At 34.7% G+C, this 72,089-nt stretch overlaps 1 pseudogene; it reads left to right on the top strand.

Annotated features, from left to right (window-relative positions):
- The first annotated feature begins 35,709 nt into the window (after nt 1-35,709).
- On the top strand, nt 35,710-59,450 carry LOC124521041 (ADP/ATP translocase 2-like; annotated as a pseudogene).
- Nucleotides 59,451-72,089: the final 12,639 nt, after the last annotated feature.

Raw genomic sequence — 72,089 nt, 5'->3', positions numbered from 1 at the left:
GCTGAAAAGTATAGTTAAAGCTGCCATGTTGCTTTGCCACTTGATCATTCACATGGAAAGTATCAGCTTTCCTAGCCGACTGTGGTTAAATACAATGTGATTCTTTACTTTGTTATGAATTATTCAAATTATTTTTAATTAAAGACTGAACAGAACAAAAGGCATATTTTCTAAGTGCATACATGAATTAGGCAAGAGAGAAGTAATATTAAATTACAATTTTAATATTCAAGGCCATTTTAATAGCTTAAAAATTTTGAGCCATCAAAATGAAATTTAACACATTTAAAATTCTATAACCCCGATTTTACTCAGTTCTTCATACAGTATAGTTAATAATTGGCTTTTTTACAGTTCTATCTATGTGTCATTTAGTTAAAGATGAATGGAAATGTCCTGTTCTCAAAAGTTGCTAACTTTTTGTATCTTACATTGTAAGACACAGAATTTTTCTAAAATAATTTATTTCACCTCTGGAATATTAGGTTTGAGTCTAGGGTAGAAAAAGTATAGGAATTAGCACTAACCATATAGCATTCAATGATGAATGAGAAATACCATCACTAACATTATGTTTCTGATTGTTCTTATAAGATGATAAAATTAAATATTTATAGTAATTCAGTTATTTTGAAAATGTATTTTTCTATGTGACTTCAAAGAGTGAAATAAAACCTTTTTTTGTGAGATAAAGCACATGAATAAACTGACAGACGAGGATGTTTTGGTACACATGCCACATGACTTTGTAACAAAGTGCAACTTTAATAGATAGCTCATTGTGATAATGGCATTCGATTTACAGATACCAATATTACGAGACTGAGTGACAGTATGTCCCGTGATGATGGAGAAGGGATTGTACATTGTGCTAATGTGATTTTATGATCATGTGGAAGTTTACCATGCAATTTCAATATTTATATTTATTACAAATATGTTAAACGACAATTACAGAGAGCATGGGAGGATTAGGGGACTGGATAATAATCATCTTTGGAAGTTATGAAACATAATAATTAACACCTGTGAATAAGCTATACAGTTTGTAAAATAGAACATTATCAGTTGCTATAGGTTGAATGTATGAAATGAGTATGTTGAAATTTAAGCCCCAGTGTGATGGTATTCGGGGGTGGGTTATGTGGCAGTTGATTAGATCATAAAGAGGGAAACTTCTTGAATGGGAAGAGTGCCCATTTTATAAAAGAGACTCTGAGGCGCCTGGATGGCTCAGTTGGTTAAGTGTCAGACTCTTGATTTCAGCTCAGTTCATGATCTCCACCTCCCTGAGTCGATCGCCTTGTCAGGCTCTGTGCTTATGGGGGCGGAGCCTGCTTGGGATTCTTTCTCTCTGACCTGCATTCATGCTCTCACACACTCCTTCTCTCTCTCTCCACCCCCCTCTCTCAAAATAAATAAATAATCTTTAAAAGAGACAGAGACAGAGAAAGAGAGACAGAAAGAGAGACTCTGGACAGCTCCCTGACCCCCTTCTGTCATGAACAGTTATGGTGTGAAAACAGCAATACAGATGAAGCACACACTCCTTTCCTACTAGAAATAAACTTGATCTTAATTTTTATACACTCTTTATTGTTCTTTCATTTGCACTTTGTACCACGTTAGACCAGTCGTGAATGGCTTTTGCCCTTGGCACTACATTTTCACAACTATAAAAACAATACATTCTTGAAGAATGAATATCTTTTTCTCTCAGGACCTTGTCTGCAGTTGGCACAGTTTGAACCATGAATCTAGACATCCACTCTTGTGACAAGCTCTGAGCAAGTCCCAGGAAGATCATTTCCACATCTTTTGCTTAAATCCTTGAGGAAAAAGAAATTACCTGCTTTGAATGTCACGTGCTTATCGCTCAACTAGAATGCAGACTTTACTTCCCAGGGTAGGAACTTGAAAGATGGAAACACTTAGGTGAGGGAAACACGGTTTAATAAATTGTCATCCAGCATGAATATCATAGGTTCTTCTACAAGGAAGTATCATTTTCCACAATGCTGAACATTCTTTTTTTCTTTGAGTTTCCTGGTTCAGTATGTGGAGGGATTACTGTTGTGTTCACAACAGATGCACATTTCGCAATAGTAAACAATAAATGTCCATCTTTTTTTACAGATACAGAAAAACACACTGGCAAAGAGAGAGTAATGTAGAAGCACCATGAATAACATTTGATACTGATTACTCAATAGTACTGAAGGGATCTCAATATTGTTTTACGAGAGCATTTTGATGTAAATCAGCATCTCCCTTCAGTATTTTCTCTAGCTCAGTATCTCTCTTTGAGTTTCTGGAAATCAGACCAACTATATATTGCACTTCTAATTCTCTTCTCCATTTCTCATAGTCCCTGTTTCTTATTTCCATTTTCTCGTGTCTCTAAGCTGAATTCGGCATAATTTCTTTAGTTATGTTTTTCAGTTTAGTAATTCTCCAGTTTTTCCTAATATGCTATGAAACATGTCTATTAAGTTATTAATATCAATAATCATATTTATTTTTCATTTCTAAAAGCACTTGTTGGTACTTTTAAAATCTACCTTCTTCCTTTTGTTGATGTTTCATTCCCTGCTTATTTTATTCCTTTTTTTAAAAATAATATATGCGAATTTCTTATATCTGTATATGACAAATCCAAGAATTAAGTTTATTGGGACCTCTTATTACTAGTTTTTGTTTCTTTTCTGGGTTTTACTCATAATGCACTCTTTCCTCATTTGTTGCTAAATCCTTTAAAGATAAATTTTTCTGGGGCGCCTGGGTGGCTCAGTCGGTTAGGCGCCTGACTTCGGCTCAGGTCATGATCTCATCGTCCGTGAGTTCGAGCCCCGCAGCGGGCTCTGTGCTAACAGCTCAGAGCCTGGAGCCTGCTTTGGATTCTGTGTCTCCCTCTCTCTCTGACCCTCCCCCATTCATGCTCTGTCTCTCTCTGTCTCAAAAATAAATAAACATTAAAAAAATTTTTTAAAGATAAATTTTTCTTTGAATTTTACCTGTGGAACACTGAAGATATAATTGGGCAGTGCTTTTTTTTTTTTTCGTTTTATTTTCATGGAGATATCATCAACATATAATACTGTGTAAGTTTAAGGTGAACAGCAGAATGACTTTATTTACATGAGTTGTGAAATCATTACCTAAGTAAGATTAGTTAACATTCATTATCTCTTACAGACACAAGAAGAAAAAGGAAAAAATAATTCCCTTGTATGAGAACTTTTAGTATCTACTATCTTAGCACCTTTTCAAAAAATTTATTTATTTTGAGAGAGAGAAACAGGGGAGGGGCAGAGAGAGGGAGAGAGAGAGGGAGAGAGAGAATCCCAAGAGGCTACATGCTGTTAGCACAGAGCCTGACATGGAGCCTTATCCTGAGAACCATGAGTTCAAGACCTAAGCCTAAATCGAGTTGGACACTTAACCAACTAAACCACCCTAGTGCCCATCTTGGCAACTTTTAAATAAACCATACCGTAGTATAAACTGTAGGTATCATGTTGTACATTATATTCCTAATACTTATTTATCTAATGAGTGAAAGTTTGTACCCTTTGACCACCTTCATCCAATTCCCCCACCCCCAACAAATAACCTCCCTGCTGTGACCATACATCTGATCTCTTTTTTTCTATGAGTTTGGGTTTCTTTGTTTTTGACATTCCACATATAAGTGAGATCATACAGTCTTAGGCTTTCTCTGTGTGTCTTCTTTTATTTAACATAATGTCTTCAAGGTCCATCCTGTTGTCACAAATAGTAGGTAACACTTTTCATTAAAGAACCTCTGAGCTTGTTTCTATCAAGCCTGAGGTAGAGTTATCAATCTAGTACCACATTAAATTAATTCTTAGTTTGCAATTCACACTCTTACAAAGTTCTATAAATTTAAACTCTGCATCTATGTGATAGCAGGTTCACCCTTGTTTGCAATTTATCAGAAGAGACTCTTTTTTCCTTCCTGCATCTTCAGTGTGTTAAGGAACTTTCTACAAGGTGACAGAATGTCGTGAGATTTGACATCTTGCAAAGGATAAAAATTAAAAATACTGATTATAAATAAACACTTAATGATTCTCTATAAACATAATCTGCAGTTACAGCCTAACTCCTTAAACTTTAAACTACTCTGATACCAGGTAGATAGCATACTGGGGACAGAAAGTTACATTCTAACAGTGGTCGCTGCTATTAATAATGAATTATTTACCCTATATGAAAAACACATTAATAGTAGTACATTAACCGTTTTGAGGATTTTCAGTTTTTTTATTTTAATACAAGAAAATTTATGGCTCACCAAAAACATTCAAAAAGGTTTTAAACAAATTAAAATTTGGGAAAGAATTTATTTTTCTATTACCATATATCATAGCCAAATATTAGTGTTTCCTATTTTTAATTATCCGTAATGACCTGTTAAATTATAAATTTCTTACTTGCTGGGTTTACACCCATAATTTTTCTCTATTCACTGCTGCTGAGGATTAAGACACCTAGAAAATCAATCCACCACTTGCAATTTATTGAAGGTAGTGACAGAAGCAAATATATATAATTGTACACCTATTATATGGGTTAACATTGCAAGTAATGGAGTTAGAAGTATGAGAGATACAGGATGCCTGGGTGGCTCAGTCAGTTGAGCATCCAACTTCGATTTGGGTCATGATCTCAAGGTAGGTGAGTTCGAGCCCCACATCAGGCTATCTGCTGTCAGTACAGAGCCTGCTTCAGATCCTCTGTCCTCTGTTCTCCTCTCTCTCTGCTCCTCCCCACCCCGTCTCTCGCGTGTGTGCAAACACAAATAAACATCTTAAAAAAGAAGAAATATGAGAGATAATTATCTGAACTTTCCTTTTGGTTTTAGTGTTCCATAGAAATTATTGTTTCTGATTTTTCTTTTTACATATGGAGAGAAGATATTATGGATTGCATATAGCTAGTGATTAGTGATACCTATATGCAGAACGTACTGTATTTACTGCTGTTGATTTGTGAACTCCTAGAATCTGTCATTACAAATAACTTATATTCATTTATTATTCAGTTGCCTGAATTATATTTCTAACCTTTGATTTTTTTTTTCTATTGTACCTTGTCATCAGTATATTCATTGAGGTTGTCTATGGCCCTAGGTAGTTCTGGACACATTTTTACATAACTTTCAATAAAGCAGACATTTCTTTAAATATAAAGTTAATCATATTGATAAAAAGAGGCACTATCACTTTTTGATTACAGGGAATGAACTTTGGAATTTAAGACATGTGATTCTAACTCAGGCATTATCACTAATAAGTTTGTGATTTTATTCCTCCAAAACTCCTAGCACTGGTTTCTTTCTTTATTGAAAGGTAATACTAATGTTACTTCGTGGAGAAGTTATAAAGATTCTATGACTATTCTTGGAAAATACTCAGCACGGTGCTTAGCCAAGAAGGAGCTGCTCTGTATGTAACTATTCTCACATTATAGGTATTCTGCATTTTGAAGTGACTGTTTTGCTGTGTATTCAAGGGAATGATGCTCTCCAAATACCAAAGGACCCCTTTATAACTAATATTATGATATAAAATAAGAGATCAGCATTGCATTAAGGTAAAAAGAGTTTCAGTACTTGTCCCTTTGTCATTGGATACACTGGTGTACATAACTACACATTGGATTTCAGGGGTTACAGTGGGATGAAGGCCATCACATAAGTAGGTGTGAGGGATCAAAGACAAGTGACTGCAGAGCTGAATCCTGCTGTCACCATGAATTCAGAAGACCTTTCAGAACAAAAGGTAACTAGCAACTTTTTTTTTTTTTCAGTGCACTCCAAGTTGTCTGGTCTCTTTCAGATTGGCAATATCCACTCCACATCTGGACGGTTCACATATAACCAGTGATGCGCTCTCCCTCCTGGAGAGCTGCCATTCTCTCTGAGCCTTTTTCCCTGTTTCCTGACTCAGTGCTTATTTGTCTTTTAGAAGGCATCCTTGAATTGGTTTTTGCAACACAAAAGTGAAACCCTGTGGGAGTCCCGCTGAGCCTGGCTTCGTGTAAAGCAGGAAGTAGGCAGGGTACTTTTTGTATCCTCAAGTAAATAGCAAGTTCTTAAACAGAGCTACCAAACCATGTTGGTACTTTGTTACTGCAGGGAGATAAAGACAGGCACCTATCTATGTATGCATTGTATGGCTAGTACCCCTGCCTGAATATGCCTTTTGCTTTACAGAATTGAAGACGAATTGAAGTGGACCATGCCTAATCTGGCTTCCCCTTCTGTTAGGCAGTGAGAGTTAGAAGCCTATGGTTAATTATGTATAGTATGTGGTAAGATAAATCTGTTGATAAATGGCAAACATGTTTTCTTTAGTAAAAATGGTACTGTTTCTTTGCTGATTTACATTTGTAATTGAAGAAAGGTACTTTAGATCTTTTTGGATCATAAATCATTAAAGAGCTCTTAAACCACACTGAATTTTAACTTTGACTTTGAGAGATCCCTAGAGAATCCCAAGGACTTTACAGGAGGCTGATTAGGCAGTTTTGTCATCTTAGGCATCATAGTTACATGTTGTAGGAGGTCTTTTGTGCATTATAAGATGTTTACCAGCATCTCGGACCTCTACTTCCTAGATTCCAGAATTTATGCTGACCTCCTGTATGAGCTGTGCCAACCAAAAACATCTCTAGACATCGTCAGATCATCTCTAGTAGAGAATCATTATACTAAGATCTTACCCATCTTTCTAACTCTTATTCTATCATGAATGTACAGGGATTTTCCAGAGGCTACCTGATTTGTGATCATAAGAGATTATTTTGTGTATCTGACAATGTTTCTATTTTGCCTTCTTTTAAAAAAAAGTAGCAAAAATACATATATCACAACACTTATCATTTTAATAATCTTAAGTGCACAATTCAGTGGCATAAATCACTCTTGCAATATGTACAACCATCACCACTATCTATTTCAATTATTTTCACCTCAAATAGAATAGCTATAAAAGTTAAGTGATAACTCCACATTCCTCCCTCTTTTGGCCCCTGGTGACCTATAATCTACCTTGTGCCTCTGTGTTAGATATTCCATATGAGTGAAACCAGACAATGTGCCCTCTGAGTGTGCTTTATCTCAGCCTAAAATTTTCAAGGCTTATCAGAACTTCATTCTTTGTAATGGCTGAAAAATATGCCATGTTTTGTATGAACTGCATTTTGTTTATTCATTCATCTGTTAAAGGGCACTTAAGTTTCTAACTAAAAAAAATTAATGTTTATTTTTGAGAGAAAGAGAGAGAGAGTGTGTGTGAGCAGGGGTGAGACAGAGTGGGGGGGCAGTGGATACAAAGTGGGCTCTGCACGGACAGCAGTGAGTCCAATGCAGGGCTTGAACTCATGAACCACAAGACCATGACCTTGACCTGAGCTGAAGTTAGATGCTCAATGGACTGAGCCACCCAGGTGCTTCTTAAGTTTCTACCTTTTGACCATCATGGATAATGCGGTAACGAACATTGGTATACAAGTATCTTTTTGAGTCTCTGTTTTCAGGTCTTTTGAGTATATACCTAGGGGTAGTATTGCTGGGTCCTGCGGTAGGTATCTGTTCAATTTTTTGAGCCATAACCAAATTGTTTTTCATTGTAACTACAACATTTTGCTATCCTATACACAAGCAGTCTAGTTCTTCCACATCCTCTCAAATACTTGTTTTCTGTATTTTGGACCAGCAACATCCTAGTAGATGTGAAGTGGTATATCGTTATGGTTTGGATTTATGTTTACTTAATAACTAATGATGTTGAACATATTTTCATGTGTTTATTGGCCAATTTATTGGTAAATTTCTATTCATATACTTTTCCCAACTTTTAATTAGGTTGTCTTTTTGATGTTGAGTTTTAAGAGTTTTAAAAATGCATACATATTCTGGTTTTTCTTCCCTTCCCAGATATATGATTTGCAGATTTTTTTTCCCCTGCTGTAGGTTGTCTTTTTACTTTCTGGAAATGTCTTATGATGTACTATTTTAAGATGATGATGTGCAATTTATCTGTCTTTTCTGTTTTCTCTTGTAGTTTTGGAGTCATATTTAAAAACCCATTACAGGGGTGCCTGGGTAGGTCAGTTGGTTGAGCACCTGACTTTTGATTTTGGCTCAGGTCATGATCCCAGGGTCATGGGATTGAACCTCATGTTGGGCTCCATGCTGTGCTTGGAGCCTGCTTGGAATTCTTGCTCTCTTTCCCTCTGCTCCTCTCCCCCACTTGCTCCCTTTCTTTCTTTGTCTCAAGTAAAACAAATAAAAAATAAATTATAAATTTATATAATAAATGTATAAATTATACATTACAAATTTAAGTTCATGAGGATTTACCCTTATGTTTTCTCTTATGAGTTTTAACACTTACATTTAGGTGTTTGACTCTCTATGAGTTAGTTTTTGTTTATAGAGTGAGATAGGATGTGAAAAATCAGTGTATCAGCACCATTTGTTGGAGACATTTTTCCCTACTAAATGGCCTTCACACTCCTGTGAAAAATCGACTGGCTATAGATGTACTTTGTTGTTGGACTTTCAATTCCATCTCAAGGATCTATGTATCTGTTTCTGTGCCAATAGGACACTTTTGTTATTACTGTAGCATTGTAGTAACTTTGGAAATTGAAATGAGGGTCTTATAAATATGTTCTTTTGCAAAGTTATTTTGGCTATTCCGGGAACTATTTTAACGTTTCTGAGTAAGTAAGTGTGTGTGTGTGTGTGTGTGTGTGTGTGTGCATGCGTGTGTGTCTTTAATCACGGAAGGGTATTGGCTTTTGTTAAATAATTGTTCTACATCAATTGAGATTATATATTTTCTTCATTTTTTTCCTACATTTTTCTCTCCCTCTCCATTAATGCATACTATTTTATTGATTGATTTTCTAATGCTAAATCAAATTTTCATTCCTGTGATAAATACCTTTTGGTTATATGCTGTTGGATTCAACTTGCTGGTATTTTGTTAAGGATTTTTGCATCAATATTTAGGGGTGCCTGGGTGGCTCAGTGGATTAAGTGTCCAATTTCAGCTCAGGTCATGATCTTAAGGTTCATGAGTTTGAGCCTCGCGTCGGGTTCTGTGCTGACAGCTCGAAGCCTGGAGCCTGCTTCAGATTCTGTGTCTCCCTCTCTCTCTGCCCCTCTGCCACTCATCCTCTGTCTCTCAAAATAAATAAACATTAAAAAATTAAAAATATATATTTATAAGGGATGCTGATCCGGAATTTTTTACTTGTGATTCTTTATCTGGCTTTGGTATCAGGGTAATGCTGAACTCATCTTGAAATGAGTTAGGAAGTATTTTTGCATAAATCTGAGAAAGATTGGTGTTAATTTATATAAATGTTTAGTAGACCTCACCAATGACCCCATCTGGATTTTTCATTTGGGTAAAAGTTTTTCATTACTGATTTACTCTTACTACTCCTATAGGTATATTGAGATTTTTCTTTATTCTTAGATTAGGTAACTTATATGTTACTAGAAATTGTCCATTTTATCTAGATCATTTAATAAGTTGGAGTACAGTTGTTTGTATATTTTCCTATTGTCCTTTTTCTTTTTGTAATGTCAGTAGCAATATCCCCACCTTAACTTTGATTTTAGCTATTGTGTCTTGTCTCTTGTTTCCTTGTCATTCCAGCTAAATGTTTTTCAATTTTGTTGATCACTTAAAAAAACAACATTTGTTTTGTGATTCTCCCCAGTGCTTTTCTATTCTCTATTTTATTTATTGACACTAGTATTTCCTCCCTTCTACTAACTTTGGGCTTAATTTGCTGTTATGTCCCTAGTTACTTGGGGTATAAAATTAGCTTGTTGATTGAATCTTTACTCTTTTTCAATGTGGGTATTTGCAAGTGTAAATTTCCATCAGCCAATTGCCTTTGTGCATCTCATAACTTTTGATGTGTTGTGTTACATTTTTATTTCTCCATAAGGATTTTCTAATTTTCCATCTTGAGTTCTTTTTTGATCTTTTAGTGGTTCAAGAGTTCCTATTTCCACACATTTGTGAATTTTCCAGTTTCCTGTTGTTAACGACTTGTAGCTTCATTGCATTTTTTTTTTGTCTTGGGAAATGATACTTTCTGTAATTTCAAACTTTTCATATTTACTGAAACTTGTCTTAGGGCCTGATGTGATCTAGCTTGGAAAATGTTCTATGTGTCTTCCAAATTGTGGGTTTTTTGTCTTTTGTTATGCCTGGATTTTTTTTTCTTAATTGCTAGACTTGATGTAACAGGTAAAAAGATGTATTGTAAATAATCTGTTAGTAATGTGGTGAAGTGTGGGGCAAAGAGAATGTTCTATAGTTCTGTGATCAAGTCTCAGTCCTATGCCTTGAACTATAAACTTAGCAAATGTTTCTCAGATTTTTTCTCTCTCCTTTTGTGAGACATGGTGGCTAGCTAGAGACTACTGTTCAGTTAGGCCCTGATTAACTAGTGTCTTCTGAGGGAAGACCATTTCAAAAAGAACAGAGTGTTATAATATATACCCAGAGGGTTTCTGTCCCCTTCCCCTGCTGAAAGCAAACAGGATTTTCTCCCACTATTTACTATGGGAAACTAGTGAGGCTTCTGGAGGTGAGTCTCACAATATTATGGAGACTCCCCTGTGATTTGAGCCCCCTGGAGATTTTAACTTTCAGAGTTGTCCAACACTAAGCGTCTAGCAATTCATCAATTACAGTTCCAGTTTTCCTACCCCAGTTTGTTTCCTGAGGCGGTTTATGCCTGAGTCCCTGCACCAGTAAACTGAGAGTCCCTGCAATCACCTGTCTTGTCAATATTAGGGTAGTTGTTTGTTCTGTGTTTTCACCTCTCTTATGCATCTAAGAACAGTTGTTGATTTTACCTTCCGTTAAGACAGAATAGCCCTTTCTAAGCTCATTACCTATGTAACTGTCTCTGCTTTTTTTTTGATAATTGTTTTGAGGATGAAAACTGGGAGCTATTTATGCCACCATTTTGCTCTGGCCTTCAGTTTTAAAGTTACTTTTAGAAGATATAGAATTCTATGTTGCTATGCTTTGCACCCCCCATTCATCCAGTATTTAAAGATGTTTTTCTTATGTATTCTACTTTCTTCATTTTTTTGATGATGATATTATGCTTACTTTTATCATGATTCTTTTGTATGTAATAAATATTCCCTACCATCACCCCCATTTGCTCTTAACTTTTTTGCATTATGTATGGTTTTCATCAGGATGAATGCTCAGTCTGCATATGATTTTCTTTGTACTTCATTGAGCAGGGTATTTGTGGACATCCTCGATCAAATGTAATCACACTTGTTTTGGTTTTTATTTTGGTGTTGATTTTGTCCAACATTTCTCTCTCTTACTGTCTTTCTCTCTACCCCCCATATCTATCTCTCTGTCTCTCTCTGTCTCTGTCTGTCTCTCTCTCTCTCTCTCTCTCTCTATATATATATATATATATGTATATATTTATATTCTGTTTTGTCTTGTATTTTCTAGTCTTCAGGAAATCCAATTATACTCCAATTATTCCTCAGTTAGACCACATGATAGTGTCTCGCAAATCACTGAGATTTGTTTACTTTTCTCAGTATTGCTGTCTCTCAGTGCTTCCGTTTGGATAATTATATTTTAAGTATGCTTATTCTTTTTCATTTGTGTTTGGCCAATTGTATCTAATGTTCTTTTTTGAAAAACTTCAGATATTGAGTTATTTAATTCTAGGATTTTCATATAGCTGTTTTTCAGAGTTTACTATACCTTCTAAAATTCTTCATTCCTTTAAACACTATTGCCAACTTTTTTCACTAGATTCATTAAATATGCATTATGGTAATTTAAAGAACTCGTGTATGCATTACAATATCTGTACAATTTTTCCTTCTGTTCACATTGACATTTCTTCTTTATACTATGAATCATATTCTTCATATATGCCTTTTAAAATTTTGGACTACATTCTCAAAAGCTCTCTTCTCAGTAGTCTTCCTCAGTGATTATTATCAGGCATTTAAAAGTATGTCTCTTAATCTAACAATATTTGCTGCATGCCACTAGGATACTTTATTCATTCATTGCCAAGACCATGGCACCTGAAACCATACTAGATGAAAAGACGATACCAGTAAGTCTTTGTTCAGTAAGTGAATTTATTTATTCATGACTACAATTTACACATTTAAAAAATAGCTTGAAATTATTTCCAGTGAATACTTACCTCAGTGAAAGTTCATTTGTGGTTTTCAAATAAAGTCAAAGCTCAAAACATTCCATATTAAAGCTCCTCCATGCTTAGTGAGATAAGTTTAATTTAAAAAAAAAATTTAGGAAGAAATATTTGCATGAATAGTTGACAGCAACTTCTGAATGTTTTCTAAGCCAAATAACTGAATGGGAGTACTCAGGGAGCATTTTAACTATTAAAATTACTCAAGGGAGTGAATGAATGACAATAGATCATGAAAGATTCTCAGGGGGAGCCATGATGAAGTAAGTCACATGTCTTAGGCCTTTCCTCTAAGGAAAGAAAGAGGCGGAAGAGTGTGACTATAAACTATCTAAGTGTTTGATAAACATTATTAATAATTATGAGTGAAGTTCACATATTAGGACAGCGTGTCAAAAACATTTAAAATTAAGCTTATATTCTGAAGCTACCATGAAGGAAAGTACAAGTAGGAGTAACAGGAAATGGAAATGTCTCAGTGAAGAAATTTCACCTTGTGACAGTCAAGAAATTAGTGTGGTGGTTTTCTTAGTTGGAAAAAAAAATATTTAACAATGAATAAAAAGTAGGAGTAGATATGTTTTTAGATGATAATGAGAAAATTCATTTTAAACAAACAGAAAACAATGATTCATTTGCACATTATCTAAAATTATAGAGCCTTTCTAAAGTAGAGTTCGTTCTTTTTCTTTTTTTATTGAGTGTTATTTACATCTAATTTATTACTAACCTACTTTGCCTAAATGTGTAGTTCTGTACATTCACTACACATTTTGGGTTTTGAATATCTTCTCACTAGGCTCAGTCATCAGCTTTTGACTTTAGTCATCAGATGATATTACGCAGCTTCATTCCTACCAAGTAATTTCTCAGTCGCTATAGTGCAACTGTATCTCTATAGAGATATATCAGTAGATATAGGATAACATTTCCTCTCTTTTCACATGTTCTTATATTCCAGAGCAAACTTTACCATCATATACATAATTTTTAACAAAATATTTACTAGTGCATTGGAAGTTTGAGTACATTTAATTAATATATGAAAGGATTTTTAAACTCCCATGAAATATCCAGCTAAAAATGATGTACATACCTTTGATTTAGTTCTTAACTTTGAAGCCAATTTTCCTAGAGGCATTTGTTATGCATTTTGGTATGCATTATTAATAATACATATTATTTAATATCCTCTAGAAAGATACCTGCCTGTAAGCAATATATGAGAGAATCCTTTATTTCCAAAATATGGACACAGCAGAGCTCTATTTATATATATGTCTCATCAATATGCCATTTTTATATATCCAGCATTTATCAGTGTACGACACAAAATAGTCATTCAACTAAAAAAATGGTAAAATTATAAAATGATAAGAAAATAAATAAGGGGCGCCTGGGTGGCTCAGTCACTTAAGCGTCCGACTTTGGCTCAGGTCATGATCTCGCAGTCCGTGAGTTTGAGCCCCGCATCGGGCTCTGTGCTGACAGCTCAGAGCCTGGAGCCTGCTTGGGATTCTGTGTCTCCCTCTCTCTCTGACCCTCCCCCGTTCATGCTCTGTCTCTCTCTGTCTCAAAAACAAAATAAAACATTAAAAAATATATATTAAAAAAAGAAAATAAATAGAAATAACTTAACTTGTGGATGCTGTTTGGGCTGGGAAAAGTATATATTGTATATGAAATAATCACACCAAAATGTTAGAATGAAAAAAAATCTATGAATGTCTCTATTTTGTGTTTCTTTTTCTCCCCCCCCAATAAATTTAATATAATCAATTCACTATAATTCGATATTATTTATACTGGGGGTGGAGACTTACACTACTCTATATTTGTGTGTTATTGGTCCATCATAAGGTCAATACATAAACTGAAAGTAAACAGCAATAATTGTTCGAGCTTCAAACTAAAACCAGTTGAATTGAACACTAGCCAAAGAATAAATTAGTAAATTTGGGTATATTCATGTCATCAAATTCTATGCCACAGCAAAAATAAATGAGGTAAAGCAATACAATGAATATGTGTGAATTTCAGGAACACAATGGTGAATGAAAATGCAAGCAGATGAAAATATCAACCAGGTGATTTCATTCATATAAAGTTTGAAAACATAGAAAACTGAAGAATACTTTGATTAAGGGTATAAACTTGTTAAAATTATAAAGACAAGCAAAGAAAAGCTAAATAAAAATTTCAAGATAGTGGTTGCTTTTGAGGTAAGAAAAGAATCTGTAATTATAAGGTCTCTTTGGTTTATAAATATCTTTTTTAATCTATTAAGTTCTTTTATAGGTGATTTCTAATTGAAAAAAAAACACATATTTTAAACAAAAAGCAGTTACTGAGTAGTTGGTAATCTAGATCACCGCTTCCAAAGGGTTATTCAGAAAATACATGACTCACTGGGGTGCCTGGGTGGCTCAGTCAGTTGAGCAACTGAGTTTTGATTCTGGCTTGGGTGATGATCCTGGGGTTGTGGGATAGAACCCTGTCCATCTCCTTGCTAAGTGTGGGGCCTGCTTGAGATTCTCTCTCTCTCTCTCTCTCTCTCAATCTCTCTCTCTTTCTCTCTCTCTCGCTCTGGCTCTCACTGTCTCCCTTTCTCTGCCCCTTTGCCCGGCTTGCCCATTCTTTCTCACTCTTTCTCTTAAGAAGAAGAAGAAGAAGAAGAAGAAGAAGAAGAAGAAGAAGAAGAAAGAAAATACATGTCCTGACCATCTTGTTAAAATTGGTTTGGCTTCATAGGTTCTGTGTGGGATCTAGTATTCTGAATTTCTAATAAATTCCCAAGTAAAGCCCATGCTTTCAGTCTGCAGTTTACACATTGAGTAACAACAATCTAGATCTAGAGGGGGGCGCTTGGGTGGCTCAGTTGTTTAAGCATCCAACTCTTGATTTCAGCTCAGGTCATAATCTCACGGTTGTGAGATTGAGCCCCACTCTGCACTGAGTGTGGAGCCTGCTTAATTTGATTCTTTCCCTCCCTCTCCCTCTGAGCCTCTCGCACTTGCATGTTCTCTCTCTCGCTCTCAAAATAAATTTTTTTAAAAATATAAAAAGTGTCAAAGACAGGGGAGGGAGAGATTAAGAAATTAGTAAATAGGGGCACTTGGGTGACTCAGTTGGCTAAGCATCCAATTTCAGCTTAGGTCATGATCTCATAGCCCATGAGTTCAAGCCCCACATTGGGTTCTGTGCTGACAGCTCAGAGCCTGGAGCCTGCTTCAGATCCTGTGCCCCCCTCTCTCTCTGCCCCTCCCCTGCTCACCCTCTGTCTCTCTCTCTCAAAAATAAGTAAACATTAAAAAAATTAATTAGTAAATACAAGAAATCAAACAAAAATACAAATAATGGTTATAAATATATAGCTTCAATTAAATATTAGTTCATTATTTGTATCAAATTTGGTGACCAACAATTATGGGGTTTTGAATTAGAACAAAATAATTTCATATTGTGATCCCAAATTTTTAGCGGTGGGATTTTTATAACATTACTTTAAATTATGGTTGCCTCAACCATATGATGGGGAAAATAACACCCACCTTTTAGAAGAGTTTTGAAGACTAGGCGTGATCATTTTATATAAGTGTTTAACATAATTCCTGTCACATAGTATTAGACTTTGAAAAATTACATTAATTATAGTCAGCATTTGTAATACTATGGTTACATGTACTTTTAAAATTATTTTATACTTTATAAAATAATAATACTTTTCTTCACCTATTTTATATTTTCTTTATAAGAAAATAAGAGACAGTTCAATTATGTTGAATAAATTTACTTTTCAATCCTATATGCTGGAATTTTCCAGAGAGTTTTAGGAATTGATCCTTAATTTCTATTTTGTCTCACAATAAAATCCCCAATCAAACACTCAACAAAATAGGAAACTATATTTATAATAACTATATAAATGAATTTCCTGAAGCCATCCCAAAGCTTCCAAGTGGTTTCTTTAGAATACCACCCATCCTCAATTGCAACATTCTGGTATATGAAGGTTTCAGTTACCATGGTTTAGTTAAGTAACCCTGGCTCCTCAGTAACATGCTTCATATCCCATTTGCCATGACATATTGTCAGTAATTACACAAGGCACAAAGTTTGCTGTTTCAGTCTAAGAGTGAATCACTAACTACATTAATAATAGATATGCATCATGATCAGTAACAAATCACTTCTTTCAAAGTCTGTCAAAGATTGTTCCATGTGTAGCTGTTATTCAGTTCACGCACAGACAAAAATAATAATGTGCAGTTTTCCTGATTTCTTGCCTTCTTAGTAAATCCATCCTAATCATGTTACAAAATGCATAATTCAGGTGGTAATTGACAAAGCTGAAAGTACAGCAAAGAAGTGAGAAGTGGGAACACTGGAAGAGAAATCAGAATTGAAACAGAAATGGGGTCATAAAGACATTACCTGCTGCTGGAAATGTTGACATCACTGCTTTTCTAGACTCTAGAGAAACATAGTGAAAGTGAACTGACTGACATAAATGAGAAAAATGATTTAACAAACAAAAAAAAAAGAGATGAATTTGTTCTAGAGAAAGTGACACCAGCAAAACATTTCACAGTAAAGTAACTGTCAGAGATATTTCACAACATTTAAAGTGTGGAGGATTAAGTGAGGGATCCAAATTTGGAAAGGATTAAGACAATCTGCTAAATCATTGAAAAGATGGACACCCCATGTTAACAGTTACATTATAAACAAAAGGCCAGCATTGTTCGAACTATTCCTGATAAGTATTTTTTAAAGAAATAAAAACATCTTAATGTTTTAAATAACAGTGCATCAAATAAATATTAGTTCTGTTTTTCATTTCCCTTTACATTTATAGCAGATATTAAAAGATATTTTGATATTTTGACAATTCTTCTGGGTTATGGAAGTCATAATTTTTCACTTTGATTAATATCTCTTTTCATAATTTTATCTGTCACATTTTTAGAGTCCCACCCTACTGTGCAAAGCAACTACCTGTAGATTAACTCTGAAGATTATCCTTAGCCCCAAACTTCCTGTTTCCACTTCTGTAAGTTTTATTATATATAGATATTTTAATTGACTATGACATCACATACTTATATATATATATATATATATATATATAGACATATTTTAATACTTCAAATAACGCAATGGGTACATTTCTAAATTTCTGGTTTTGTTTATTTTTGTTCCTGCTCATTTATTTTGTTCTAGCCTTTAATTCTTTTTTTTTTTAATTTTTTTAACGTTTATTTATTTTTGAGACAGAGAGAGACAGAGCATGAACAGGGGAGGGGCAGAGAGAGAGGGAGACACAGAATCGGAAGCAGGCTCCAGGCTCTGAGCCATCAGCCCAGAGCCCGACGCGGGGCTCGAACTCACGACCACAAGATCGTGACCTGAGCTGAAGTCGGACGCTTAACCGAATGAGCCACCCAGGCGCCCCTAGCCTTTAATTCTAAGAGGCAAATTCTAAGAGAATTGATACAGGCTTCTAGTATAATTTGTGTGGCATAAATAATGTCCACAAATGTTTAATTAGCTTCTGTAGAATCACATACTTATTAAAAAATGTTAGAAATTTGCTTACAAAAACCTTAGAACATGCAACTAATAAGTAAAAAAGAAGTTGATGTAATCTGAAAAAAAAATAAAATCCAAATAAAAAAAAACAAAGCTGCAAAAAATGAACATATGTTTAAAGCATATTGCACTTATCTAATTGTGAGAATTTGTTAATCTAAGATGTTTTACAGCGGATGCTGCATTTTGTAAGAAACCTTCCCTACAAATTCTTGTATGGACATTTCAGACAATAATAAAACATAACTTGAGATCTGAGGTAATGAAACATACATGGTCGTAAAAATAAGAATTGCTCTTGGAGTTCCTGGGTGGCTCAGTTGGTCAAGCACCAGACTCTTGATTTCAGCTCAGGTCATGATCTTACAGTTCATGGGATTGAGCCCCAAGTTGGGATCTGTGCTGAAAGTGTAGAGCCTGCTTGGGATTCTCTCTCCCTCTCCTCTCTCTGCTCTTTCTCTCCCTCTCTCTCTCTCAAAATAAATGAAGAAACTTAGCCGTAATGAGATATAATTCACATGCCATACAATCCATCCATTTAAAATACATCATCTTTAATTGCTTTTTCATTATTGTCATTACAATTTTAGACCATGTTCATTGCTCCATAAAGAAAACACGTATCCATTAAGTTACTCCTCATTTACTGCCACCTCCCCAAGGCATAAGTAATCACTATTCTACTCTCTATATCTATGAATTTTCTTATCCTGGATACTTACTGTAAAATGAATTCTATAATATGTGGTGTTTTGTGGTTGGCTTCTTTCACTTAATGTTTCAAAAGTTTACTAATGTTGTAAATGTATCAGCACTTCATTGCTTTTTATAGCTAAATAATATTCAATTGTATCAAATATACCACATGTTGTTGATCAATTCATCAGTTAATAGATATATAAGTGTATTCTACTTTGGAGCTATATGAATAATGTTATAAATATTAATGTTGGAGTTATTATGTGGATTTAAGTCTTCATTACTCTTGGGTATATATTTAGGATAGAATTTCTGGGACATATCGTAACTATATTTTTAAACTTTGCAGGGAATGCCACACTACTTTCCAAGGGAGTAACTCTGTTTTATGTGCAGCAGTATATTAGGGTTCCAAATTCTCCATAACCTCACAAACATGTGTAAATAGTTGGGTTTTTTTGGCTTTCTTTCTTTCTTTCTTTCTTTCTTTCTTTCTTTCTTTCTTTCTGTTTTTTTTTTTTTTTGATCTTTATTTTTGAGGGAGAGAGACAGAGTGTGAGCGGGGGAGGGGGAAGAGAGAGACACACACACAGAATCAGGCTCCAGGCTCTGAGCTGTCAGCAGAGATCCCAATGCGGGGCTCGAAATCACGTACTGTGAGATCACGAGCTGAGCCCAAGTAGGATGGATGCTTAACCATCTGAGCCACCCAGGTGCCCTGGTTTTGTTCTGTTTTTATTATAGCCATCCCAGGGAGTGTGAGGTGGGAGTTCATTGCGTTCATGATATACACTCCCATATTGACCAACAATGTTGGCCATCTTCAAATATGTTTATTGTTCACTTGTATATTGTTTTTGAAGAAATATTTATTCAGATGATTTGCTCAATTTTGGGGGGGCCCTTTGCCTTTTTATTATTGAATTTTAAGTGTTGTTCTATATCTTAAATATAATCCCCTTATCAGATATATGAGTTGTAAATATTTTATCCCATTCTGTGAGTTGACTTCTAACTTTTTTTGATAGTATGTTTTGAATTGCAATGACTTTTCTTTTGTAACTTGTGCTTTTGGTATTATATTTATGAAATCATTGCGTAACACAAGGCCAGAAAAATGTACCTATGTTTTCTTCTAATAGTTTTATGGCTTAAGCTCATTTAAAACATTTTTTAAATGTTTTATTTATTTTTTGAAACAGAGAGAGAGACAGAGACAGAGCGTGAACAAGGGAGGGGCAGCGAGAGAGGGAGACACAGAATCCGAAGCAGGCTCCAGGCTCCGAGCTGTCAGCACAGAGCCCCATGGGGGCTTGAACTCACAAACTGCGAGATCATGACCTGAGCCAAAGTCGGACACTTAACCGACTGAGCCTCCCAGGTGCCCCAGGACTATGACTCATTTTTATTTAGATTTTGAATATGGTATGGGAAAGACATCCAGTTTCCTGGATTTAATTAATGATTTAATGTGGATATCCAGTTGTCCTGGCATCATCTGTTGGAAAAGCTATTAACCCCCCTCCCTCCCTTGTGTAATTGTCTTGCCACCATTGTCAAAAGTCAGTTAACCATATACAGAAATTTACATCTGGATAATCAATTTTATTCTACTAATCCATATGACTCTACTTGAACTGACATCACACTTCTTTTATTGTAGCGTGGAGTGAATTTTGAAGCTGGGAAGTTAAAAGTATCCTAACTTTGTTCTTTTTTACAAAATTGCTTTGGCTAATTTGTGGCCCAATAATTTCTATATTAATTTAAGGATTAGCTTTTCATGTTTGCAAAGAATCCAAGAGATATCTTTATATGGATTGGTTTAACTTTAAAGATCAATTTGGGAAATATTGTCTTCTTTTTTTTTTTTTTAATTTTTTTTTCAACGTTTATTTATTTTTGGGACAGAGAGAGACAGAGCATGAACGGGGGAGGGGTAGAGAGAGAGGGAGACACAGAATCGGAAACAGGCTCCAGGCTCTGAGCCATCAGCCCAGAGCCTGACGCGGGGTTCGAACTCCCGGACCGCGAGATCGTGACCTGGCTGAAGTCGGACGCTTAACCGACTGTGCCACCCAGGCGCCCCAATATTGTCTTCTTAATGTCATAAGTCTTCTGATCCATGAACATGGGGTGTCTCTCCATTTCTTTAGATCTTTACTTTCTTTCAACAACATTTTATAAATTTCAGAATATAAGTTTTGCATTTCTTTCATTAAATATGTTCCTAAGTGGTTTATTCTTTTTGATGCCATAGAAAATGGAATTGTTCTTTTAATTTAACTTTTAGATTTTCATTTCTAGTGTGAAAATAAAATTCCACGTTTTCTATTTATCTTGTGATCTGTCATCTTACAGAACTAGTTCATTAGTACTAATAACTGTAAGTGGTCTCATTCAAATTTTCTATATATAAATCATGTCATATGCAAATAGAGATAGTTTTACCTCTTCCTTTCCAATCTGGTTGCCTTTAATTTTTTTTTTCTTGTCTAATTTCTCTGGCTAGAAGCTCCAGTAAAATGTTGAATGAAAGTAACTGGAATATGCATTCTTCTCTTGTTTCTGCTTATAATAGGAAAGAATTCAATCTTTACCATTAAATATGTTAGCTGTAGACTTTTCATAGATGCCCTTTATCAGTTGGGGAAATTTCCTTCTATTCCCAGCTTGCTGAGTGTCTTTACCATGAAAGGGTGTTAGATGTGTTTTATGTTTTTTCTGTGCCTTATTTGATGACTGGACAGCTTTATCTTTTATCTATTGATGTGGTGTATTATATCAACTGATACTCAGATTTTAAACCAACCTGACACTCCTGGAATAAATCCTTTTTAGCCTTGATGTGTAACAACACTTTTAAACTGCTGGATTTGCCTTACTAGTGTGTTGCAGAGCATTTTGCATCTATATTAATAACAACTATTGTTCTTTAGTGTTATTTTTTTGTGATGTCTTTGTGTAGTGTTGGTATCAGAATAATACAGGATGAGTAAGAAAATGTTTCTTTTTTTCAACGTTTTATTTTTATTTTTGGGACAGAGAGAGACAGAGCATGAACGGGGGAGGGGCAGAGAGAGAGGGAGACACAGAATCGGAAACAGGCTCCAGGCTCTGAGCCATCAGCCCAGAGCCCGACGCGGGGCTCGAACTCACGGACCGTGAGATCGTGACCTGGCTGAAGTCGGACGCCCAACCGACTGCGCCACCCAGGCTCCCTGTAGGAAATTTTTCATTAATTATTCCATCTCTTTGATTGTTCTGAGTCTACTCAGACATTCTATTTCTTCTTGAGTAATTTTTGGTATCTCGTTTCTTTCTAGGAACGTGTCCATGTTGTCTAAGTTACTTAATTTGGGAATAGAGTCATTAATAGTATTCCCTTAAAGTATTTTTTCTCCCTTAAGATTGGTAACAAGGCACCCTTTTTTATTCCTGATTTTGGCAATTTCAATATTTTATCTTTTCTTCTTGGGAACCCTAGCGTTAATGCTATGCATTTGATGGAGCAGTCACTTTGTCCAGATTTTAGAGACTGATACTGATGGAGATAGACTTGACCTGCAGCTGAGCATGAGGGTGCCCGTGGGTTGGGGTGTGGCAGTTTCAGCTTCTGGAAGGACCAGCTGTGTAGTCCATGAGCATTTTTGGCAGCTGAGAGGTCAGTGTTGGCGAAGAGAGTAGAGATCCTCAGGGGCAAAGGCTGCGGTGTCTGGTGAGTGCCCTTGGGGTCTTGGTGTCACGGGCCACCAGAGACCACTTGACCTCTTTTTCTCTCACGGAGGATAGCATGGCCAAAGGGATCCCTGTGACCACCACATCCAGCTTGTAGGCACCCCACAGTGACGGCGGAACAGAAATCTGATGGGTGATTATCGCTAGAGCAGCCATGGAGCCAAAGCCTGGAATGTGGGCCCCTGTGCAGTAAGAACAACTCTGGGTCTGTGGCACTGGCCGTCATCAGGGATGACTTTTGGGCTTCAGGCATTGACTGACACTGGCACGTCATAAAGCCCGGACCTGGAGCACAGGTACACGTGGATCAACAGTGGGTCTGGTGTCCAAGGCAGTGGCTCCTCCACAGACAGGGCTCCATCATCTGAGACTCAGGTGGCGCTAGGGTCTGGGGCGTGTGCAGAGTGGCCTCAGAGCTGGGATCTGAAGTCCAGGTGCATACAAGTCAGTCATGGCTTCCGGCTGCGGGTGTTTGGAGTGCCAGAGGGAGCTCTCAGCCAGTGTCCAGAGTGGCTCAACAGCAGCTCCTTCTGGGACAGTGCAGGTATGGCAGCATCTCCCTCTCCAAAGGCTGTGCAGTGGGCATGGCTGTTGGTTCCCACAGTGGCAAAAGCTGCCAGTTTTCTTTGCAGAGCAGGCTCCTGCGGTCTGTGCCAGGAAACACTATGGCGTCCTCCGCTGTGACAGTTGTGGTGAGACTGCAGCTCTCCTGTGGACTGTGGACATCCTCAGCAGCAAAGGCTTCCAGAGTCTTCCATACAGTTATGCCCCTGGGAACCATGATGACACCCACTGTGTGGTTGCTGCTAACCCTAACCCTTCTGTCCTCCTAGCTGTCTCTAGACTTCCCTGCTAACCTGAGCTTTCCCGTGACTCTTACTGTGTCATTATTCTGCACCCCAAGCTCCCCCTTTTTTTATCTCCACTGTTGCTGTAGGTTCTTAATTGGACTCAAGCCCTCCCAGGGCTAGTTTTGTTCATGGATAGCTCTCTAATTTTGACCTGGGGGTCCAGAGTTGGGGGAGGAGGCTTGCATCAATTACTGTACCTACCATCTTACTAATGTCACTCCTCTGCACCTTTTCTAAATGGCCCCCTTTGATGCCTTTTTTTAATCTGACATTCTGATGGACTCTCAGGCAGTTTTTGCTTCTTGCTTTTTCCCCCATCTGTGGGTTATGCTTTCCTGTTTCGTTACATGCCTTATAACTTTTCTTCCTTAAAAGTACATATTTTAGATAATACAGACCAACATATTTGGATGATTTCCCCCCGGTCTTGTTGTCGTTTGCTTGCTTATTTGTTGAATAACTGGGCAGAACTCTTGCAGTGAAGTCGACTTCTGTAGTATTAAAGCTCTGACACTGTTCCTTGGACATCACCTCCTTGGGCATGAGCCCAGTCACACTGAAAGGACATTGATTTTTGCTTGGCTCTTCTTGGCCTGCTGCACTTTTTCTTATCTTTCTGTTAAGCTCTTTGCCTCCGTTGGTATCACACTCAGCTGAATTGCTTCATTAATTGCTGCATGATTGCTCTATTGTTTTTGACAATTCCCTGAGGTACAGAATGTTCTATCCCATTTAGGTAAATTTGGGCCCGTTTGCAGTAATTTTTGAGGTCGGCCTTTGAGGTTTTTTCCTCACCCCACGTGGGCTTCTCTTAGCTGTCTGTTTTCCTGGCTGTCTCTGGTAAATTAGCAGGCTTATGGTTTAGTTTGTTGTTCTCATGGTATTACCAGCCTCACCTTAATCGTTTACCACCAGAATCTCTATTGGTTTTTGTTGTTGTTGTTGTTGTTTTCATTGTAACTGTTTATTGATCACTCATATTATGCCAGAAGCTTTATGTTTACCCCTCTGTATAATACCGTAGTAATCTCTATTGTTTTGAAGAGTGCCCATAGTCTTGAAATTTCCCACATTCTATTTGAAATAAAGTCAGTTATTCTGGGGAGAATTCGCAGCTCTCTGTAGTTATGGCCCCCTGCAACCGGCCAGAACCTCTGAGACACTTCACTGGAGAAAAATGGAGGCAGTTATTGCAGGTGATTATTTGAAACTACCAAATTGGTAGGATTTGATGATAGATTATTTGTGTTTCCTCAGTAAATGGTGTCCCGTTCGTCATGGAACATGCGTTTGGTGGGAGGATAGAAACAGGCGATAAAAAAGTATATAAATATATATTTAATATACAATATTTTATGCGCAGATATGTGAAGGAAAATAAAATGTGGTTAATTTTCACTTTGTGATTGGTGTGGAGCAGGGATAGTTGTGGTTTAGGCAGCATAAAGGAAAGATTTTCTCAGAAGATGCCATTTGAGCAAAGATATACATAAACCATGTGACGATGTGAGGGGATGTGTTCTCAGCAAAAGGAGATGCAGATGTAAAAATCTTGAACAGGAAAATTGATGGAAGAGTTTAGAATGTTCTGAGAACAGCAAAACAGTCATTATCATTTGAAAAGAGTATGTGAGGAGAGGTTGTTTAGACTAGACAGCTAAAGGGGATGCTAAGAAGTCTGGATGTTCTGGAAAATGTCATGAAGAAGCCACTGGCAGGTTAAGAGCAAAGGGATGATGCTATCTGGTTTACAGATATGGCATAGACGTATTTAGATTGTTGAATATCTCTTTGAATTTTAAGAGGAATGCAATTCTGATGAAGTGCAGGCTAAGTAACAAAGAAAACAACCCCTGCTTAAAGGACATTGTAAGAAAAAGAGAATTCCCAGCAGGCAAACTCTTGGAAAAATTTGTTACTAGGCTTAGGGAATACCGTATCCAGTTTTTCCAAGCTTTGCTACTAGAAGATTTTCTTATTTCCTACTTTTTCCTATGTTCCCCCTCCCCTTATTTTTGAGCATTTTGAATTTCTGCCACTTATGATAATTGTTTCAGTCTTTACTTGATGCAATATCTCTTTCTATTATTGACAATATACAAAAAAGAGTGACTGACCCTTTTCCCCAGCATCTTTCTCACTTCCCTCCATTCCCCTCACAGGCCTCATTCCCCTATAATAAATGTCTCTCCAGTTTTTTTTTTTTTACATTGAAAGACATATGACAATGTCTTGAATATACATAGCAATAAATTTAAACTACCACCTGCTTTGAAATGGAATATTCTCCCTTTACTTTTTAACACCACATACAGTGTATTCCAGAAGTTTTATGAACAATGAGTCCCAGAAAATGTCAGAGATCACAGTATAAAAAGAGAAAGAAACAGAGTCAAACTAAAACACGCAACTGTAGGGTCTGACATTTTAAAGAGAAAATCTACTTCTAATATGGAAATTCAACCTCAGTATTATCCTGTGGCTGAGTTTTGATGCTCAGTTAAATAGACTTTTGTTCAGGTCAACCGATATTAAAATAATGAAACCAATTAATGCATACTATGTGTGAATCAGTATATTTATTTATTTTTTTAATAAGTTGACTCATTTAAAGACATAAAAGACAAGATATAAAATCCACAGAGTAGAACTGGAATTTCAAAGGCATAGTCTTCTATTAATTGTGACAGCTTGCCTTTCCTTACTGTCTACCACATCCTAAAATCAACATATTAAGGTCAGGAAATGAAATTTTAAAAGGCGAGCCACATTAGTCAAAAATGTATATTGAGCCAAATATTCCCGAAAGAGCAGAGGTTTGGCAAATTTTGAAAATCTATTAACTCACTCAAGCTGTGGGCAACAAATTACTGCTGCATAGAAATGTATTGGTATAAATGTGCTAGCATATGCTTCAGAAATGTCTAATTACCTTCAGGAATGGATTAAGTTTTTGGTATCTCAGATCAACTGTTTTTTGCAATGTGAAATTAATAATTTCCAGAAATATGAAAAAATAAGCATAATTACTTCTATCTTGTAGATGTTTAGAGGAGGTGAAGGATTTTTCAGAAAAACAATGCTAATAAAAGTGCTTATAACCACTATAGCGTCGTACTTCGAACATAATAGTTTAAGTTTAGCCAATTACAGGGTTGAATGAAATGAAGAAGCAGATCATTGCTTATAGGTTGTTTGGGATATGAATTTTTTTCCCCTAAAAATACATAAAAAGGCCATTATATAGAATATATTTGTTGAAATTTGAGGGAGTTTGTGGATTTACCCAAACACATAAAAGGGCCCCAATTTTCTGGATAAGATTCAAGAAAAGCTAACAGAGATCTGAAAACTGAATTGCAGAGCCTATCGGATTGTTCTTTGGCCTTAATTCACCAAGTTACATACCAAGATGATGTAGCAAATAAAATTCCCTAATTGTTTATTGAATTGAGCAGCTAAATTTGTTTGCTCAGTGGTGCCCACTATTAGAAGACCGAACGTGTGTTGACTCATCTAATGTTCTCAAAGCCTACGAACTAGGTTGTTTTCCTAACCCAAATTTTGCAGAGGAGGAAACTGAAGCTCCAATAGGTGAAGTAATCTGACTGTATTACTCAGCTAGGAAAGGAAATGCTGAGTTTGAAAACAGCTAGTCTGCTGCCAGAGTCCTTGCTTTGAATCATTGTCTTGGTAGGAATGATATTGGACATACTTTTCACCTCTTAGGAAGACAGTCGCTCTCAATTTTATTTTGTTAGTATCCCTTCATAAAATTACTTTATTACATGAAAAGGTTGAGGGGTGCCTGGGTGGCTCAGTTGTTTAAGAGTCCAACTTCGACTCAGGTCATGATCTCACTGTTTGTGAGTTTGAGCCCTGCATTGGACTCTGTGCTGACAGCTCAGAGCCTGGACCCTGCTTTGGATTCTGTGTCTCCCTCTATCTCTGTCCTTCCTCTGCTCATCTCTCTCTCTCTCTCTATCTCCCTCAAAAATAAATGAACATTAAAAATGAGGTAAGAAAAGGTTGATAGCAAAATGTTAACTATATAAAATTTAAATAGTGGATTATGGGTACTCTTTGCAGACATAAGGTCCTTATAATTGCTTCAAATTATTGAACAAATCTCTGTTTTTCCTTTTTTTATGATTACTTTATTGAGCCAATACTTTTTTTTTATAAAAATGGATTTTTCATGCTTTAATAAGAATTATTTAGGTCCCAGATGAAGACGTCTGAAGTTGTGAGGACTTTAGGGAATGTGTTATCTTTCCAGCCACCAGTAAAGGGTTGGGTAGAGGAACAAGGAAGCCCTTATCTCATTTTTTGAGAAGGTGGCCTGAATGCTTTCGGCTTTCCTAGAGATTATTGGTCTATACCTCCCTGCCATGTTGGTATTCTGGAATTACACATTGCATCATTAGATAGAAGCTATAATCTATGTATCTAGCATCCAGATTCTCTCTCTTCCACAGGATTGATGTGACTGGGAAGCATTTAGGTTATTATGTAATCTTATAGCCAGAATCCAATGGTACAAGTGTGATGAATGAAACATATGTTTTGATCTTTCAATAATAGCTTTTGTAAACTACCCTACCTCATGGTAGGTGTAAATGTTAACAGTGGCCATATCAATTTGCAACTATTTTTGCCCATAGTTGTTTGCATAGGGTTGAGGTATTTTGGGATATTTGTTTTAGACTGTCCATTAGTATTTTTTTTTAATCTAACTACACCTCCCATTAACTTTTTTTCAATTTGTATTGTGATCAAATATATTTAAAATGTATCATCTTAACCATTTTTAAGTGTATAGCTCAGAGGTATTAATGTATAATATTGTGCTTCAATTACCAACAACCATCTCCATAACCCTTTTCATCTTGTAAAACTGAAACTATATATTCATTAAACAATAACGTCTTATTCCCCCTTCTCACCATTTCCTGGCAACTACCATCCTATTTTGATCACCCTAAGTACCTCCTATAAGTAGAATCATACAGTATATATGTCTTTTCATGACTGGCTTATTTCACATAGCATAATGTCCTGAAGTATCATCCATGTGGTAATGCGTGTCACAATTTCCTTCCCATTTTAGGCTGCGTAAAATTCCATTGTGTGTGTGTGTGTGTGTGTGTGTGTGTGTATAGTCATTCATCGATTTTGTTTTGTTCATTCATCTATCAATGGACACTTAAGTAACTTCCACATTTTAGTTATAGTGGTTACCCTGCTATGAATACGTTATATAAATATCTCTTTGAGATTCTGTTTTCAGTTCTTTTGATTATATACTCAGAAGTGGAATTGCAGACTTATTCAGTAATTTATTAATTTTATTAGGCAGTGTAATAGTGTTTTTATAATGGTGGTACCATTTTACAATCCCACCACCAGTGCACAAATTTCAAATTGCAATTTCTCTACATTCTTGCCAACACTTGTTATTTTCTTTCTTTCTTTCTTTTTTATCGTAACCACTATGTTGGACATGAGGCAGCATGCCACTTCGAGTTTTAATTAGCATTTCTCAAAGGATTAGTGAGCTTGAGCATCTTTCATGTGTTTTTTTGGTCATTTGTATATTTTCTTTGGAGAAATGTTTATTCGAGTCCTTTGCTCAATTTTGAATCAGGTTGTTTGGAGGGTTTTGTTGTTGTTGTTATTGTTGTTTTGTTTTTGAGTTTTGAGAGTTCTCTACGTATTCTGGATATTAATCCTTTACATGGTTTGAAATACTTCCCCCCATTCAGTGGGTGGCCATTTCACTCTGTTGATTTTGTCTTTATGATGCATAATTTGTTTTTAATTTTCATGAAGTTCAGGTTATCTATACTTTTTCTTTTTCATGCCTAAACCTTTGTATCATATCCCAAAATTGTTGCTACGTTCAGTGTTGTAAAGATTTTGTCCTACGTTTTCTTCTAAGAGTTTTATAGTTGTATAAATCTTACATTTAGGTTTATAATTCACTCTGAGTTAATTTTTTTTGTATGTGGTATTAGGTAGGGGTCCAAATTCATTCTTTTTTATGTAGGTACCCAGTTTTTCCAGCACTATTTGTTGAAAAAACTATCCTTTCTCCATTGAATGGCCTTGGCATCCTTGTCAAAATCATTTGAGGTTGTATGAGAGGATTTATGTTTGGGCTTCTCTATCGTATTCCATTGGTGTCAATGCCTGCCTTTATGCCAGTACCACACTGTTTTGGTTATTATAGTTTTGTGGTAAGTTTTTAATTCAGAAAGTGTGAATCCTCCAGCTTTTTTCTCCTTTTTTCAAGATTTGTTGGTTACTCAGGTTACTGTGCAATCCCATATGACTTTTAGAATGGGCTCTCTACTTATGTAAAAAATGTCATTGGGATTTTGATAGTGATTGCATTGAATTTGTAGACTACTTTGAGTAGCATTGATATATGAACAATATTAAGTCTTCCAATCCATAAACATGAGATGTGTTTCTATTTATTTATGTCTTATTTAATTTCTTTCAGTAATGCTTTGTAGTTCTCATCAAACAAGTCTTTCATTTCTTTGGTTACTTCCTTTTTTAAAAGCATTTTATTATTTTTGATGGCATTGCAAATGGAATTGTTTTTATAATTTCCTTTTCAGATTGCTCGTTGTTAGTATATAGAAATAAAACACTTGTGGTTTTGTTTTTGTTTTTGTTTTTTTAATATGTCTGAGAGACAGAGACAGAGTGAGAGCAGGGGAGGGGCAGAGAGAGAGAGGGAGACACAGAATTCGAAGCAGGCTCCAGGCTCTGAGCTGTCAGCACAGAGCCTGACACAGGGCTCAAACCCTTAAAGTGTGAGGTCATGACCTGAGCCAAAGTTGGATGTTTAACCAACCAAGCCACCCAGACGCCCCAAAAGCACAACAGTTTTTTGAGTGTTGACTTTGTATCCTGATGTTTTGTTGAATTCATTTATTAGTTCTACAGTTTTGTTTTTGTTTTTGTAGAATCTTCAGGGTTTTCTATGGGTTTTGATTTCATAAGATCAAATCAGTGATGAACAGAGATAATTTTACTTCTTTCCAATTTAAATGACTCCTGTTTTTCTTGCCTTATTCCTCTGAGTAGAACTTCAAATACTGTGTTGAATTGAAGTGGTGAAAGCCAGCATACTTGCTTTGTTACTGATTACGGAAGAAAAGCTTTCAGTCTTTTGCCACTGAATATGATATTCATTCTGAGTTTTATTATGTTGAGATAGTTTTTTTTTCAATGCTTACTTTTTTGAGTGTTTTCATATGAAAACTTTTTATTTTGAACTTTTTATTTTTTAATGTTTCTTTTTGAGAGAGAAGAGAGAGACAGAGCATGAATGGGGGAGGGGCAGAGTCAGAGAGGAAGACACAGAATCTGAAACAGGCTCCAGGCACTGACCTGTCAGTACCCAGCCCGATGCCAGTCTTGAACTTGGGAACAGGAAACAGTGAGATCATGACTTGAGCCAAGGTTGGACTGTTAACCAGCAGAGCTACCCAGGTGCCTGTGGTGTTGAACTTTTTAAATTTTGTCTCTGCATAAGTTGAAATGATCATGCATTTTTTCCTTCATCTTGTTAACATGATATATTACATTATCTATTTTCATATGTTTAAACAGTCTTGCATTGCAGAAATAAATCCCACTTGTTCATGGTGTATAATCATTTTAATATGCTTCTGAATTTAGTTTGCTGTTATTTTGTTGAATATTTTTGCATCAGTGTTTATTAGGAATACTGATTTTATAGCATCTTTGTTTGGCTTCATCGGGGTAATGCTGGCCTCGTAGAATGAGTTAGTGAGTGTTCCCTTGAGAATATTGTTGTTGGTTCTTCTTTAAGTGTTTGGTTGAAGACATCAGTGAAGGCAGGTCTAGGACTTCTCTTTGTTGGACTAATTTACTAATTTTTATTCATATTGAATGAATTAGTAGTTATAAGTCTGTTCATATTTTCTTAATGATTTAGACTTGATAGGTTTCAAGTTCGTAGAATTGGTTCATTTTATCTAGATTATTCCATTTGTTGCTGTCAGTCCATTCTGGCTGCTAGGATGAGTTACTTAAAGAGCAAACATCGATTTCTCACAATTCTGGAGGCTGGGAAGACCAACGTCAAGTCACTAGCAAATTCAGTATCTGGTGAGAACCCACTTCCTGGTTCACAGAGAGCCACGTCCTTGCTATGTCTACACATGGTGGAAGGGGTCAGAGAACTCCCTGGTGTTTCTTTTATAAAGGCACTAATTCCATTTACGAGGGCTCCAAAATCATGACCCAGTTGCTTCTTGAAATTCCTAACTTAGTATTTCACATGTGACTTTAGGAAGGTACGCAAACATTCAGTTTATAGCATTGGCATACAGTTAGTTGTTCCTAGTACTTTGTAATAATCTTCTTCTTCTTCTTCTTCTTATTATTATTATTTCTGTATAATCAATGGTAATGCCCCATATTTCATTCTTGATGTGATTTCTAATTACAATCTAATTTAAATCTTTCTTTCTCTTTTTTTTTTAATTCCACCTAAGTAAAAGTCTAGCAATTTTGACAAACTTTTCAAAAATCTAACTTTTGGTTTCATTGGATATCTCTATTAATTTTATATTCTTTATTTTGTTGCCTTTTATTTTGTTTTTCTAGTTCCTTAATATTTAAAGCTCAGTTGCTGATTTGAGATCTTTCTTTTTAACATAAGTATTTAGAGCTATAAATTTCTCCCTTAGCTCTGCTTTTGTTATTCTGTCAGGTTTGGTAGGTTATGTTTTCATTTTCATTTATCTGTATTTTCTAACTTTTCCTGTGATGTTTGCTGTGATCCATTGCTTATTTAAGAGTGTGTTACTTAAATTCCACAAATGTGTGAGTTTTCCAGTTTTCCTGCTGTTAATTATTGCTTTCCAACTTCATACACTGAGGTTAGAAAAGACAGTTTGTATGATATATAAATATAAGTAATATAGATTAAGTATAAGTATATGTATAAGTAAATATAAACATAAATATAAATATAAATATAATCTTGGGATTTAATTTGTGGACCACTATCTTTGCTCCATCCTGGAAAATGTTTCATGTGCCCTTGAGAAGGATGTACTTGCTGCTGTCTTTGGGTGTAGTGTTTTATATATGTCTTTTAGATCTAGTTGGTTTATTGTGTTAAGTCCTCTGTTTCCTTATGTATCCTCAATCTGCTGGTTCTATCCCTACTGTCAAGAGTGGAGTATTGATATTTACAACTATTATTGTAGGATTGTGTATTTCTTCCTTCAACTCTGTCAGTTTTTTGCATCATATATTTTGGTGGTATGTAAACATTTGAAGTTGTTATATATTCTTGCTCTATTGAAACATATATTATCCTTTTTTATGTCTTTTAAACTTCTTAGATTTCCAGTCTATTTTGCCTGATATTAGTATAGCCACCCCTGTTATCTCTTTGTTACTATTTGCATGGAACAGATTTTTCATCCTTTCACTTTTGCTGTTTTTTTTTAATGTTTATTTATCCATTCATTTGTTTTGACGGAGAGAGACTAAGAGAGAGAGAGGGTGGGAGAGACAGAAAGTGGTGTGAGCTGGGTAGGTGTAAAGAGAGAAGGAGAAGGAAAATCCCAAGCAGGCCCCATGCTCAGCAAGGAGCCAGATGCGGGCTCAATCCCTTGACCCTGGGATCATGACATGAGTTAGAATCAATAGACGCTTAACTGACTGAGCCACCTAGGTTTCCTACATCCTTACTTTCAATCTATTTGTGCCTTTGGATCTAAAGTGAGTCTCTTGTAGATAGCATAGAGTAGGATCATTTCTATATCCATTCTGCCAATTCTGGTTTTTGAGTAGAGAGTTCAGTCTGCTTACATTTAAGGTAATTACCAATAAGAAGGGACTTCTGTCATTTTGCTCTTTGTTTGCCAATGACGTATAGCCTTTGTCCCTCATTTCCTGCATTATGGTCTTATTTTATGTGTAGTAATTTTTTGTACTAAGATGTTTAAATACCTTTCTCATTTCCTTCTCTGTATATTCCGTAGCTACTTTTTTTGTGATTAACATGGGAAATTACATTTAACATTGTAAAGTTATAACAATCTAACTTGAATTTATACCAGCTCAACTTCAATAATATACAAAAACTTTGTTCCTTTATGTCTCTATCCCTCCCCCTTTTAGTTGTTGATGTCACAAAATTACATCTTTATACACTGTGTGCCCCAAAATATAAACAATCATTTAAATACATCAATCTCTTAAATTATATAGAAAACAAAAGTAGAGTTACAAACCAAAGTTACATGATATTAGCTCTTAATAATTGGTTTTTATATGTTTTAGTCTCTTAAATCATGTAGAAAACAAAACCATTGGTACAATAATATAAGCTATGATTGTTACTTTCATGTATCAACTTGACTGGCCTAATTGATGCCCAGTGGTCTGTGAAGATGTTAGTGAAAGAGATTAACATTTGATTCAGTAGATTGACTAGAGAGATCTATCCTTACCAATATGGGTGAGTATTATCCAATCTGTAGGGGGGCTTAATGGAATAAAAAGTTGAAGGAAGGGTGAATACTTTCTCTCTTTTTGAGCAGGTACATCCATCTCCTGACCTTGGACATTGGAATTTAAAATTCCCATGCCTTTGGACTCTGGGACTATACCAGGGGCCCCTGGTTCTCATGTCTTTGGATTCATACTGAATTATACCACTGGCTTTCCTGGTTCTCCAATTTCAGATGGTAGATTGTGGAATTTCTTGTCCTCTAATAACAACACAAACTTACTCCTTTAATAAATATCTCTTTATATACCTATATCTATTATCTATCTGTATCTATATATCTGTATCTGTCTATTCTATTATTTCTGTTTCTTTGGAGAACTCTAACACATCAACTTTCATGATTGCCCATGTATTTACCTTTATTGAGATCGTTCCTTATTTCTTTATACAGCTTTGACTTACTCTCAGTGGGCTTTTATTTCACTCTATATGGGTAGAATTGATCATATCTTGCTGTTTCTTTTTATGCCTTTTGATTATTTTTGTTCAAAATGACATTTGAGGAGCACCTGGGTGGCTCAGTGGTTAAGCATCTGACCTTAGTTCTGGTCATGATCTGATGGTTCGTGGGTTTGAACCCCACATCTGGCTCTGTGTTGACAGCTGGCAGCCTGAAGCCTGCTTCGGATTGTGTGTCTCCCTCTCCCTCTGTCTTTTCCCCACTTGTGCTCTGTCTCTCTTTCTCTCTCAAAAATAAATAAATATTTAGAAAATTAAAGAAAAACAACATTTGAATTAAATGATGGGGTAACTCTGGAAATCAGATTCTATCCCCTTCCTCAAAGTTTGCTGTAATTTGTTTTTGTTTTTGTTTTTGTTTTCTTTTGGTTTTGTTTTGCTTTGTTGTGTTGTGATTGGTTTTTGCTTATTTGATTTATTTTTATTGTAGGCTGCCTCTGTGCCAAAGATCAGACTCTAGTCTTAAAGAGTCTCAAGCTCTTTAAAGTCTTTTGTGAGCCTGTGCCTGAAATGTGTGGTGACTTTCTTTCTAATTTTACCTGTAAAAGCTATTGCTTTTTAATGTTCTAGTCTTTATTGTCCGGCTCCCAAAAGGGAGAAAAATAGAAGAACAATGAAGGTAGGAAAAAAAAAAAATAAACAAAACAGTACCAGATCTTTAAATCCCCCGGCAGTCACTCAGCCTAGGGGGAAGGGCTTGAAAAGATGGGAGGACATACAACAGTGGCCACACCCCTATTTGTGCCTCGATGATCAGGAGAGGCAATCAGCTGTCAGAGCGCATATCATTGATATTTAGATATCTTTTTTGCACACCTCTGGCTCCTCAGAGATGTGTGCAGGCTCTAGGAACATGTACACAGCTGCCTTCCATGGAGCTTGGAGTGGGGAATGGGTAGCTGCTACTGTGTGAGAGCTGAAATAGACTAAAATTTATTGTGGGAGCCTTCTTCTGGAAGACTAGAGCCTTCAAAGATTCTAGAGTTACAAAATAGTTATATCACATGGATTCTGACAGTGCCCTTGTCTAGGTGGGGACATAGATTCCTGGTACTTATTATCCTGCCATCTTTCCATAGCTCTCCTCTCATTAATTTTGTTTGCTGTCCTGTGTGACTGACACAGTCCTCAGTTATAGAGGAGGACATCTGACTTAGATCAGGCCAGTCAACTACTCCATACTCACAGCTACAGGGTGAGATGCATGGTAAGTAGGTGGTCTAGGTGAATAAAGCAGGGCCCTCCATAGAAATGGTGTTCTATAAATTGGGAAAGAGGCACAGGTTCCCTTAAGATCATTAGCTTAGAACATTACATTTCTCTAGAAACATTAGTAGCCGTATACAACACGACACAGGGCAGCTGACTTGATATATAGTCATTTCCATCATTTAACCTTTAGGTCCTATCTTGATTGAAGCTTTATAAGCCTCCATTAACTTCCCATTTAAAAACGATCAATTTATTTTTATTTTGTTTAAGCAATTTTGAGAATAGTTTCTGTCCTATGAAACGGAAATGGATCTAATTATTACTGGCAGGTACCTGACACCTTTAGAGCATTTAGGAAGTGAGGACAGAGACAACTTGAGATAAGACCACCTCTGGAACCTGAAGCTGAGAATAGCAAGTCAGTCTTCGAAAAAAAAAAAAAAAAAAAAAAAAGGTGGTAACTGCCTGCTTCCATTTGTTCTCCAAGCTGAGATGCAGAATTGCTTCTCCCATTACCTAATTTTTCTACACACTCCTGAATTCCACCAGTCAGAACTCTTTCCTTTATTTTTCTTTATGATCCTTCCCTTTCGATTATGAAGGCTAATAATTATGAATTGGAATATGAGTGTGGAGAAAGGACTTAGGGCAGCTAAGAAAGAGGTAGTAAGACATTTGAAAGATTATTTTACACTCTAGATATACACTATGCTCCCTCAGCCATGCCACGTATCAAATAATGATGGTGTGTACATTTGAAATATCCTCATTTTTATATTGTTCTCATAATACTCACAGGACCAGGGCAACATAGGAAGGGATTTCCAGTAATGATCATATATCTTTTATGCTATACAGATTCCAAGCTTTTCTAAAAGTACTCAAAAATTTAATTATAAAAGAATAGTTGAAGAGATGCCTTCTGAATTATAGCTGCTACTTGATACCTGTGACAGAAGAAGTGCTTTGTATTCTTCTTTCTTCTATGCTACAGCTAATGAAACTCTTGATGAGGTCTTGCAATGACTATCCACCTGACTGGATCACACACAGAGAAATGGACATAAGAATAAAACAGCAAAGCTTTAAAATTTAGTATGAAATCCTTAATTGTAGAAATTGTTCTCATTTTTTCCTTACTATCTCTTCATAAAATTCTATGTAATGACTAAAAGGTGAATAAGAATGTCTTAATAATTCAAAATAATTCTTTTTTTTTTAATTTTTTTTTCAACGTTTATTTATTTTTGCGACAGAGAGAGACAGAGCATGAACGGGGGAGGGGCAGAGAGAGAGGGAGACACAGAATCGGAAACAGGCTCCAGGCTCTGAGCCATCAGCCCAGAGCCCGACGCGGGGCTCGAACTCACGGACCGCGAGATTGTGACCTGGCTGAAGTCGGACGCTTAACCGACTGCGCCACCCAGGCGCCCCAAAATAATTCTTGTAGTATGGGTACCCTTATAATTAGCTCTAATTATCTGATGGATCTCCCTAAATGGGGGAAAAACAACTTGGGTATTGTAGCAACATTGCTTTCAAAAAATAGGACTGTGCATACTTATTGACATTTTGATATCCTCAATATTGGGGCAAAGAAATGGATTTCTTTGGAAAGTATGATAACGTATTTCTTACTCTCAAAGAGTTCAAACACTGCCAGATATAGGGCACATTGTTTATTTGACTGGCAGTATGTTGGTTTATATGTTGTTCTCACGTCAGCGTATTCCAAAATAAGTTTTCCGATATTTTGCACCTGTTGAAACACTTGAGTTTTGGTAAAACAAGGCTCTCAATCCTACAACATCTGCTTAAGAGAAATGAAGTAGTTACTGACAATATTGGGTGAGATACAATCTTAGGACTGAGTTGAGCAGAGGGAGAGTATGTGTGTGGGCTGAGTTGCCAGGTGTTGGAGTAGTTGGTTAATGCAACAAGCCAAAAATGATGAAGTTTTAAGCCTTTAATCACTTAACGGCAATGGTATAAGCAAGAGGATAAAACTGCAAAAGTCACTAACTCCCCTGTTTATTTTCTTCCAAAGAACAGTATGCCAGGGGAGAGTCAGGTAGATCAGCACAGACGTGGGTGTCATGTCCCTGTTGAAGAAGCACAAAAGAAAAGCCTCTGGCAGTTTTATGGGAGCTGGGATTGGAGAGAAGGCAGGGGAGAAGGGCTAGGAGTGGAAAAATACTGGCCACTGAATCAAATGACAAAAAAAATATCTTCAACGTTTTTCTTCCTCTCTCTCCCCATAAAGAGCTCTCAGCAGAGGCACCTGTAAAGAACTCTGGCCAAAGTCTGAAATAAAGGACACTAGGCATGAAGGTGCATGCACCAGGAATGCAAATACTGGAAAAGTGTGACCAGCTAGGTTTCATCCTTTCCTGCAACTCCCCTCAGAAACTGGAATGCCCTGCTGTGTGCCTCTTTGGCTTACTCTCCGGCCTGAAAAATCACCCATTGGTTTTTAACCAAGAGCTGGATTTCCCAAAGACACTGATCCATAAATTCGTTGTGTGAAGATTTGAATAATCTTGGGTAGGATCTAGCAAAGCTCCTGGCACTTAATCGCTATATAGTGGGTTATTTTTATAAATATTTTTTTTTATTTTAATAAAATCTTTAACATTTTTTTTCTCATGGGTAGCTTAAAAAATATTAACCCAGCAGTAGGGTATAGTAAATATCAGGAATTCAATTTTAAGTTTGCCTTTAGAGAATGCTACTATTCTCCCTAATAGTTTAGTTTACTTAAATAATACTTTTAGTGTATAAAAACAACAGTTGTTCTTTTTAACTCTGTGGTCAACAATGATTAGTCTTTCATTTTTCAGTAATGTTGAGTCATACGGTAAATTAGTACATTGAGATGCTCAAAGACCTGTCTTACTGTTCACAAGTACCATACAATCTTAATGTAATGTGAAATAGGGAAATCCATTATTAAGTAATATTACTAAAATCAGAATAACAAAATTTCATATAAAGTTTAGTACTTGCCTAACATGACATTAATTTATATAATATATTCTGTATCTTTCTTCTATTTAAAATATTTTATTTGTTAAATCATTGACTTCTTAGACATTGTATATTATAGTAGTATATATTGATTACCTTAACATTAAGAGTTTATCATTTTATGAGTCAAGGTTACAGCAGGTGAAGCCTAGAGAAATAAATACATCGGCCTCTCTGATCTCCTTCACCCTGTTATCCTAGAGGTGAACCCTCCCCCTTCCCCATTGGTCAATAGGGAATGGTTGGGCAAACATTTACCATAAAGCATAGCTCTAATTGTCACTTCCTTAGGTAATTATGGAGACTAAACTGATAACCATAGATTTCTTTATATATATGTATATATACATATATATGCTAAATATAATATATATATGCTATATATATTATATATACACATGTATACACATATATATGTGTATATATATGGAATATATATACACATGTATACACATATATACGTGCATATATATGTAATATATATACACATGTATACACATACATACGTGTATATCTATCTACCTATATAATATATATACGTACACAAAATGTATTCTACAGGCATATATGCTCTAAGGTCATATACATGTATTTTTAGAGAGAAATACAGGTTATTTTTTCAGCTTTATTGAGGTATAATTGACAAAATTACAGGATTTAATCAAGGCATATATCATGACAATTTTATATATGTATACTTTGTGAAAAGATTTCACATACCTAGTTAATCAACACATCCAGCACTATATCTATATATTTATATCTATCTATATCTATCTATCTGTCTATATATATTGGTGACAATATTCAAGTTCTAATCCCTTAACAAATTTCAATAGTACATCAACTGTAGTCACACCATCAACTATAATGTATGTTATACATTAGATCCTCATTTATCTTATAACTGAAGATTTGTACACTTTGATTAACCTCTCCCTATTTCCCTTACCCCACAACCCCTAGCAACCACTTTTCTACTCTCTGTTTCTCTAAGTTTGACTTCTTTTTTTTTTCTCAGATTCCACATATAAATGCAGTATTAGTCATTCCTTAGCATATTTCACTTAGTTTGTTTCCATATCTTGGCTAGTGTGAAAAAAGGGTGCAATAAATATGGGAAAGAAAATCTCTTCAATAACCTGTTTATATTTTCGTGTAATACATACCAAGAAGATTGGTTAACGGATCATACAGTAGTTCAATTTTTATTTATTTATTTATTTTTTTTAGTAATCTCAATACTGTTTTCCATAGTAGCCAAACAAATTTACATTCTCATTAGCAGTGTGCAGGGACTCCACATCTTTTCAAAGACATAATATCTCTTGTCTTTTTTATAATAGCCATTCTAACATGTATGTCATGGCGTCTCATTGTGATTGTGATTTGCATCTCCCTGATGATGAGCGATGTTGAGCATCTTTTCATGTACCTGCTGGCCATTTGTATGTCTTCTTTAGAAAGTGTCTATTCAGGTCCTTTGACCATTTTTTTTTATCAAATTTTTTTTTCATTTTTTTTTTGCTATTAAGTGGTTTGAATTCATTTCATATAGTGAATATTAACTCTGTGTCAGATATATTATTTACAACGTTTTCTCCCATTCCATAAGTTGCCTTTTCAATTTTTTGATGGTTTCCTGTGCTGTGCAGAAACTTTATAGTTTGATGTAGCCCCACTTCCTCATTCTTTCTTTTGTTACCTTAGTTTTGTGTCATCCAAAAAATTGCCAAGAGCATTTCCCAGAGCTTACCTGCTATCTTCTAGGAGTTTTATGGTTCCAGGTCTTACATTCAAGTCTGTAACCTATAATTGAATTTATTTTTGTGTGTGATATAAGATACTGGTCGAGTTTCATGCTTTTGTATGTGGCTATCCATTTGATCCAACACTATTTCTTTAATAGGCTACTATTTTTCATTTTATGTTTTTGGCTCCTATTCAAAAATTAATTGACTGTATAAATAGGGGTTTATTCCTGGATTATATACTACTCAATGCATATTCCCCTTATTCTGAGTCAAAACTTCAGCTAGAAAGTTTTCTTGGTAACAAAAAAAAAATGCTTTCTTCCTTCAGGATCTGAATCCTTAGAAAGCTGTTTCCACTATTGAAAATGATTATACAGGGGGTACTAAAAGATGCCCCAGTGAATTCCTTAGGGTCTAAACATAGACCTACTTGAACCCATTGAGTAGCAACAACCAAATATCCCCTTGACCAGCAGAATATATCACATTAGCTACTCTAGTGCTTTCTTCCATTGTTTATTGGTTTAGTACCATTAAGAGCCCAATATGACAAACGGTAGTTTCAGCTTTCATATTTGTGAAAGTATAGCTGTGTTTCCTTGTGGAAGCATTCCTCTCTTGGGCTCTATGATCTCCATAAACACTGAACCTGGGATCACGGGGAAGAGAAGTAAAAATTTATTCTATTACATGCAATCATGAGAGGTATCTTTCTCAACTTAACCTAGGTCCTGAACTCTTTATTACTGGTTATGAAGGCAAAGCCTTGTATATTGGCTGCTGGTTTCAGATTTATATTGCCTGCTATAGAAATGCATCCCTACCTCACAAAATGATATTTCCATGATTTATTCTTTGCTAACTCATACAACAGTTTTAGGGATCTAACCAATTCTGGGTGATAGAACTAAATATTGCCTGTGATTTCATGGGATTTATTTTAGAGTGTAGGATTTGTGAATTATTCCTGTGTACAGAAGTGATATTGACCATACAATGGACATTCTACAAGTACTTATATAATGGTTCTGGGCAAGGAAAACAAATCTATACCTGGAATATGTATCTATTCTTACAGGGAGAAATTGTGCCCCACTAACTCACAATGAAAAGTATAGACTTTAATAAATCTGCTACTTGCCTGCAGATCTCCTAGGGTATTAGGCCATTTTAGGGCTCTACATTGGCCTTTGGTATCAGCATCTAATCTTCTCAGTAGTGACTGTAGCTAAATAGCCTTGGTGAAATAATTTCATGTTTTTGAATCCATGCTTAGTCACATCTCTGCCACAGTGAACATTTTGTAAATGAATCTATTAAGCAAGAACTGGGATGACTAAGAAAAACTAACATCTGAAAGATTGTATCCAACAGTTTAATATATCCCCAATAGAGTGATACCTTCTAGTGTTCATTTGTGAGAGATATAAATATCTTCACACTCTGACCCATTCTGAGATACATTCATGTATATTTCCTTTGTCACTGATGCTCTATTGTTGTTCTGAGTACCTGATTAGGAGTCAACCAGTTATCCATGACTTATGAATCTATAGATTTTAACCAAAATACTCAGTTTGTGTTCCAAAGGGGATATATATATATATATATATATATATATACATCCCAAGCTCTAGCCTACTAAGAAAATCTAATCTCATTGAAAGATATTGGAAGATAGTGTACAAATCCTGGTGGAGTAAGGAATATTCAGTAGAGTAAAATTCATTGTTTCAATAATTACATAAGCAAGGAATAGATATGAATGTCTAGACTCCAAATTAAGAAATGTGTAAAAGGGCAGCAAAAGAAACACAAATAAAGAGGAGATAATAAATAGAAAAGTAAACAGATTTGAAATATAGATATTTTATATAGGAAATATTTGCAAATAATAAATTTTCTATAAAATTTATCAATTAAATAAAACCTATAGATCTTGGGGCACTGGGGTGCCTCAGTTGGTTGAATGCGGTCAAGTCCCACATTGGGCTCTGAGCTCACAGCACAGAGCCTGTTTGAAATTCTCTCTCTCCCTCTCTCTCTGCCCCATCCCCCACTCATTCTCTCTCTCTCTCTCTCTCTCTCTCTCTCTCTCTCTCTGTCTCTTTCTGTCTCAAAATAAATAAATAACTATTTAAAAAAGAAAAGAAAAACCTATAGATCTGATGAGAGAACTCATTGATCAAGCTTGGTAAAAAATAAATATCCATGAATATATAGGGCACCCACACAAATACACACACAGAAGCAAAGTTCCTTTATACATTAACAATTTAGCTTGCTGTTTAAATGCATGACTTTTGCGGTTGGAAAGCCTGTATTTATTCTCATTACTGCCACTTTATAGTATTTGGTACTTTATTATAAAAGAGAGGATAATAAAGGTAGTACAAATTTCCAAATATTTATGATGAAATACATGGAAAAATCATTTTATTTTTACATATATTAATTACTTATTTAGTATAAATTTATTAAGAACAAAAAAGATAATATGAAGAAATAAAAATATTTCAAATATATCCTTAATATCATGTTAATATTGTAATATGTCAATTATTTTAAGAAAAATTTAATGTTTATTTATTTTTGAGAGAGGGAGAGAGACAGAGAGTGAGTGGGGGAAGGGCAGAGAGAGAGAGGGAGACACAGAATCTGAAGCCGCCTCCAGGCTCTGAGCTGTCAGCTCAGAGCCCGATATGGGGCTCGAACTCACAGACTGAAAAACCATGATGTGTACTGAAGCCAGACATTTAACCAACTGAGCCACCCAGGCACCCCAATTATTTAAAAATATTTGTGTGTTTAGTACAACTTCACTCAAAATCGTCTTTTTTTCCCCCTTAGTTTCCTTCAAAGTTAGACAAGTAAATGGTTTATTTATATCTTGGGAAAACAAAACCATATTTCCATCTTCTACAATTAAATACATTAATCCATAGATACATACTATTAAAAGCTTAAAATTATATACATATGAATATATACTGTATACTGTAAAATGTTTGATACTATAAAGTATTGCTGTGAAAAATATATTTCAAGTTAAATTTCATAATATATGTATAGATTTTACCACGTAAAATAAAAATATTTTCTTATAGTAAAACACTAATATCTGATAAAAGAAATATAAAAGTAAACATACCCTGGAAAAATATTTGAATCATATAAACCTCCTAAACTAAGAATGTAATTCACCTGGAAACAGCATTTCACCACAGGAAAAGTGTGGTTGGACAAATAAAATAGGACAAACAATAAAAAAGAGGAAACTCTGGAGAGAAAAAAATATGACTGAACTAAAAACTTACACAAAATTGTTGATGTCGTTAATAAGCAAATAAATGCAAATAAATATAAGTGAAAATTTAGCTAGTATTTATTGACCAATTAATTGATGCAGATTTAAAACATTAAATTTCTAATCTTTAAGATATACATATTCATATGTTATACTTATAAACTGGCAGGTTTCCAAAAGGGAATCTTGTCATTATGAGTCAGTTTTAAAAATGTGTTACAAAGCAATTTCATATCTGGGAATTTACTCTAAGGAGATTATAAAGGATATGAACACAGATTTAGCTAATAGAATATTCAGTGCATAGATTTTAACATATTACAAAACAGGAATCACCAATAGCTGTAAAGGTCATACATTTTAGATAAGGAAAGATTTCTGTAGGAAAGCATGTGGAGAGATATATACATATTCAATACCCACATTCATGTGTATCATTTGTATTTACTATGAAATTCAAATTCTTTGTGTGTGTGTGTGTGTGTGTGTGTGTGTATAATCTAATTAGAAAGATATGCATATATTTGCAAAGATATATATGCACTCAAATACAAATATATATAAATATATATGTATATACACAAATGTATGCACACAAAAGTAATTATAAATACATACAACTACCACATGTGAATGAAATCATATAGCATTTGTCTTTCTCTGACTGACTTATTTTGCTCAGCATAATACTCTAGCTCCAAAAAGTGAAACAAACAATCATAAAGGGAAAAAAGAGAGAGGCAAACGAAACAACAGAGCCTCAATTATAGAGAACAAAGCAATCGTTGCCAGAGGAGAGGTGAATGGGGGGATGGGTTAAATAGGTGATAGGGATGCACTTGTGATCAACACTGGGGTGACGTATGGCAGTGCTGAATTATAAATTGTGTACCTGAAATTAATATTACACTGTATATGGTAAATAATGGAATTTAAATACAAATTTAAAAAATAAAAGAACAAAACAAAGAAACAAAACTTTGCAAGAAAAAATACATTAATAAACTGCATATCAATTAGTAAAATTAAACTGAATTTATAATTTAAATACTGTAAAAAAGGAACCTAGAAAACACTTAAATTGTTCCTACATAAAGACAAAATTAAAAGAAAACTATTTAGAGAAAATCTAAAACCTTAAAAAATCCAGAGAATAAAATCAGTAGTATCTAGGCATTGAAAAAGCAATGCAAATATATTAATTTAATGCATATTGGTGGGAAATTGATTTAAAGTTTCTGTATTTTTGAAATATTCTTCAATGAATCTAAAATCCTTTAATCAAGGAAACATAGCAGAATATAGGATATTACAAAGAAATCTTCCAGCTGTGCCAAAAACTGTCACTTGGAGCAATGCTCATTGGATCGGATGTCTGTATTCTTTAACAAGAAAAGATAAATTCCTTAAGGCTTTTACTCAAGAACCTGAAAAAGACTGAAAAAGAATTTTATATGTATACAAATATTTATTTACATGTAATCTTAAGTTTCTCTTTTAGATCACTATTTACATACTAAAAAATTTGGACAATAGAAGATAATTTTTATTTAGATAATTATAAACATAAATAGAATAGAAAACTAAAAGTCCATTGTAATAACGATATTAAAATATTGAATGATCTTGGGATGTTGTTGCTATTGTAGCGTTAAAGCAATAAATAATATGAGATATTTAAAATATATACATATGTATATATACTTATATAGGTCGTGTTTGTGTATGTTTTAGTATCGTTAGAAAGAAATCTATTAAATTGTATCATGAGCTTTCTGTTGTCAGAATACAGATAATTATGACTTTCAATATAATGTTAAAATCACTTTACAGATTTAACTTTTCACCATTGTATGAAATATTATGACAAGATAACTGAACAGTGGCCAAAGAGATTTAGTTAAATCAATAAATAAAATCACCAAATGCAATGGAAGCCCACATTATGACTAGAATTTATATGGTATATATATACATAGAGATTCAGATTTTTACTGAAAAAGTGCTATATTTGCAATGAGAGAAGGTTTATAAGATAGAAATTTTGTCAAACGAACATTGTTTTGACTACAAGAAGGGCAATGATGACAGAGAGGTGACTTTGTCTAAGGATTGCTTTTAGCTCATTCATTGGAGTAAATTTTCCCAGTAACATCACTGAGCCCAGATGTAATATGGATTATATAGAGCTGTAGAACTGTAAAATAGAAAATGCCCTTGGCAATTGTTAAATAAGACAAAACAGTTTTTTATAAGTAAGAAATATGTTAACTATACTCAATAATATACATAATAAATAGATAATAAATTTAAAGTAAATAAGAAATATCATAACAAAAATTTGACTTTACAAAGGGAGTTTAATTAAAGAAAGCAACATTCTTTGCAACTGATAGACTTTGGGGGTGAAAGTAGCCTAGAAACACTAGTAGCAGCTAAGAGCTAACAATTAGTGTGTACTCAGTGAGCGATTGATTAAGTCATTCTTCAAAATTACTCTCAGATGAATACGACTTCTACCCATTACTTCTACCCTTATATAAGATAGAGGAGAAAGAGGCACAGAAAACCTAAGTCATTTGCTCACATTTTCACAAATAGGAAATGGTGGGATACAGGATTTGACCTAGAGCTTCTGCTTCTGAAGTAATATTTTTCTTTATAAAATAAGATTTTGTAATAAGTGAAAGCGTATGCACAAATTAAGTTTATAATATACTGATTAACATAGAGCAAGACATGTTTTTAGAATCTACAATTGTGGAATTTTGATTTGATTTGCAAAGCTCCTAATGTAAAATTTTAAGAGGTCCCATAGTGTTTCTATATAAAATCTTGTCATTAAAATTTACACCATGTCATTTTTACTTTTGTCCCTTTTTTCTAAATTGAAGTTAAATAGGAGTTAACTTTAAGGTCTACTTTCTGATTAAACACCAACTTTAAAACAAGGACACTACCTAAAATGTTTTAAAACTTTTTTTTTTTTTTCATTCAGACACTTCTGGGCTTCCACCAAAATATAAAGAAAAGAAATCCCCTTAAAACCATTTCATCACATAAAACAAGTTTTAGAGAAGAAACACTGACTGGTTGCAGAGAGACATTAAATGTGCCTCTCAAAGTACATCACACTCACACACACACACACACACACACACACACACACACACCACCATATTCTCTAAGTTCAGAATAAGTTCAGATAAATGAATGCCTGTTATTGAAAGAGCTTCCTAGTATCAGGCCTGGCTGTTTTGGGGACTATGAAGGAGAATCAAGCTGTGCTACACATTGGGATCGCTGCCAAATGAATGACATTTCCTGAGAACATAGGCAGAATTTTAAGAAGTTGCCTTGTCCTTCCTAAACAGTTGGGTTAAAGGGTATTAAAAAAAATAAAAAGAAAGAAAAAAAAAGAAGAAGAAAAAGACACAGTCAACCTGCTGGGGAGACAAAAGAAAAAAAGCCAACATATCTTTAAACTTAACTGAGCGGAGAAGAAGCTATATGGCAAGAAGCGATTTATTACACAGATTTAATGTTTTGACTTTTTTTGGTCATTTTTCAGTTGGAAGAAAGCTAAGTATTTTCTGTATTTTGGCTCTTTACAATTTAGAAAAACACATGAATAAATATATGGCCAAAGGAATTGACTGGATTTGGTCTTATTCTCACTAAAATTATGTAGAAGTACAGTGGAGACTAAAATATTTTTAATTTTTAAAATTGAGTACTATCAGAAAAAAAAATGAAGTGACAACAGGACATTAGAGCTTTGACATCTGAATTGAAAGCTGAAATCTCACAGTGACCAGGGCAGGAAAAGTTTTACACATTCAAGGCACAGTCCCCACTGAACTTCTTGCATAAAGTTGAGAGCCCATAAGGAATTCATTTACTGAGTGCCCGAAGGGTAGCATAGAGAAAAGGCATTCCTAGAAGTTATAAAGTTTTATAATTGTCTATATTTGAAGAAAGACATGAGTCTTTATACAGACATGCATGCTGAGTCTAAAGTAAGATATTAAAAAATAAAATTCATATTTTCAAAGAGATATTAGCAGTGACTAGAGATAATAAATGGATTATGTATAAATGTGTTAATAAGGTTGGCCAAAGAATTCTCATCAAAAACTTAAAGAAAGTATTCATTAAACTAGAATTCTATACCCAGATCAGTTATCTTTCAGGAATGAAGAGTTATATACAGATATTTTAGAATAAAAAGTGAGTATCACTCATGGGTCCACCAGATAAATTGCTAAAGTACATAAATCCAGCAGGAAAAATTGAAATGCATGTAGCATGTATAAAAAAATTGGTAAATCTTTGGTGAATATAATTAATCATTGACTGAATAAAAATAGAAGGTTTTATTTAAAGTTGAAAACTTAAAGGGCTTCAAATTCCAGATAGCATAGCTGGAAGGGAGGAAATTGTCAAAGCATCCTAAAATTCCTTTATTTTTTCATAGGGAGATAAGAGATATTGATTACATTAAGACTTGGTAAAATCAAGTTCACAAGTTAAAAATTAAGAGGTTGCTGCTATGATTATTAAAGGAGTGCATACCTTTCAAAAAGTAGATAACAGAGCTTATCAATAAAATTCAAGGAAGAAAGGGGTAAGAAATTGAAAATATACAAAAATAAAAATTATAAAAACTTTAAAAATAATTTGCCAATAAATTATATTAAAAAAAGCTTTAAAGTTTTGTCTGAAATAGGTGATAACAAAATAAACAATTAAAAAAAAACCAAAAACATTTGAAACCAAGCCCAGAAACCAAAAGATCACTAGAAATAACAAATGAAGTGTGTGTAAAACTTTTCTGGGAAAAGTATGACATTTTCTTGAAAGAAATAAAAGTGGATCTAAATACATGGAGACCGGCACATTTTCAAGCCATCAGTATCCTCTAGTAATCCAAATAATTTCATACAGAAATTGACAGAATATCCTGAAATTTGTGAGTATGAATAAATCATCAAGGACAGCTACAGTGATTTTGAAAAAAGCAAGAGAACATTTGGGGATTGAACTCTCAATTACTTTTTCAAAAAATGTATATAGAAAATAGCAAAAGTGTTCTCAAAATGGATGGTAGCTTAATCTTCGTATTTGACATTAAAATCTTTGTACTGAACTCTATTATAGGAACAGTTCACAATTTAAACTGAAAAGATTTCAATATTGTTAGTTTTAAATTGTTTTTACTCCTTTGTAGATAATTACAGTAACTATACATTAGGAAAAGAACACACAAAAATAGAACTATTAAAATAATCCCTCATTTCAAATTGTACCTATTCAACTGTGGTTGCTTACCTACACCATTTAATTTCAGTAAGCTTATTTAATAACAAACAAACAAACAAACAAACACATGAAACAAGTAAATTCATTCCCAAATACTTCATTTGAGTAGACAACTGGTGATTATGTTTGAGAAAGCCAATTTAAAGGTTTCAAAAGCATCACATTCTTACAATAGTTTATATTTTCTTCCCTTTTATAGAGAATCTTGAAGAGGCAGTATTTTACCAAATCAGGAATTAAAGACCTATTCCATGCTCCTAAATTCAATGAAAATTTTAAATATTGGAGGAGCACATCCCACTCTTGATTTTAGCTCAGGTCATGACCTCACAGTTCTTGAGCTCAAGCCCCACATCAGGCTCTGCACTGACGACACAGAGCCTGCTTGGGATTCTCTGTCTCTGTCTCTGTGTCCCTCTCTCTTGCTATCTGCCCTTTGCCCACTCACACTCGCTCTGTCTCTCTCTGTGTCTCTCAAAATAAATAAATAAACAGAAAAATCTTTCTTTAAAAAAATGGATATTTTGCTGAAAACTTTAAAGGGAAAGGTGTCTTTGATATCCAAAGCTTTCAGAAGCCACTTCCTGAATCTATGTGTATTTTTACATGATTTCTAGTCTCAGGGTTATATCTCTGTTTGTATTCTTCAGTCCTTGAGTGTTACCTCTGTCCAGCAATGTGAAACCAGCTCTTCAGGAGTTACAGAAGAAAGTCATTTATACCAATCATGAGTGGATGTGTTAAATTCTAGTAAAATCACTACTGTTTTTATTGTGGAGCTTGTGTGAGGGATAAACCATCGGGTTTATCATGCAGTGTGGAAGCCACCACCCTCACAAAACTTCTGCTCTCTTTCCTCCTCTTCCTTTTATTCTCACAGATAATTCTGGATCTCTGAGTTTATTTTCTATGTTATGTAGCACAGTCTTCTCCTTTAACAAGGCCCTCTTGTTTTCTACCTTTTTGACTGAACATTTCTTGTAGTTGCCTCCCCTAAAAATATAAATATATAAATTATGGAGTATACAAAGCTGATAAGCCCTGAGGAGAGAAAAAAAAAAAAAAAAACGATAGAAAAGGAGAAGGATGAGCCTGGAAGAGGGGTGGTTGTGGTTTACAAGAAGGAGACAGACCTCAATGAGTTTTCTGTTCAATTTACAGATAGACACAAGTAATTTCTAAGCAGCTTAAACCAGGACTCTATCTTCAAATTGTTTGTTTTATGATTCTAACATCAATCACCAGCCTTGTTCTCTAAGACTTTGTTGTTTACTAACCTTTGTCATAGTCATTTTGAAATTTAGGTTTCTGGTACAACTATTTTCTTGGCTCAAGATCTTGGTTGCTGGCATTCTTCATAGCCTTTGTCACAGCTCTCAATCTGAACCTTTACTCTTCAGTACCCCGTTCCTCAATGAGTCACTCAAATAGTGTCTATTTAGCCCAACTCCCAGGGAGTGAATCACACACATCCAAATATGTGATGTAGACTCTTTCAAAGTCATCACTCTGAGTTGAAATGATAATTTTAATGATGCAATAATGTTCAAGATGTTTGGGAACTCTTCTTTGAGACTGTCTTCAGAAATCTGGTATAGTCTCTTGATTATATGCAGTGATGATGAGGCTCTTAACATTCATATATATATATATATATAATGACAGATATGTATTAATTTGTAGGGATATATCTATAACATTGAGCATATCCTTTGAAAAGATGTTCAGTTTTAGAGAATTAAAAAATGTATTCTGACCTGCATTTGATAAAATGAAAAACACTGGGGAGGACAGGGTATATGAAATTTTAAGTTTTTGGAAGAAACAGAGCATAAACTGAGATTGTATCATTGTATTGTTCTGCATACTATTTTAAGACCACCAAAAATATTTTATTGATGTTTTAATTAATTGATATCATGATTAAGTACTATAAAGAAGTGAACAAAAACTAGGGTTAGAAATATAAAATTCTTTTAATAACCTAATATATATGAAAGCTTACTATTGGTGAGGTACTTGCTTTAGGAAATGTATATATATATTTACTCTTAACTTTAATTCTTTCATCTTTCAGTGAGGCAAACAGCAAAATCCATTGGTCATTTAGAAAATATAAAATACAGAAATTTTCATTAACATATAGAAAGCTATATAAAATACTTATATTTGCAAATACATGCAGAAATGAAACGACTTTTTAAATCCTTGAAGTAGTTTTCAATACCAAGCCTTGAATTTAGAATCAACTTTTAATGGACATCCAACTCAACATAATAATTCTCATTTTGAAAATAACTTGTCAATTATTTTGTCATTCCTGTGGTTACACTGTGTTTATGTCAACTACATCACATTAAAGAATTATGTATATGAGCAATCATTCTGTCATTCATAAGTTGTTTCTTCGGAACTACATTATTGAAGCAGTAACTATAATTAGGTTTTACAGTTTAGGGAGAGGCCAACTTAAGAGCGTGTTCACAGATTGTTATGGCTTCAGAACATATCTTGCCACAGGATCATAGCTAAGCAAGATACAAGAGTTTCAACTTCAAATATGAATATGTACTGCTTACCTCCTGGGGCACTCTTCACATCATATTCGAGAGAGAAAGCATACTGTAAGGGAAAGATGGTAAGGAGATCTTCTCCAAATTAATTATATAATTCAAGAAAAAGAAAGAAACAATGCACACACACACACACACACACACACACACACAGAATCCTTATGTCTCCTTAGGAAATCTCTTAACCACCAATTCTTGTCCCTCCAATGTTGCTTTTCTGGATCGATGTGCCCCTTGCAATTTCCTTAGTTGACAGTCCTCTAATCCAACTGTTTATGAAATTTAGAGCACTGCTTCTGCTAGCAAACACATTTTAAATCCATTATATACCTATTGAATTCTGTTGCCCAACCCTTATCACCATTATCCTCCCCCACGCCCCCTCTCAACATTATGGGCAGTGAATTGGGTGATTTGTTGCTTTTCCTCACAACCTTGTTTGTCAGGGAACAGGAGTAGTTACTTTATATTTTCTAGACTTTTTTTTTTTTTCTTGAGACAGAACTGGTGGTAGATATGCAGATGAGGGTATTTGGAGGAATATTGATAAGACTGGTAGCAGCACCGGGAAACAATAGGAGCATTGCATTGATTTATGTGGGTGGGGTAGTGGAGGTAGGTCTTGTTTTGTTTTGTTTTGTTTTGTTTTGTTTTGTTTAATAGTCATAGGGGAACTAAAAAAGAAAGTATGTGAGATATTTATGCAGGCCAAATATTTTTGGACAATCAGTAAGAAACTTATTGTTGCTACTGTATCCACAGTAGCTTGTTTCCTAGACCTTTACTTTTTTTTTTCAGATTACCTCCTTTTATTCAAAATGGGAAGGAAATGGTCCCTAACATGTTTCACAAATTGTTATTGCCTTTTATTCTTCTAGTTTACTGATGTGGCATCCAGCGACACTTAACACATTTTAAGTGTCTAAAAAAAAAAAGACTTTAACTTAGAAGTGATAGAGTGGATTCTCCAACACCATTTGCTAAATGCATCTCTTGAAAGGTCTTGCAAAAGTTAAATCCTATGTCAGGTACACGGAATACATTTGTAAACAACTTACCTTTACTTCCTTTAGGTAGGTAGACTTCCAGCTTCATCTAGTGGCTTCAGAAGCATTTTCTTTTCTTTTTTTTAAGGTTTTATTTATATTTGAGAGAGAGAGAGAGAGAGAGAGAGAGAGCAAGTGGAGGGGGGATGCTGAGAGACGGAGACAGAATCTGAAGCGGGCTCCAGGCTCTGAGCTGAGAGCTGTCAGAACAGAGCCTGATGTGCGGCTGGAACTCACGAACTGTGAGACGATGACCTGAGCTGCAGTTGGAAGCTGAACCAACTGAGCCACCCAAGTGCCCCGTCTCAGAAGCATTTTCATTTGCAGAGTTGCACCTTATAGCTCTTACTATTAATCAGTCCCACAGCTTCACCGAACAAAAATAGATTTATTACTTCCAGACATCTCCATCCTGTGCATGTCACTATCTTCCTTTTTAAATCAGAATTTTCAGTTGAAGACAAAAAATATCCTAACATAGTGACTAATGTCGCATATAGAATTAGAAGGAAAAATCTATGTGCCAAAAACTATACCCGTGAACTATTATGATATAAAGAACTGTCTACTAGTGAGTGTAAGTACATATATTTCTGTAAATCTATGCTTGTGTGTGTGCCTACACGAGTGTAAATATATATATATATATATATATATATATATATATATATTTGCATGTAAACATGCTGATATGCTTGAAAATAAGTAGTCTCAGAGAAGAAAGAGATACAATGTGCGAGCTATTCAGTTTGTCCATTACATGCCTATATGTATATGAAAGGAAGCACTATTAATAGTTATACCAAGACAGTAACTGTAAACCAATACTGCCCCTGGAAAAACACGATACATGTTTAGGTGCACACACACATCACAGATTGCGCATATTAATGTGGATTTGTGCTAAGCCTATTTTCAGTTAGTTCTTTCGAGACCAATGGTATGTATATGCTGTTTCCCATTTAGTGATTGTACTGACAGCCCATGAAAGTATATATACCTCGTGACTTCCCATAGCTGAGCTCATGTTGTTATAAACCTGGCAGTTCCACTACCTCATTCAATATACCTCAAATAGTAATAGCTCAATAAAGCCAGAGATTCGGAAGTGTTTATATCTATAGATTATATAGATGAATTTTACACGGTTGTTTGGGCTTTTATTAAGTATGGTTTGATATATGCTTCAAATAAACCCCTGCCTTTAAACCTCTGGCAGTAAACTAAAAACACATTTACTAAATAGAATCAACTGTGTGTTTCTTTTTATGCAATATTTTCCTCCAAGCCTCTTTCTTTTTCATAATGTTAGTTTACAAAGGGGTAAATTGACATTAGCTGTTTTGCAAGTTCAAGGGCTAAGAGGATGTGTTTGAACCTGTCTTTCTAAGAAGGACTAAGTGGAATAGATTGGACTTGAACAGCTGGTCCTGAAAGATGAAGATCACTAGGGTCACTAAGAAGAAAAAGAGAGGGCATGTGTGATCAATATTACCAGTTGTTAAAATCTTTCTCACTCACATTGTTTACTTGCTTTGAGTGATGAAAGGTAAGAGGTGTAAAAGCAAATAATTCTATGACTATATATATATGTGTATATATATATATATATATATATATATATATATATCTTTATATATTAAAGTTGTGATCAGCTTTGCCGAGTCTCAAATACTTTGTCAGCTGAAAATCATCTATATATGATGATGTGTGTATGGACAATTCTATTGCTGAATCTAAGAATAAATATATTTCACCTCTATCTCACACATATATGCACACATATACAATATATATTACACATATAGACTTATATTTTTGCTTCATTTATATGCATGTTAACATATACACAGAAGTGTATATGTGTGTTATACACATATATATAAAATATATGATCTAAGGAAGTAGAAAGTACAGTTGCTCTCATTTTACTCTTTTAGATACTTAGCAGGTATATTAGATAAGTAGAGTTTGCTTTTATGCATTTAAATAAAGAATGACTGAGATCCAATGTTTCAAATCTGATAAAGAGCTCTTATTTGAAATTAATTATCATTTTATTATATCTGTTTGCCCTCTAAAATACTCTCAATATATTGTGTCTCTGGCTATAATTAGAATAGGATCTCAATTATTTGCAGATGGATGGATAGAGAATGGATAGTCGAGTTAATGACTGATTGATAGATACGAGAACCACACTTGTTCCACCATCTTGTGAAGAATTTATCAACACACTCTGACTTGTGTGAACACTTGTACACTTTGTAAATGGTCCTCCCTTGAGGTCTCTGCAGCTAGTTGTCCTCTTTGCCTCCAAGTGTCTTTCTGACCTGGCGTAATGCTATGCACTGAGTAGGAAAGCAATAACTTGTCTATTCAACCAATGTACTTCCAAATTTGAGAGCTATGACCTGGAGATTTGCATCAGTTTGATAGGAAGACTAAGCCAACTCTGTAGAAGTGCTTTTTCAGTCCTTATTTTTTTTCCATTTTATTTGATTTCTATTTTGCAAATGATCCTGATTTGCTTCAGCGTTCCTTCTTCCCCTTTCTGGGAAGTGTACATCTGCTTCTGACATCTGTCTTCTATCTTCCTTTGTAAATTATGAAGTGATGCCAACTCCTTTTATCAACAAATTACCCTTAGAAGCATTTAGAGGCTATAATGATTCTTTGATTTTCTTTGATTCTTTATGAATTTGCAAAATGACTTGATGCTTATATTAGCTTTGTTTGTCCTTTCTTTTTCCATATTTAATATTTATAGTTGGCAGGCCCAGATGGTGTACTTTGTTATGTCCTGAAATGTTGCTATTTTTTTCATTCCTTAATTACAGGAATGTCAGTCTGTAATATCCCCAGCCTCCGTCTCTCGTTGACATTGTAGATTTCACATTTGTTGTATTATTTATTGAACTGACTGAATGTTTGACACTGGGAAATATACAGTAATCTTTCCCTAACCTTGCTGCTTTTCCTTGTTTGTCTACATTGACCATTTGCCTCTGCTGTTAGATGATACCCTCAATTTGTTGCATTTTTAAAAGTTTTGCAGATATTTTAGACACTGATAACTCCTCATAAACAAGACACTGAGAAATGAGAAAAATAAAACAATTTGAGTTGCGGGGTAGCAGCCAGAGACATTGTAGAAAAGTATACAAACAGTTTTTTTGGAGCTCTAGAAGTGCCCTTATAATTTGGTAGAGAAAAAGTACACGTATTTATTTCACATTTTACAAAGTCTGTATCTTTTAGGAATGTAGTTCATAAAACCATATAGTGATAGGCCTCATTCATATAATTAAAAGTACCAGTAATTTCTTCTCAGAAATGTATTTAATTTTGTTTATTAAAATTTTGAGCAACATCATCTTTCTGCTCAATCAGTGGCGAATTCTTACAACTCATTTTCCTAAGAAGCTTCAATAAAATGTACAAGGACTTCGCATATTAACATCTTAAGGTCTTGCTTCTAGTTACATAACAGACTTCCACAATAACTTTTCATTCCCCAACTCTGCTTACATTTTCTGAATGCTAACAGGAACTATAATGCAAAGTATTTCCTTGGAATTAATTTAATTTAGCATATCAAGAACTACTAAAAATATCTTCTTAAAAATGAGGTATATTTTTTGATATGCTCGCATTCTTTCAAAAATTTCCTGAGAGACAGACCTAGAAATAGAAGTATCCTATTCATATAACAGTCCCACTTTGGGCAGCGAAGTCAGTACTTTGTCCTTGCATTCAACAGCACATGACATTACATGGATTTCTCAACTACAACACCTGACAGTGTCAGCCACCTTTTAAAAAGACATTTGTAGGGGCACCTGGGTGGCTCAGTCGGTTGAGCCTCCGACTTGGGCTCAGGTCATGATCTCGCAGTCTGTGAGTTCGAGCCCCGTTTCGGGCTCTGTGCTGACAGCTCAGAGACTGGAGCCTGTTTCGGATTCTGTGTCTCCCTCTCTCTCTGCCCCTCCCTGCTCATGCCCTGTCTCTCTCTCTCTCTGTCAAAAATAAATAAACATTAAAAAAATTAAAAAATAAATAAATAAAAAGACATTTGTAGCATCACTAAAGACTGTTTTTCTCCTATCCCACGCATCTCAGAGGGTGCTACCTGACCTTTTGTCTTTTATGTCCATTTCATTATATTTCTTTCTAATTTCAATTCAGAACAAAGGATATACTGCATTCTAAAACTATTGGATTCAAGGAATGGCTGGATTGATGACCTATTTCCAAATTGGCATTTGACCTTATTATGTAATTTGGAATATGTGAAGGCAAATCATATTTTTATTAACAGTGCCCATACAAGCAGCACATCGCATTGAACACTGACCCAATGGCAGACAAAGCATTGCAAACAGCTGCCTTGTGTCCATGTTCTATCATACGTGCATATCCATGTGCACATTCATATGCTATTGCCTATGTTGTATTTACACACACACACACACACACGCACACACACACACACACACATTTAAGATATTCCACATGAAAGAAAGGACTTGGGGCTAATTATAAAATAGATCTAACAAAACCGGAACACCTTTTCTTATTAATTTTGTTTAAATGTTTATTTATTTTTGAGAGAGAGAGAAAGGCAGAGCATGAGCTGGGGAGGGGCAGAGAGAGAGGGAGACACAAAATCCGAAGCAGGCTCCAGACTCTGAGCTGTCAGCATACAACCTGAGGTGGGGCTTGAACTCACGAACCACAAGATCATAACCCGAGCGGATGTAGGATGCCCAAGTGACTGAGCCACCTAGGTGTCCCCAGAACACCTTAAAAATATATATATATATATATATATGTATATATATATAACTAGTAACAAGTAACAAGTGGCTACCTGTAAGTAGCTCTGACCTTCTTGTGCTACTTTCATTGTTTAAATGTTTCTTAGCACTAGTTACAATGTTTTTTCTTCCAAACCAGTCAGTTCCATAACCTGAGCACTGGTGACATTCTGTTCTCACAAATAAATATCATATGTCTTCATTGCTATGTGTTTACTCTGCAAAATGTGTCTTACTCTGAAATATAGCGCCCTTCCCATGAAATCTGAAACTTACATAATGGGTGGTTTATGAGTTAAATAGGTTAGGACAGAGAATGCTTTTGGAGTAAGGAAAGGAGGTCAGAAAATGTAAAGAAACCAGGTCAGATCATGAAGACACAATTTCTGATATAAAGTCTATTACTTACATTTTCATCCTTATCGTCCACCACAAAGTACTAACATATAATCAGGGACTTCTTTCATAGACTCCCAGTGTCTCCTAGTTTACTAACTTCTTTGTTAGTAAACTTTCATATTAAAGTTTGTAAACTTTCATATTAAAATGTCTTTTATTGAAACCCTATTTTTTCACAGCCATTAATATTTTTACTGTTTTTCCACCATTTGCGTGGGTACCATCAGATCTGTATAACTTTGCATTCACACAGGAATTCTCAATTTTGATAAACCACTCCCAGTTCTTTGAAAATCATGATCAGGGGAGATGTGGCCATATAATAGCTTCATGATGATGACTTTATTCTCTCTCTTAGGATAAACCACTGCATACTATTTTCTTCTCCCCATCTTACCTAATATTTTTGTACAGACTTTCAGGTAGTCCAGTGTTCATAAGTTTCAGAATCTATGCATGTGGAAAATATAGTTGTGCATAAAGTGTCCATATTGTTTTTTATGATGATACTAAACAAAATCATTTGTCATATGCAATGGGAAAAAAAAGTCTTTTATTTCAAATGGTCATAATATTAGGCTGGAAAAGGAGAAAAAGGGAAGAAGAAGGACTGAAACTTACTGAGAACCAAGTGCTGTGCATGGGTGTTCCAGGGCTTTATGTGTTTGAGATCATTTAATCCAACAGGAACTCTATTTGACTGTTTTAATATATGGACCATGGGTGGTACATATCCATTGTTAACTAAATCTGAGGTTCTTTGCTCTCCCTCGGATTGAAAGATTTAACTTATTCTTGCTTTCTTACATATTGAGGAAAAAAAAATATCAATGTAACTTTACACCAGTTAAAATTGTTTACATTGGAGCCCAGAGCCCCAGAGCCCCAGCAGGTTGCTACTGGAGTCCCAGCCGTCACTCATCTCTTCTTTCCTTTCAACCTGACAGATGGCGCTGCACTCTGTCCTTCACTAAGGAGTTCTTGGTGGGTAGAGGGGCTGCAGTAGTGCCCACCGAGGGAGTCAAGCTGCTGCTGCAGGTGCAGTATGCAAGCAAGCAAATCGTCACAGATAAGCAATACAAGTGTATTATAGGCTGTGTGGTTCACATCCTCAGGGAGCAGCTGGTGTCCTTCTGGCCTGGTAACCTGGCCAATGTCATCAGCTACTTCTCCACCCAGCCTCTCAATTTTGCCCCCAAAGGTAAAATAAGCAGATCTTCCTGGGTGGTGTGGACAAGAAAACCCAGTTTTGGTGCTACTTTGCAGGGAATCTGGCATCAGGTGCTGCCCCTGGGACCGCTTCCTGGTGTTTTGTGTACCCTCTTGATTTTGCCCATACCCGATGTGGGCAAACTTGGAGCTGAAAGGGAATTCAGAGGTCTTGATGACTGCCTGGTTAGGATCTACAAATCTGATGAGATTGAGGGACTGTACCAAGGCTTTAATGTGCTTGTGTAGGGGTATTATCATCTACTCAGCTGCCTACTTTGGTATCTATGACACTGCTTCCCGATCCCAAGAGTACTCATGTCTTCATCAGCTGGATTAATGCACAATCTGTTACAGTGGTTTCTGGGTTGACTTTCTATCCATTCGACACTGTTCACGGCCACATGATGACGCAGTCAGGGCGCAAAGGAACTGGCATCATGTACACAGGCATGCTTGACTGTTGAGGGAAGATTGTTCATGATGAAGGAGTGAAAACTTTTTCCAAGGGTGCACAGTCCAGTGCTTTCAGAGGAATGGGTGGTGGTTTTGTACTTGTCCTGTATGATGAAATCATGACGTTCACCTAAGATATTTTCCAGTTTTTTTTTTTTCCCCCGTGAACATGCGTGTTGAATTATCTAACATTTCTTGAGCATTCTTGACATACTGGTGGCAGTCCATTTATCAATGGCCACTGTTTACTGGTTGAAAATGGAAAGCAATAATATTCATCTGACCAGTTTTCTCTTAAAGCCATTTCCATGATGATGGGACTCAATTATATTTTTTTGATTTCAGTCACTCCTAGTAAGTAACTATGAAGAAATAAAAAAAAAATATCTGAAATATAAAAACAAATAAATAAAATTGCTTACATTGGACATATTTTTTCAACCTCTTTATTACTTTCTATAATTCCTTAGATTTGTTTTAAATTGTCTGTACTCTTAATTCTCCCATATGCTTGGTTAAAAGCGCTTATTCTGAAATATAGAAAAGCACAAGAATATATACATTGATTTAAACTGTATGGCTTCCTTTCACTTTTAACTCTACAGTAGTGTTGAGCAGAGCAGCAGTGTGATTTTTTAGTGGCCTATTCCATCTGTAAGTCATTTAGCAGGCTTGAGAAACCATATTAATTCTGTAACTATTCCTGTAAAACAGTAATATCTACTCTATTTTCATTGAATTAATTTCATTAAAATAAACTCTACTTGCCTAAAGTCAGGAAAAATTTTAGTTGAGTCTCAATACTTTTTCATCTCTTCTACCTCTGAGTTTTTAATAGGCTACTGAAATTAAGTGTAATATATAAAGAAATTAAACTCCAAGATGAACACTGTTATTCAGGATTTATAAGGACTTCAATTTTAACACTATATTTGATGCATTTAACATACGGTTAAATCAAAGGTGACTATTTCAAATATGTTCCCATTTTTTTATATTAAGCCATACATTTTACATGTCATATTCTGTAAACTTGCCAATAACTTTAGAGGAATGCCAGATACACCAAAGTGGTTAAATTGACATTTTTTTAGAAAGGTAGCTACAGAATAGTTTATATTTTAATAGGTAGGAAATTAAGCCTACAATACATTTTTAAACGTTGTCATTTTGGGGCGCCTGGGTGGCTCAGTCGTTGAGCGTCCGACTTCAGCTCAGGTCACGATCTCGCGGTCCGTGAGTTCGAGTCCCGCGTTGGGCTCTGGGCTGATGGCTCGGAGCCTGGAGCCTGCTTCCGATTCTGTGTCTCCCTCTCTCTCTGCCCCTCCCCCGTTCATGCTCTGTCTCTCTCTGTCTCAAAAATAAGTAAACGTAAAAAAAAAAAAAAAACAAAACACATTGTCATTTCTATATTTTATGTAAACCTCATATATTACCTATCATTAAGTATATAAGTACATGTCATAGCAAATGTTGATATTACATTAAATATTATAATTCATCCCTTTTTTGACATGTAAAATATTTTTCTACATCCGCTTATTATTTGGTAACTTTTAAAGCAAAATGCATTTCCTGGATGATCAAGTAGGAAGACTTTATTGTAATATTATTTAAATATGTATACATATTTAGAGATAAACTTTTAATGCTTATACCATTTATGCACCAACAAAACCAATTTTCAAATTAAAAGGGAGAAATACTGCAAAACCAATAAATTTATAAACTATTTTTATTGATGTGCTGTTTTGCTGAAATGGGCCACTACTAAAAATACAGGGATGGTAGTGACCTCTGTAGCACAGGTTCATGTAACCTGGTCACGCTCACATTTCTGTGTGTTAGGGGCTGGGTCAATTATTGCTCAGTTTTCTGTATTTATACTATGAAAAAAAATAAAAAAAAAACCTTAATGTTTCCAAAGTGTCAAAACAATATTCAGCCTTCACCTAGCAGGAATCCCTTGGTGCAGTATAAAGTTAATAACTTTTTCACATTATCTCATGATAATTTAAGTGCTACTCTTTGGTTATTAAAAACAAAAAGAATACACACAGAGACACACAAAGGAAGGAAAAACTCATGGTAGTCAGCCAGATATTCAGATATATATAGATAAGTTTAGATATAGTTACAGATATAGATATAGATATAGATATAGATTAGATATAGATGACATAGATATAGATATCTAGATAGAGATAGAGATTAGAGATAGAGATAGATATGTGTAAGAAGCACATATGCTTATCATTAAAATTTTAGAAACTTAAAAATAAATATTCAAAAATTCCTAGACTCAGGGCGACTTCTGTGGACTTCCAGGTGCCCATGAACTTTGAGAAACATGCATATCATCATCTTGCTACTTCTAATATTTGTCAACCATGGTGAATAGAAAGGCAAAAAAGAGGTATTGGAACTTCATGAATATTTAATGAAATGGTGACCAAATAAAATGTACTCTAAATGTATATTTCACAAAAGTGTTTCTCATGGTGTTTGAATTGAGAGGATATATAAATATCTGAGTCAGAAAACAAATATTGATTAATAAACTCCTTTTTTAAGTTTATTTATTTTGACAGAGAGAGAGAGACAGAGAGTTCATGAGCGGGGAGGGTCAGAGAGAGAGAATCCCAAGCAGACTCCATGCTGTCAGCACAGAGCCTGTTGCAGGGCTTGAACTCATGAGACCTTGAGATCATTTCCTGAGCCGAAATCAAAAGTGGAAGATGAACTAAGCCACCTGAGCTCCCAGATTAATCAACTCCTGAAACACATTATTACAGGGGCACCTGGGTGGCTCAGTCGGTTGGGCATCCAACTTCGGCTCAGGTCATGATTTCACAGTCCGTGAGTTCGAACCCCGTGGCAGGCTCTGTGCTGACAGCTCAGAGCCTGGAGCCTGCTTCGGATTCTGTGTCTCCCTCTCTCTCTGCCCCTCCCCTGCTCATGCTCTGTCTCTCTCTGTCTCAAAAATGAATAAAAACATTTCAAAAATTAAAAAAGAAATAAATTACTATAATAGAACTGTTGAAAGATATAGCACTGAGACAAAAGGATGCAAGAAACTGTGTGCGTGTGTTATGAGCATCTCTGCTTTATATTGGTTTCACTTTTGTGTCTCCATTATCCTTAGTTTGTTGACTGCATATCTTGAATTTTCTGACCCAGTCCCAATTTCAAAAAATACATTTCCAAACATGCCCCAGTTGTAGTTCTTGCTGTGGGATGTTTCAAATATTTTTTTTTTTTTTTTACCACAGCATCATTAAAAAAAACAAAAACAGAGACAAAAAAAAAAAACCACATAAATTCCAGCAAAGCACTTTAAATTTCTCTTCATTCAAATACATAGCAAATGATCTCTCTAAATCCTTAGGAAACATTTAACCCAACAGTTAAAAAAAAAGTTTCAACTTGAATATGAAACCTTGCTCAGGTTCAAACAATTCAGGAAGTCCCTGGGTTGTGGACAGAAGACAGAAATGCATGAGGCAAACAGCTGGGAAAAAGAAGGCATGTCTGCCAAAAAATGCCATCAAATAAGTGAATGATACTCTAAATCTTCCAGTATGCAAAGTGTTTTGTTATTTTAAATGCTAACACTGGTCATTAAATATCAAATTTGAAACAGGCACATTAACAAAGAGTAAAAGTAACTTATGTATAGGTATATTGGCAAGTTTTATGCCGTCATTTATATATACTGTACGCATACTGGTAGTTAATTTTGTAATGGAAGTTAATCATATTAAGTAAATAAATGTTTGTATATCTTAAAGATATTTTGTGTCATTGATATTGATATAGCAGATATATTCATAATAACTAATGTAAATAATAAAACTTTTCTGTAAAGCAGTAAAATTGATATGCTCAATTAAATGTTAGGTTATCATTTGACGACATATTTTTCTTTTATAATTTTTCTCACTTACTGACTCCAGAGAGGAAGATGAAGGAGATTTTATATCTGATGGGAGTCACTGAGAAAGTTATTCAAAAATATTTGTCAACTAGCAGCACTTTACATACTGGAAAATTCAGCGATGCTTCTGTAACAATATTGTGGGACTGTCCTTTGGGTACAGACTAATATGAACTCTGTCTAACATTGGACATATAGCAAAAAATGCTTATTTTGCCATGGAAATAGATGACATTGAGAGGCTATGCTAAGTAGGTCTCAAGCTGAATAAAGAGAATAAAATTCACTATCTATTTATGTACCATGGCCATTGCTGGCCAAGAATTGACTAGGTGAGCAGAAAGAATGGAAAGTTATAGCACAGGCCACGCAGAGAGGTAGTCAAGTACAAATACTCCAATATGTAAGCCTGCCTTATCACATAGTAGTGAACTTGAACAAGTTACTCAGCCTTTCTTCTTCCTCGTATACAAGTTGGGGAAAATAAGTTCTCACCTAAGAAGTTATTTGAAAGACTTAATTAATACATTCTAAAAAAATACTCTAAACTATACCTGACACATAATGCATGCTGGATATTATTTCTGGTGACAAGCAATCATAATTCTATGAACTATGTTTGATAACTTTCCATTAATTATAGGCCTTGCATTGAAAAATAATCAACTTTTAAATGAAGTCTTTTCCTTAATGAGCCTTTTACTATGCAACCTGGATTTGATTTGAACATAGCTCAGAGTAAACTTACTTTGTAAATATAACTATATTATATTTATTTTGCATAATGATTTTAAAGATATGCATGCTAAATTAAGCTGTTACATTATAAAAAACAGCAATCTTTACCATAGATATACTTGCTGCCCACTTGTATCATAAATGTAATATATTCTACTTTCATAACTCTTCTGAAATGTGGTATCAGAGAATAAGCATTGAAGGTGACAAAATAAACCTGGTATCTTTGTGTCTGCTTAATTCTATAATTTACTATAATTTTTTCTAAAGGAAACAATTAGGGGGCTATTTATTTTTTATATAAAATTCCATGACTGGCTATGGATAATTTGTATTGTATTTATTCTATATACAATGTAAATCTTCTGCTGTGAAAGTGTATACTCTTTCAGAAATGAAACCCATGCACTTACCAGGCTTTCATTGACCTTGACTTCATTTTTTTTTTTTGTAAGAAAATAATCACCTGCATGTTTCTGAGAAGAGTTAATACAATGAGACAGAAGCAGTACTATCCAGGAGGAATTATATTCCAGATTATATTAATCACTGTCTACATCCTCTCAACTTTGTGACACAGAAATCAAGGACAAAAAGGCCAAGGATTAAAACAGAAACATTGTTGCAAAAGTGGCTGGCGACCTATATTTTCTGAAAACTGTGATCATAACTCATTTGAAATCAATTTGTGATTTAAACATGTTTTAACAATGGAGTATTTAGCTCTTAAAAAGAAATTAGTTTAGGGAGAAATTTAAGGCTACATGGCCATTATTTGCAATTAAATTTCAAAACTAGCATGTTTTTTTTTCAAGAACATTCTTCTAAAACAGTATATTTTCTGAAAAAAATCAATAAAGTTAAATAGCATTTTTCATTTACATTTGTTTTTGACAGTATAACAAGCATGGGATAGTTGCTATTGCATAGTATTGTTTAGTGGAAAATGTTAAGAAGCATCATGGTTATAGTCAGCATAGGAAGCTCATTTTGTGACTTAGAAGTCACAAAACATCACTAACGTTTGTTATCTTATAATGCAATAAAAATTACAGAATAATTTTCATTGTTAATATGTGAGCAAATTTTGAAAATAAACTTTTTACAATTTCCAAAATATTATTTCCCAAACTATTGGTATTACTTTTTCTTCTTTTTTAATGTTTACTTATTTTTTGAATAGAGACAGACTGAGCAGAGGAGGGGCAGAGAGAGAGAGAGAGAGAGAGAGAGAGAGAGAGAGAGAGTCTGAAGCAGGCTCCAGGTCAACACAGATGCTGAAGCGGGGCTCAAACTCACAAACCATGAGATCATGACCTGGGCCAAAGTCAGATGCTCAACCAACTGAGCCACCAGGTGCCCCTAGTATTACTTTTTCTAGGAGAACACATTTGAGAGTTAGTACATCTGAATGTAGAAATAAAACTATCCCATACTAAGCACACCTCACACCTTTACTCCATGGGGGAAACTCGCTCCAATTGTATATTTCAGGTGCAGATAATAAATATTTAAGTATTAAAATAACGCTTGATTTTAGTATGAAAGAAAATATAAATGCTAACTACTTAGTGCAGTCTTATATTGAAATAATGGTGGTTTTGTTTTTCTATTATATGCTATATTCCACAGAAGTTCTTGTATTACTTTCCCTTGCTGTAAAAACTATGAGGGGCACCTGGGTGGCTCAGTCAGTTAAGCCCCCCATCTGGGCTCAGGTCATGATCTCACGGTTCGCATGTTCAAGTCCCGCATCTGGCTCTGTGCTAAAACCTCAGAGCCTGGAGCCTGCTTCGGATTCTGTGACTCCCTCTCTCTGGCCCTCCCGGCTCACATTCTCTCTCTCTCTCTCTCTCTCTCTCTCTCTCTCTCTCTCTCTCTCCCCCCCAAATATAAATAAATATTAATAAATTTAAAAACTATGAGAGAAATTATATTGATCATTTTTTTTACCTCAGTACAAAACAAACCCCAAAATCTTCAATGAAAAATTAAGAATTCATTTCAAGTATAGTGCATTTCTACTGCATTAACCCTCATTTCATTTTAGTGTTTAATTCCCTTCCTTTTTCCGTGTTTTCCATTCTTTGATTCTCTCTCAATTGCATTTTGTTACCAGGAGATTGGTATTCCTTCTGTGGTCTTGATTCTCAAATTAAAATGACAACTTTAACTCTTTAAGCTTTAGTTATATTGGCTTAGGGACTTCATTATTGCTATTATAGTCTCTGTAAGTGAAAATGTAACATTTGTTATTATCACAAAAGTTGTAAGCACAATAGAAAAGGGTGTTTCTGAAAAAAGAAAAGTGTAAATCATTACCCTACTTCACATGTTTTCTTCTTCATAAAAGGACACAGGAGTATATGACTTGAATCACAAAAACACCGTTTGCTAGGTTTCAGTTAGTGTCTGGAGAAATAATAACGGATTGTCTTTTCCAAGGAGGAAACTTGCAATGCTGAGCATTTCTTTCAACAAGTTGTAAATAGCTGTGATTTTTTTCTTGGATCAGAAACGCAGGAATGGCCACACATGCACACAGAAACACACAGACACACATGTCAACAATATGCCACAATGGTTTCTTTTAAATAATGCAGCTGATTATTCTTTTTTGTGTGTGCAACTGAGAATGTAGAGAAAGAAAGACTCTAAAATCTAATGTGCATTCCTTATGTATAACTTACAAGTTTGTTCCCCAGGTGACAGTGTCATCTATACTTGGTAAAGCAATTTAGATTTGCTGTAATTTGTATAGCTGTGTCAATTTATTTGTTTGATATTCAAATGTGATGCTATGCTCAGCTTGAAATACTATTTTTATATTTTCCCATCAGCCATTTTTGGATGTGACTTCATATGCTTGTACATAAGATTTAATTCTCCATTATTTAGTTTTAAATGAATAATTCATGTAATTCAAAATTCTACTCACAAAAAAGCATAACCATGTATGCATGTAACTATGTATATGTGGTTATAAATATGTTATGTGGTTTATACATGTATTTATAAAATATGAAAATAAAGGGGAAAAAAGTCATCCATTATCTCTGACATGTAAAATATCTAAAAATACCATCAACAATAAAATGATCCTCAGTATATAAACCCTGAAAGCAATAACCTCTTTTTGCCCTTTTCCCTGCCTTTACAAGTTTGGAACATCTGGGGATTCAACTGAAGTGCTAGGAAGGCTTTGAAAAACTCTGTTCTTATTAACACCTGATTTTTGACCTTGAGGTTTTCCTCTCTTCTCTTTCTATGAATTCTGTCACACACCCAGAGTATATTTCTAATATAACACTGTCTTTGAAATATACTAATAAAAATATCAGAAAATTAGTCTTTTAAAAATTAAATTCCATGCTTCCAAGGTTGCTAACAATGAAATGATGGAAGCCACTAAAATGATAGGTTTAACAAGTTATGTTTTTGAATTAATTCCTAGCAATGAAGTGTCATTTGTTTGTAAATTATTCTAAGGAAATCTAAGAAATTTATATGAGGATGATTCAAAGAAGAATTTCTATAAATAAAAAAAAATAAAAATTTGATAAAGTTCAGAGTCCAGAGGGCTAACCATTACACGATGGGACCCGCCTAAAATTTGGTAAATTTCAAAAACATCTGTACCTAAGGGTTTAATCATTGGTTTTGATGGTATTTTCTTCCCAAAATGGCTAATCTCCCCAAATAAAAAGCAAAATAAAACATGTAGTGATGTAAGAAAAAAATGTCAATTATGCTTTTTTTAGATCAATTGAATAAGTTTTTATGACATTTAACATTAGAAAAAAGATAAAAAAAATAGTTCCACCATGAATATACCTTATTTCCTAATGTGGTCACACATTTTTTTTCTGTTTACTTCAATTTATTTAATTTACTGGTATATATATTTTTATTAAATCCGTTAAATATAATCTTAATTTAACAGAAGCAATCCCAATAAATTCTCCTCCTGAACCATCTTCTTAGTTTCCATCTGTTTCCTTCATAATATTGCAGTTTAAATCTCCTTGAGGACCAAATTCCAGTCTCAGTCCTTAGATATTTAGATATTTAATGGTTGACTTGCGAATGAATGAATATTATGTAATTATTTACTGTGACCGACTCATAAAAAATATATTTAAGCTGAGGTTCTTTGCCTTTTACACTCAGGCTTCTCTGACGAGTAGGTATCGAGAGGGATCATTAATCGACCAGTGGTTGCCTGGATACACGTTGCACACTGTCAAAAAAATACTTTTAAACATATTCCTTTTCAATTCCTCTGCTTTTAGCCACTTTAGTGAAAGTGGCTTAACTAAAAAGCAAGCTTTTCAAATATTTATTTGAGTACACGAGAAACCATATAAAGTTCAAGAGTATCCCTGTGTTCTCATAGATTCTATTTTGAAGACAAAATTCTCAACTAGGTATTTTCTTTGATTCTGTAACTTCAACCCTTGCTATCAGGAAAAGTTTCCCATTCTCAATTATCTACGTGTATGTGTTTTCTACATAGAGAAGTTTATCTTCCTAATAGAGAATAGGTATACCAAAATTAATTTTGAGTGTATCAGAGCTACTTCAAACTCTCCCCCAAATTCTCTCTCTCTCTCTCACTCTTGCTTTTTTTTTTCTTTTTGAGTATAGTTATAGGTGATGTTACATTAACTTCAGTGTGCAACATAATGATTCAACTACTATATACAATATTCTATGCTTACCACAAGCGTAGATACTGTCTTTCACCATGTAACAGTACTACAACACCATTGACTATATTCTCTATGCTGTACCTTTTCTTCCTGTGACTTATTCATTTAATAACTGGAAGCCCACTCTCTCTTCATTTACAACTGGAACATTCAAGCCAACATTTCCAGAAACCTTATAAGGAGATTGACCTTTATCCTGATAAAATTCTCCAAAATCTAGAACATTGTGTTACAAATTAACTAACATTAATAAAGTAATGAACAGAAGCAAGCTTTAAGAAGTAACACGATGTATTCATTTGGGGACAACTTGAGATATCCTCAAGTTTTCAAATTGGAAATATCCAACAGACTTTTAGAAATACATTTTTTTTCCATAACTGTGTTTAGTGACTGCTCTCTGGTGGATACTACTGTGCAGTAAAAAAGATTCTCGTACTTTGCTCCTCACCTGGTATGTCCATTGACATACTCTTCTCCATGTTTTAATTTTGCTTTTCTCAGTCTGCTATAAAGTAAGCCAAGACATTTCCCCCTGCCTATAAGGCCAAGTTTATCCCTACCTTGAGTGATTTCTCTTTCCAAACAGAGTAGATAATCAGCAGCTATACCCAAAGGTGTACCCAAATGGAAGATTTCCCTGTACTACCCTCATTCAGGATCCCCCTTAGCTGGGGCTGTAGTGTGTACAGTAAATTTTCAGCTTGCACCCACATACTTTTCCAAACCAGTTAGGTCTCTGCCCTAAATTAATAAGACCATGGATATCTGCTTTTTGTTTGTTTTTCAAGTCCTCAGAGAATCAGAAGAACACATACATTCACCTGTCACCAAGGGCTGATAATTTCAGAAGGACATCTGGGTTTTGATGTTCAGATATAACTATTTCGATGGTTCTCAGGAATAAATTTGAACATAAAACCCCTGTTCACAACATCATTGTGAACTAATATGAGTTTAATCTACAACATGTGTCAAAAAGAAAAAAGGAAATTGGAATTCTGGGACAAAATTTTTGCTATATTTAATTGGATTATGGAAGTAAAACATTTCCAGAAACAATTGAATTGTTCATGTGATTGCTGTACTTAAATATTTCTTTATATAATAATATCTTTTTCATGGTAGTAAAGTATACAGATTTAATATATTGAATTTATGTTTTTTCACCAACTTGACATACTGTAACAGTTCATTCTCATAAAAAATGAATTCATAAAAAGAAAATATTTATTATGAAAATAAGATTTTAAGTCTAAGGGGTGTTTTCTTGCTGGTACTTCAACATCAATCCAACGTCCACCATAGTGATATAGTATTCTGATAAATCATTTCAGAGATACCATTGTGATGATATATTTTGACTCACATATACATCATCATGGTCATCAAGATGCTTTATTAGTATCATATATCACCAAAATGATGGGGCATTGATGATGTAGAATTTCTCAGTCAAATACTGATGACAAAAGTAATCTTTCCTGGAGAAATGTTCTGAACTTCATTCCTGAAAAGTTTATAAATATGCCATCTACCTTTCCTACCCTGTCTCAGTAATATGCTTTCAAAAATAGAAACCATATGTAATTTTTTTTTTTTTGAGGAACAAAGCTGAATTTTGCAATGAAACATGCATGGGGTTTTCTTATTATTACATTCTCCCACATTGACTAATCTGAACTTTTTTCATTCATTCTAAATTCACATAGTTTTATGATATTTTCACCCATCAACAGGCTTACTTGTCTCCTTATATCAATAAATTGAAAGGAATCTGTCACAGGTTATGTTACTGTAAAGAGGAAATGCAGTGGTTCAAAAAATATAGAAATGTATTTCTTCTGTGTATGGTGTAGGATACCTGAATATTCTAGGATGGATATGTGTGTTCTACTATATAATGTAATTTTGCATCCAGATTACTTCTAACTTTCCCTGTTATCCTCTAGGGCATATTCTTTATTTACATGATTAAAACTGTCTTACCACCTACATGTACACTCCGCAGCCCCAGGGAAGGAGAAAAGACAGAATGGAGGGCAAGGTACTTTCCTTGAAAAAGCGATGCAGAATTTCACATCACTGAAGAATAGCCTACATGAAGAAATATAAATGCATGGGGCATAATAATTTCTTGAAATTTTATAAATTTATATTACCTATATTAAGTAATTTATGTATCATATACCTTAGATAAACATCAATTAAGTAAAACTATCAACTACACCTAGAATAATATATAAAAGTATCAATAGACTTTAGGATGTGCATTTGTTACCAAGTTAGCAAATATCATGTTAATTTTAAAGTTGTTCAAAGCCACCTCATCATATTCATAAATTACATAACATACTATAAAAAATAAAATATCATGTATGAATATAATTAATTCACTATAGCAGTAATATTGCTATAATCAGTGTGGCATTACTATTCCTTCTCTTGTCTTGTTTGTCATAACACCTTTAAATAATTTATTAATATACTTAGTCCATATTCATAAATGTTTACCCTATCTCCAGCTAGAATGTAATGTAAGTTTTCAGGGTAAGAATTTTGTTTTCAGTGTTGTTATGACTTTTTCACAGTCTAGTGGTTGTCATAGGGCAGATTCTCAATATTTGTTTCAAATGGCATACTTTTCAGAATATTGTCAATATCTAGATTTTAAAATAAAAATGTTAAATCATTCTTTCACCATAGTGATGTGACATAAAACATTATCCATTTAAAATATATGCAAACAGATTTTTTAACAGTAGGCAATTTTATGTTATTCTTTTTGAGTATATATTTCCATTTCGCTTATGCCTCAGAATTTTTTTCTAGTTTCATGTATCTTAGTGTAAGAAGACTTATTCATGGTGACCAAAGTTTGGCAATGGAAATAGGCAAATTAATATTTTGGTATTTTCAACAATCTTGTGACTTTAAAGTTATATATAAATAGGAAAAAAATCAGTTGTATTGGATTATTAATATTTAGAAATAATTTAATAAAATGAAAAGTGTTAAATACTAATATTTATTAGTGTAACTAAGAATTTATTGTAACTCAATTTCTTAATGAGATCAGTGAGATAATTTTTAAAAATCCATGCATTAGGGGTGCCTGGATGGCTCAGTCATCTAAGCTTCTGACTCTGGATGTTGGCTAAGGTCAAGATCTCTCAGTTTGTGAATTATAGCCCCACATTTGGACTCTGCATATATATATATATATATATATATATATATATATATATATATATAACAGAATATTACTTAGCCATAAAAAAGAATGAAATCCTGACATTTGCACATGAATGGATCTACAGAGTATAATGCTAAATGAAATAAGTCAATTAGAGAAAGACAAATATCATATGATTTCACTCATATGT

The sequence above is a fragment of the Lynx rufus genome, unplaced genomic scaffold, assembly GCF_022079265.1.
Source record: "Lynx rufus isolate CCGP_SWC_20201006 ecotype Redwood Valley unplaced genomic scaffold, mLynRuf1.p SCAF_3, whole genome shotgun sequence".
NCBI lineage: Eukaryota > Metazoa > Chordata > Mammalia > Carnivora > Felidae > Lynx > Lynx rufus.
This window is presented reverse-complemented; position numbering and strand designations above follow the sequence as displayed.